The sequence below is a fragment of the Otolemur garnettii genome, unplaced genomic scaffold (assembly GCF_000181295.1).
Source record: "Otolemur garnettii isolate 467f Iridium unplaced genomic scaffold, OtoGar3 scaffold00006, whole genome shotgun sequence".
Lineage (NCBI taxonomy): Eukaryota > Metazoa > Chordata > Mammalia > Primates > Galagidae > Otolemur > Otolemur garnettii.
This window is the reverse complement of record NW_003852401.1, coordinates 30,344,336-30,416,424: the sequence shown is the minus strand read 5'-3', so window position 1 is coordinate 30,416,424 and position 72,089 is coordinate 30,344,336. Positions and strand designations below refer to the sequence as shown.

Sequence of the window (72,089 nt, the reverse complement as noted above, 5' to 3'; positions counted from 1 at the left end):
CCTGCCACTCTCAGTATTTGGTACTGGTGCCCTCCCTACTGAGCCACAGGTAATGCCTCATATTATCTTTAAAAGTTACTTTCTGAAAGAGTTAAAACATTAAACTCTTCCTTTCCTTTATGGTCATTCTACCCCATCCAGATTCTGTATTGGAGAAAGTGGCGTCCTCAGAAGACTGTAGAGCTGACCCACTCACCTAGTTCAGACACTTCTTCCTGGTTCCTGAGAAATGGTGACAGAAGTGATAAAGCAAAGAATTAACCTCCTATATCCTATTTCCCAAAATTAATCTCTCTACTCCCTCAAATTATTGCTTTTCTTTTTTCTTTTTTCTGGTATTCGTTTGTTTCTTATTGTTTGCTTAGGAAACCCTATCTTTACGAGAAACTTGTGTAGAAGCCTGCTATATAAAACTGCTAACAGCAGAGTTGTTATAGTTGAAGGAGAGGAGAAAAAGAGGTAAAAGGGAAAGGAAGACCCAATCATTGACCTTCACCCATGTCATAAGCCATTTTTTGGACACAGAATAAAACTATTGACCTTGAAGTTTTCTGAGAGCACTTTGAATTTGATTCATGATCTTCATTATTTAGGAACATAAATATACTGAGTTAGATCCACCTTCTGTAAAATAGTACAGCAGTCTACTTGGACATTTCATTCACTCATTCTTTAAACAATTATTCATGGAATATCTATGATGTGCCAGGCGCTGTTCTAATCACCAGGGATATAACAACAAATGAAAGAGCCAAATTTTCTACTTTCATGAAATTTACATGATAATAGGCAAAGACACCAAATAAATTATATATGTGTCTGTGTATGTATACACAGATGTGATTTTTTTAATGAGTATTAAAAAAGTGAAATAACATAAGAGACTAGTGAAAGGGCCTATGTCTGTGAGTGTGCATGTGTGCAAGGTCTCCCTGGTGAGGGTGATCTTTAAACAGGGAATAAATTAAGATACCTGGAACAATAGCTATGCTGATGGGAGAAACAGCAAATGCAAAAGTACAAAAGCAAGAAAGTGTACGGTATATTTGAGAAGTACAAATACGACCAAGTGGCAGGAACAAAGTAAGCCAGGGTAAGAGCAGTAACACATGGGGCTTTGCTGTGGCTCAAGGAGTAGGGCGCTGGCCCCATATACCAGAGGTAGTAGGTTCAAACCTGGCCTTGGCCAAAAAAAAAAAAGAAAAAAAAGAATAGTAAGAGATGAACTCAGAAAGACAAAAGCCCTTTTAGGGAAGAGGCCAGATCATCTTTTACATCACTCCCCAGGGGGCCACCAGTGAGTCACATAGCAGATGTTCAATAAATATATGTCCAGAAATCCATTGTTTTGGCAAACAGAAGGCATCAAAGGGTATATCTAATTCCTTAATTCTTCCATCAAAAAGTCTGAGGTAGCCGATTTTGAAATTTATTTGTGTGATGACAGTTCAGAATATCCCCATCTCTTAAGGAGAATGCTGTGTCATTCTCCAGTGACTCCTGCCTTGGGGACAATGAGTTTCCTGTGTTTTCAGGGCCACATCTCCCACCACTTTCCCAGAGTTAGTTTCTGATGTTCTTACTGCTCAGATTACATAGTATGGCATGTTCCAAGGAAAATGATGACTTGTAAAGGATGAAAGTCATAATAGATAAGACACCCTGGTACATAAAAAAAAATCACTTTTTGTTTTAAATCAGAAAAGAAACAAATTGTTACAAAATCAATGGCCTTGCACTGTGGCTCTGACCTTGGGAGGACTTCTGTTCATGTAGTTTGGTCAACAACTCTGCACTTAGTGCTACATTAAGCTCAATTTCAGAGCTAAACTGTTACCACAAGGTGAGAATTAATTCCTTCTTCTGTTTCTATTTCTGGGAGCAGGCCATTTTTAACATCATTTCTTAGTTGGAGTAATTTTCAAATGAGATTGTTTTTATGGCAGGCTTTATGAAATCTTTTTTTTTTCTTTGAGACAGAGTCTCACTATGTCACCCTCACTAGAGTGCTTTGGCATCACAGATCACAGCAACTTTAAACTGTTGGGCTTAAGTGATTCTCTTGCCTCAGCCTCCCAAAAAGCTGAGACTACAGGCGACCACCACAACACCCAGCTAGTTTGTTGCTGTTGCAGTTGTCATTGTTGTTTCCCTGGCCCAGGCCAGGGTTGAACCCACCAGGCTTAGTGTATGTGGATGATGCCGTAAACCACTGTACTACAGGTATCAAGCCAGGCTTTATGAAATCTTACCAAATAGACCTATGTCTTGTGTTTCTTTTTTTTTTTTTTTTGAAACAGAGTCTCAAGCTGTCACCCTGGGTAAAGTGCTGTGGCATCACAGCTCACAGCAACCTCTAACTCCTGGGCTCCAGCAATTCTTCTGCCTCCCAAGTAGCTGGGACTACAGGCGTCTGCCACAAACACTGGCTATTTTTTGGTTGCAGCTGTCATTGTTGTTTGGTAGGCCGGGCTGGATTTAAACCCTCCAGAGCTCAGGTGTATGTGGCTGGCTGGTGCCTTAGCTGCTTGAGCCACAGGCGCTGAGCATTGTGTTTCTTTTTCTAAAGACAGCCATGAATCCATCGTTCCCTCTCTGGGCACCCACCATCTGCTAAGAAACATGACTGATTCCTGGTTTTCTGATCCCTTTACAATTTGTAACTGAGTTAAAAAAAAAAAAAAAAGGTTCTATTTGCAACTCTAAATATGTCAAGATTGATCAGACTGTTCAAGAAAAAAATGCAATCTATGCTTTTTTAAACTTTACCTTAAAGGGACATTGCACCTTTGGTGAACTGAGGTTGGTTTCAGATCACCCACACACACAAACCCACATGATACACACACAACCTTAAACCTGAGCAACACTGATCATGCAGTAGCATGGACAAAGAAAACAAGGATATTTTGGTAGATCTATCATGGATAGACATGGGTCGTTACACTGAAAACCAAAAAGGATAGGAACTTTTGCCATCAGAAAATCTGTGTGATTAGGTAACTCTTCAGCTACTTTAGTCCCCTAATACATTAGAACGCAACCTGTGTGTAGGCCTCTTTCCTTTTAATCTTTTCCTGTCCCATAGCATAAAACTAATGACCCCAGGAGATAAGAAGTCAGCAGCCTTGACCTTACTATTTATATGGCTGGAGTTACAAAGGTATTCACTTTAGAAGTTCAGAATAAAGGTCCTACCAACACTCTTTGATGATCTTGAGATAAGGGTACCACCCATCTGCTTCAGATACATTTCCACTCTTAAACATACACTATTTGGACCAAGGTGACCAACCACCGAGATTTGCCCAGGACTGGGACGCAGAACTTTCAGTGCTAAAACAGAGAAAGTCCCAAGAAAAACAGGACCCCTATAAGGAATGAAGCTGTCGCCACTGGGCCTTGATGTTGCTACTTTGCCACACAAGATAAGCGACTCACCTAAGCCCAGGAGTTCGAGGTTCCTTTGAGCTATGGCATCACAGTACTCTACTGAGGGCGATAAAGTAAGACTTTGTCTCTTAAAAAAAAATTATAGTCAGTTAAGCAGAGAAGATTTACTTTCTTTCCTAAAAATTTATTCTACCCACAAGGACATGGACAAAGCACACATAAAAAATGTGTTTATTTATTTATTTAGAAACAGGATCTTTGTTGCCCAAGCTGGAGTGCAGTAGCATCATCATAGCTCACTGTAACCTTGAACTCCTGGGCTCAGGAGATCTTCCTATCTCAGTTTCCTGAGAGATAGGACTACAGGCACAGGGCACCAAACCCTAACTACTTTGTATTTTTTTTAGAGACAGAGTAGGGGGGGTCTCTCTAAGTTGTCCAGGCTGGTTGTTAACTCGTGGCTGTTATGAGAACTCCTTATCTTCCGTCTTGGCCTCCCAGAGAGCTAGGATTATAGGCTGGAGAAACAGTCCTCCGCCTTGAAAGATATTTTTTTGACACAGAGTCTCACTTTGTTGCCTTAGTAGAGTGCTGTTGAGTCATAGCTCACAGCAACCTCAAACTTCTGGCTCATTTTTATTACAAAGCAGGAGGTGGACAGGGGCTCATTTTCACTCAGGCTGGTCTAAAACTCCTGAGCTCAAGCAATTTACCAGCCTAGGCCTCCCAGAGTGCTAGGATTATAGGCGTGAGCCACCAGCCCAGACGATGTCTTTAACATGCAAATAAATAACATGAATACACTCTGCATTTTCAGGGTAACTGTTCCCATCACCATTGTTTAGAATAACTAAAAATGTAAACAACCTAAATATCCATCAGTTAAGGCAATGATTACAATAATAACAACCCGACTCTGCAATTTGTTAAAATGAACAAGGTAGATTTATATGCTGACAATGAAAGAGCCCCAAGGCATACTGTGTCAGAATAATACATAAATCAAAATCCCATGTATATAAATCACAAAGCTGTCTCTGTAAACAAACAAGCCCAAGGTTTGAGAAGATAAGCACGGCTTGTGCCTGTGGCTCAAGTGGCTAAGGTGCCAGCCACATACACCTAAGGTGGCAGGTTCAAATCCAGCCAAGGCCCACCAAAACAACAATGACAGCTGCAAGCAAAAAATAGCCAGGTGTTGTGGTGGTCCCCCCGCTACTTGGGAGGTGGAGGCAGTAGACTCACTTGAGCCCAGGAGTTGGAGGTTGCTGTGATCTATGATGTCACAGCACTCTACCCAGGAGGGATAGCTTGAGGCTCTGTCTCAACAAAAAGAAAAAAAGAGAAGATAGGCACATAAGTACTTAAGGATTACTTATGAGGAGAGGAGAATGGATTGTGTATGCTTTAAAGCAGGCATCCTCAAACTATGGCCCACGGGCCACATGCAGCCTGCCTAGGACATTTATCTGGCCTGCTGGGTGTTTTTGCCACTGCTGCCTGTCCTGCTTAGCAGGTGACTTGTCCCAGGGCTGCAGTCTGGCCCTCCAACGGTCTGAGGGACAGTGAACTGACCCCCTGTTTAAAAAGTTTGAGGACCCCTGCAAAGGCAACTACTTTGATGTCAAAATTATTTGTTACTTGAAATTTTTACAAAGAGAGTGTACTTATGTACTATTAATACTTTGTCATTTTAAGAAAGTAACAGTAGGCTTGGCGCCTGTGGCTCAAGCAGCTAAGGCACCAGCCACATACACCTGGGTGCCTGTAGTCCCAGCTACTTGGGAGGCGGAGGCAGAAGACTCACTTGAGCCCAGGAGTTGGAGGTTGCTGTGAGCTGTGATGCCATGGCACTCTACCCAAGGAGACAACTTGAGGCTCTGTCTCAAAAGAAAAAATGAAGTCCATCTCATTTGGTAAAAAAAAAAAAAAAAAGAAAAAGAAAGTAACAGTAAAGTAACTAGATGAAATAATTTCACCTCAGAATTCTGTTCTTCTCTCTTCCTTCTCCTTCTCTTCCAACATCCCTCCAATAAAGAAAGGAAAACAAATGTGCCATTAAGCGCCAAAGAATCCAGATTGCTGTACTGGAGGTATACAGCATATACCTCACTAACTCATGATAATGAGAGCTAATCATGCCAAAGTGCCCACCAAATTACACCAAAGCACAAACTGAAAGAAACAACTGCACTGTTGAGCATAATTAATTAGTAAGTTTTTAAAAAAATAAAATGTGGGTCAGGCACAGTGACTCAGACCAGTAATTCTAGCACTTTGGAAAGCTGAGTTGGGTGGATTGCTTGAGCCCAGGAATTTGAGACCTTCCTGAGCAAGAGTGAGACCCTTCTCTACTAAAAATAGAAAAACTAGGTGGGCATTGTGGCAGGTGTCTGTAACCCCAGCTACTTGGGAGGCTGAGGCAAGAGAATCCCTTAAGCCCAAGAATCTGAGATTGATGTGAACTATGATGCCACAGTACTAACCTGGGGCAACAGAGTGAGACCGTCTCAATACAAAACAAATTAATGAAATAATTTTAAAAAGGTTCGGCACCTTGTAGTTCAGCGGCTCAATCAGTGGCTATAATCCTAGCACTCTGGGAGGCCCAGGGCAGTGGATAGCTTGAGCTCACAAATTTGAGACCAGCCTGAGCAAAAAGTGAGAACCCCATCTCTACTTAAAATAGAAAAACTGGGTCGTCGCCTGTGGCTCAGTGAGTAGGGTGCTGGCCCCATTTCCCAAGGGTGGTGAGTTCAAACCCGGCCCCAGCCAAACTGCAACAAAAAAAATAACCTGGCATTGTGGCAGGCGCCAGTAGTCTCAGCTACTCAGGAGGCTGAAGCAAGAGAATCGCCTAAGCCCAAGAGCTGGAGGTTGCTGTGAGCTGTGACACCACAGCACTCTACTGAGGGTGACAAAATGAGACTCTATCTCTTAAAAAAAAAAAAAGTAAAACAAAATAAAATTAAAAAATTCTAACAAGACATATAGGAATTATCAGTCAAGCACTGTGGACAAAAATCAATATATGTACACATGTATAGAAGTTGGACAATTAAGTTCATAAACTCATCCTAGAAAAAGTGCTACACACCTCATTGCTGAAAATCATTTTACTCACCTTCCAAGTACTCCCCTTGAGAAGCTATGCACTGACACCTTTAAAGCAACTTTGGAACTCTTTTTCTGGTGTGGCCATCAGAACTGCTGTCATAGGAGGAGTGACAATTAAATTCATGAACTCTTCCTAGAAAAAGTATTTTGAAGGGTGTACTAGGTGCCGGCGCCTGTGCATTAGCTTCCCAAGAGGATTACTTTGAAAATGGCCTTAGAGTACCCAGCAATGAGATATGCAGCACTTTTCCTAGAATGAGTTCATGAACTTAATGACCCTACCTCAAATATCATAACAACAGGGGAGTGTTCTGGACTTTCACCATTCTCATAGGTATACAATGCATCTCATTGTTGGGTTAATTTGCATTTCCCTGGTTACTTAAGATCTGGAGTATCTTTTCATATGTTTATTTGCCACCTGTGTACCTTCTTTTCTGAAGTTAATATTTTTATTTCTTTGTTCTGTTTCAGTTCTATCATTTTTAATTCTGCAGTAAAAGGTAAGATTTTTTTTACATTTATGTTTCACATTAAGAACTGGTCATGATGTTGTAAATTTTAGCATAAACAGAATTTAAATCAGATACAATATCTGAGGCACTGATTTGGAATTCCAAGGTTCTAACTTCATGCTGGCCACTTTGGAGTCATTGACCCACAAGAAATAAATATAAACTCATCTCTATTTCTAGGTCCTCCCACATAATCACTATTCAACACTAGCAGCGGTAAGCTAGGAATTTCTCTTCCTCTGAAACAGTGTATCCCCAGTTTGCAAAAAAAAGAAAAAGGAAAGATTTCTGGGCTAAATTGGAAAATGATTACAAGTTAAATTTTAAGATTTAAACACTTATATTCTTTGTAAGTGAAAATTTATAAGTCAATGGGCGGCACCTGTGCTCAGGGTAGGGCGCCAGCCCCATATACCAAGGGTGGAGCGTTCAAACCTGGCCCCTCAGTATATGGGGTCAGCGCCCTACCCACCAAACTGCAACAAAAAAATAGCCCAACATTGTGGCAGGCGCCTGTAGTCCCAGCTACTCTGGAGGCTGAAGCAAGCGAATTGCCTAAGCCCAGGAGTAGGAGGTTGCTGTGAGTTGTGTGACGCCACGGCAGGCACTCTACCAAGGGCGATAAAGTGAGACCCTGTCTCAAAAAAAAAAAAAGAAAAGAAAAGAAAAAGAAAATTTATAAGTCAAGTATCTGTAAACCAAGGAATAAATGCAGATAGCACTTAAATCTACATAAGTGGGAAAATTGCTCTGAAAGAGTATGTGTAATCATCAAAGAGAGCCTAAGACCTAGACCTAATGCCAACACTGGAGCCAGAAAACTAGACAGGAGTTACCTGTTAGCTTCTATTAACAGTTAAGTTACAGGCTCGGCGCCTGTAGCACAGTGGTTATAGAGCCAGCCATATACATCAAGGCTGGTGGGTTTGAACCTGACCACAGCCAGCTAACCAACAATGACAACTGCAATTTAAAAAAAAAAATAGCCGTGGATGGCGCCTGTGGCTCAGTGGGTAGTGTGCAGGTCCCATATACTGAGGGTAGCTGGTTCAAACCCAGCTCCAGTCGAACTGCTACAAAAAAAAAAAATAGCCGGGGATTGTGGTGGGCACCTGTAGTCCCAGCTACTCGGGAGGCTGAGGCAAGAGAATCGCCTAAGCCCAGAAGTTGGAGGTTGCTGTGAGCTATGACGCCACAGATTTCTACCGCTGTGAACTATGACGCCATAGTATTCTATCAAGGGCAACATAGTGAGATTCTGTCTCAAAAAAAAAAAAAAAAAAGACAAGCCATTAAAAACAAACAGGCTCGTGCCTGTGGCTCAAGTGGCTAAGGCGCCAGCCACATACACCTCAGCTGGCGGGTTCGAATCCAGCCCAGGCCCACCAAACAACAATGACGGCTGCAACCAAAAAATAGCAGGGCATTGTGGCGGGTACCTGTGGTTCCAGCTACTTGGGAGGTGGAGGCAGGAGACTCACTTGAGCCCAGGAGTTGGAGGTTGCTGTGAGCTGTAATGCCATGGCACTCTACCCAGGGGGTATAGCTTGAGGCTCTGTTTCAAAAAAAAAAACAACAACAACAACAAACAAAGAAACAAAAAAACGAGTAAGTTACAATAATAGGTGAAAAGAATGATATATAAGAATGCCTACCATCATAATGGGAAATATAATTATGAAACAAATTACAAGGGGAAACGCTCCTGGAAACGCAGCAGAACACTGAACCAAGAATAGAAGGCTGTACTCTTACTAGATATATGACAATGAACAGGACATATAACTTTGCCTTGAGCCTCAGTCAACTCTTCCACAAAAGAAGTCATAATACTTATCTCAGTGGGCTATAATACATTGGCATATCCATTGTAAGTGGAAAAATATTACACAAACTTACACCACTTGCCTTGGCACTCTGCCTAGAACTTGCATTCTCCCAAGGCAGAGGACCACTCTTCCCACTTCTTTCACACCAATCTTCTGCCTGAATCCTAACCTCCCTTGAAGTATCTGCCCACTTTCTGCAATCTTTTTCTGTTGCCTGATAGCCAAAGCTAAGGCCCCACTGCCGAAACTTTATACCATACCAACTGTTAGGCTCTAATCAAGGGTCCTCAAATTTTTTAAACAGGAGGCCACTTCACCGTCCCTCAGACCATAGGAGGGCCAGACCGTGGGCCCTAGGACGAGTCGGCTGCTAAGCAGGACAGGCAGTGGCAGCAAAAACACCTGGCGGGCCGGATAAACGTCTTTGGTGGGCCATAGTTTGAGGACGCCTGCGTGAGTCTAGCTAAATCACCCAGTATCACTCCTGACTTATCTTCCTGGCCCATTCTCCACCCAAAAACCTAGGTTAGGATACACTCAGAGGTATTGTTACCAAGACAATCCCAGAGCTAACCACTAAGATTCAGAATATCTCACATCTAATTTGTTTCTAATTTCTTAGAGTTGAGACCAAAGTACCTTCTTCTTTTTTTTTTTTCTGTGACAGTCTCAAGCTACCACCCTGGATAGAGTGCCTTGGTGTCACAGCTCACAGCAACCTCAAACTCTTGGCCTTAAGCAATTCTCTTACCTCAGCCTCCCAAGTAGCTAGGACTATAGGTGCCTGCCACAATGCCCAGCTACTTCTTACTTTTTTTTTTTTTTTTTGCAGTTTTTGGCTGGGGCTGGGTTTGAACCCACCACCTCCGGCATATAGGGACAGAGTCCTACTCTATGGAGCCACAGGCGCCACCCTATCCAGGTATTTGTGTGTGTGTGTGTGTTGCAATTGTCATTTAGCTGGCCAGGCCAGTTTCAAACCCTCCAGCCTTGGTGTATGTGGCCAGTGCCCTACCCACTGAGCTGTGAGCATATGAGCACTGTCCAAAGTACCTTATTTCTTTTTTTTCTTCTTTTCCTTTCTTTTTTTTTTTTAGAGACAGAGTTTCACTTTATTGCCCTGGGTAGAGTGCTGTGACATCACAGTTACAGCAACCTCCAACTCCTGGGTTTAGGCAATTCTCTTGCCTCAGCCTCCCCAGTAGCTGGGACTGCAGGCACCCACCACAACACCCAGCTATTTTTTTGTTGCAGTTTGGCCGGGCCTAGGTTTGAACCCCCAACCCTAGGTATATGGGGCTGCTGCTCTACTCACTGAGTCACAGGCACCGCCTGGTACCTTATCTCTTAAAAGGTAACATGCACAGCAAAATATACATACTTTTGTTTTTTGTGACAGAGCCTCACTTTGTAGCCCTAGGTAGAGTGTCATCGCATCATAGCTCACAGCAACCTCAAATTCCTAGGCTTAAGTAATTCTCTTGCCTGAGCCTCCCCAGTAGCTGGGACTACAGGTGCCCACCACCATGCCCACTCTTGCTCTGGCTTAGGTTGGTCTGGAACTCCTGAGCTCAAGTAATACACCCTGCCTCAGCTTCCCAGAGTGCTGGGATTATAGGCATGAGCCACTGTGCCCAGCCTATATACCTAAAATCATTGATTTCCTTCTACTTAAGTTCTTGATTTACATAAATAATAAAGCTTTTGTTCTCTTTAAGAGTCTCAAAAACTATTTAGGGCTCTGCTGACAATATCTGGATTGTGTTAGAAACTCTCCTATAATGTGACAAGCTATGCATGCCATTCATTTGTTGTATCTTTGAGCAAGTTGTTTTCAGTGAAAATAAATATGGCTTTTAAATTACCAAAAGGGCTATATAATAATTAAATTGCTATTTGTTTTTGTTTCTTTCTTTTTGAGACAGCGTCTATGTCACCCTCCATAGAGTGTTGTGTAGTCACAGCTCACAGCAACATTAAACTCTTTTGCTTCAGTGATTCTCTTGCCTCAGCCTCCCAAGTAGCTGGGACTACAGCGCCCATCATAACACCTGGCTATTTTTTGATTGTAGTGTCATTGTTGTTTGGCAGGCCTGAACTGGATTTGAACCCACCAGCTCCAGAGTATGTGCCTGGAGCCCTAGCCGCTAAGCTACAGGCACCAAGCCTTAAATTGCTATTTGCTTTATCAATTTCTTAAAAAAAAAAATGCAGCCAACTACTTGTTGAACTGGGTTCAAAAACAATCCATTATTGGATTCACTGCAACTTTAACTATTACCATATTTCCTCAAAAATAAGACACTGTCTTATATTTATTTTTTCTCAAGAAGACACACTAGAGCTTATTTTCAGGGGATGTCTTATTTTTATTAAGTATAATACAATAATCTACATTTATTCAAATATAGTTATCTTCTTCTGGAACCTGACAGGGAGAGCCGACCCTGTTGGTGAGGCTGGCGCTAGTGATACGTGAACTCCTTTCCCCAGCTGTTCGCACTTGTGCAATAGGATGCCTGCGACCACAGTTACCGCATGCGCACCTACCCAAGTGCGAGCAGCAGATAAAAGGTATCCCAGTCATCCTTACCACTCTGTGCTGAAATGCATGGCGAGGCATAGCCAAGACCATCACTAGGTCTTATTATTGGGGTAGGGCTTCTATTTAACAATTGCATAGAAATCCTGCTAGGGCTTATTTTTTTGGGTAGGTCTTATTTTCGGGAAACACAGTATTTAATTATTGAAGAGGAAAACATTTTAATTATTTTTTTTTTTTTTATAGAGACAGAGTCTCACTTTATTGCCCTCGGTAAAGTGCTATAGTGTCACAGCTCACAGCAACCTCCAACTCCTCTGCTTAGGCGATTCTCTTGCCTCAGCCTTCCAAGTAGCTGGGACACCAGGTTCACGCCACAACACCCAGCTATTTTTTTTTTTTTTTGAGACAAGAGCCTCAAGCTATCCCCCTGGGAGAAGTGCTATGACATCACAGCTCACAGCAACCTCCAACTCCTGGGCTAAAACGAGTCTCTAGCCTCCACCTCCCAAGTAGCTGGAACAACAGGCACCCGCCACAATGCCCAGCTATTTTTTGGTTGAAGCCATCATTGTTGTTTGGTGGGCCAGGCTGGATTCGAACCCGCAGGCTGAGGTGTATGTGGCTGGCGCCTTAGCCACTTGAGCCACAAGCGCGGAGCCTTTTTTTTTTTTTTGTACAGACAGAGTCTCACTCTGTGGCCCTCAGTAGAGTGCTGCCGTGGCATCACTCAGCTCATATCAGCTCACAGCAACCTGGAAATCCTGGGTTTAGGTGATTCTCTTGCCTCAGCCTCTTGAGTAGCTGGGACAACAGGTGCCCATCATAACGCCCAGCTATTTTTTTTGTTGTTGTTGTTGCAGTTCATCTGGGGCTGGGTTTGAACGCGCCACCCTCGGTATATGGGGCCGGCACACTATCCACTGAGCCACAGGCGCTACCCAGCCTTGCTATTTTTTGTTGCAGTTTAGCTGGGGCCAGGTTCGAACCTGCCACCCTTGGTATATAGGGCTGGCACCCTATCCACTGAGCCACAGGCGCCACCCGGCCTTGCTATTTTTTGTTGCAGTTTAGCTGGGGCCAGGTTCCGGGCTGGCGCCCTACCCATTGAGCCACTGGCACCGCAGAACATTTTAATTAAATAACTATATGTGATACTTTTAAATTTTTAATTAGTCAATTTGCTCTAAATACAATACTATAATCCTTTCAGCTGATCTTTTTGGGTTTTTTTGAGACAGAGTCTCACTTTGTGGTCCTCAGCAGAGTACTGTGGCATCACAGCTCACAGCAACCTCCAATTCTTAAATTGTTCTCTTGCCTCAGCCTTCCAAGCAGCTGGAACTACAGGTGCCCACCACAACGCCGGCTATTTTTTGTTGCAGTTTTCACTGTTGTTAGCTGGCCCTGGCCAGTTTGAACCCGCTACCTTAGGTGTATGTGGCTGGGACCATAACCACTGTGCTATGGGCGCCGAGCTGAGCTGTTCATTTTGAAAATAATAAAGAAATCGAGTCTCTTTACCTTGACTTGAAATTTGGGAGGGGGCTACACAAGGAAAGAGATGAAGTACACTATGTGAACATCAAATGACGCCCAAAACCTCAGCAAAGACTTCATTTCAAAAATAAGTAAATAAATAAATCCCTTCTTCGCATGATGTAAGTAATCTGAAAGCAGCCATTTAAAGGCATGGAAGGAGTAAGTCAATAACTTTCAAATCTGAGTATACAACAGAATGACCTGGTGGACTTGTTAAAGCACAGATGGCTAAAACCCTTCATAGGTTTAGCGTGGGAGCCTGAGAAATTGCTTTTTTTCCTTTTCTTTTTCTTTTTTCTTAAGAGATGAGATTTCATGATCATAGCTCACTGAGGCCTGGAACTTTTGTATTTTTTTGTTTTGTTTTTTTGAGACAGAGTCTCATTATATGGCCCTCGGTAGAGTGCCATAGCATCAAAGCTCACAGCAACCTTAACTCTTGGCTCAAGCAATTCTCTTGCCTCAGCCTCCCAAGTAGCTGGGAATACAGACATCCACCACAATGCCAGGCTATTTTTGTTGTTGTTATTGTTGCTGTTTAGCAGGCCCAGGCTGGGTTTGAACTCAACCAGCCCTACTACATGTGGCCTGAGCCCTAACACCTGAGCTATGGGTGCTGAGCCAGCTGGGAACTTTTGGGTTTAAGTGATCCTCCCACTACAGCCTCCCAAGTAGTGGAATTACAGGTGTGTACTACTACACCCAACTAATTTCTTTTTTAATTTTTTGTAGACATAGGAGAGGGGGGGTCTCAAGTCTCCCTGTGTTGCCAAACTAGTCTATAACTCCTGGCCTCCAGCAATCCTCCTGCCTTGGCCTTCCAAAGTACTGAGATTAAAGCATGAGCCACAATGCCTGGCACAGTTTACATTTTTAACAAGTTTCCAGGTGATGCTGATGCTGTCAGTCTGAGGCCCACACTTTGAAACCCACTAGAAAAGAGTTGCTAAAAGGGAATTTTGCTTTGTGTAGGTTTAGTAACTGCAACATTCTTGGTTGAAAGGGTTTCACAGAGAAAATAATAAATTATTAGCAGAGAAGAATTATTAGAAAGTGATATGCATTATGGAAGACAGTATTAAGTAACCAGCTTGCCTTATTATCCTCAGGTATTATTTTCAATTCACCTTCTTCAGACATTATGCTGTTTCACTTGTTATAACTGAAAATCTGGAAGAAAAAACAAAACTCCTATTTTTTGTCCTCAATAATAATCACCGCCACTGACTCCTTGCCCTTCAGTACTCCAGGCAAGCCCACTGAATTACTTATTCCTCTATCTGTAGAAAGGGACACAATAATATTATCATATATTCCCTCTCAGTGACTTATTGTGGGGATTAAATGAAACCCTATGTGGAAAATACCGGGTACTGAGAATGGCCTATAAATGGTAACTGCTATGTTTTTGCTAATTTATCTAGTAATTTAAGGAAACACATTCCAATGCTTTTGGGATCAGTGATCCAAACTACTTAACTCTCTAATACATTAATTGATCATTGATCATAGAAATAACCCTGAACTGTCACACACAAAAAAAAAAAAGAAAGAAAGAAAAGTTGTTATGCACCAGGTACCTTGCCTCTAGTGGTAGAGAGCTGTTTGATTTCACGAAGTTGGCACAAAGCACCAGGGCAGCATTCCCCCAAATATACTAGACAATAAGTAGGAATCACCTGAAGCACAGCTTTCACAGCTCCTGAGCTCCACCCTAAACCAACCAAAACAGTGGCCTGGGAAGAAGCCTAGGCATCTTTAAATAATTGCCCCAGGTCATTTTTTCTGATCAATAACTTTGGATAGGGGCGGCTCCATAGCTCAGTGGGTAGGGCACCAGCCACATACACACCACAGATGACAGGTTCCAACCCAGCCCAGGCCAGCTAAAACAACAATGACAACTGCAACAAAAAGATAGCCAGGTGTAGTGGCGGGCGCCTGTAGTCCCAGCTACTTTGGAGACTGAGGCAAGAGAATTGCTTAAGCCCAAGAGTTTGAGGTTGCTGTGAGCTGTGACACCACGGGCACTCTACCAAGGATGACAAAAGTGAGACTGTCTTAAAAAAAAAAAAACAAAAAAAAACTTTGGGCAGGTCAGGCCTAAGCAATCCTAGCACTCAGGGAGGCAAAGCTGGTGGATTCCACGAGCTCAGGAGTTCCAGACCAGCCTGAGACGGAGTGAGACCTCCTCTCTAAAAATAGGCAGGCGTGTGGCAGGGGCCTGTAGTCCCAACCTACTGCGGAGACTGAGGCAAGAGAATAACTTGTGCCCAAGAGTTTGAGGTTGCTGTGAGCTAGGACACTACGGCACTCTACCAAAGAGCCACAAAGTGAGACTGTCTAAAACAAAAACAAACAAAAAACTTTAGGCAACACTAAAAGAGACTTCTCACTCCATTCTAATTATGGCATTTTTAAAAATAGGCCCTATCATTTCTACGTATTCGTTAATCATTGTTTACTAGAAAATTTGTTTTTGTTTTTTTGTCTGTTTGTTTTGTAGAGACAGTCTCACTTTATGGCCCTCGGTAGAGTGCTGTAGCATCGCAGCTCACAGCATCCTCCAACTCCTGGGCTTAGGCGATTCTCTTGCCTCAGCCTCCCGAGTAGCGGGGACTACAGGCACATGCCACAACACTCGGCTATTTTTTCTTGCAGTTTGGCCGGGGCCGGGTTGAACCCACCACCCTCGGTATATGGGGCCGGTGCCCTACCCACTGAGCCACAGGCGCCGCCCTACTAGAAAATTTCGTAAGTTTTTTGACTTAATAATGTTGTTATTTTGAATTGAACTGAAAGTCACGTGGAAACGTCAGTTGAAAATAGGGTTGTCTGTGCTTTGTTGAGTTCTCAGTGTTTGGAGGTAACTGTCCCTTTCCCACTAGCTTAGCCTGGGCCTCCTTTCAGAATTGCCTAATACCTCCCTTCCTTGAACTTCCTTCGCGTGTCTCCTCTTCTGCTTCATCTCCTTTCTGATCTCGGCCTCAGGTCTAGCTTGTTTGTCTCTTCACCGCACTTCTCGGGTAGAACATTTGGTGCTTTCCCAGTTCACGACGCTTTGCTGGAATAGTCAATTTCCAGGGATTTTACAGGCTGGCCAAAACAGTTTGTACAGAACAGTGACGCCAGGCCGAGGACTGGCAGCCGGTCCACCTAAGGTTTCCTGAGTCTGCACAACCACCCGTGACCTTGGGCTAGCGAGCGCCGCCAGCCCCGCTCCTTCCCTTCCCCGCGTCGTCCGGGCAATGCCCGGGCTGGACTGTGGAAGTGAAAAGGGGAGGGTGGAGACTGAAGAGGTTGCACAAAACAGAAAGAAGACCCAGAAACCATTAACCTTTCTGGAGGCGAATCCTTTAAAAAAAACAAAAATTTATTTGGGGAATGGGGAGGGTAATGTCTGCCCACGGCTGGAGACAAAAGCGTGAGAACTCAGACAGCAAAAAACGGGCTAGAGTGAGAAAATCTGAAGTAGGGAGGCTGAGGGCGAACAATTGGGTTAAAAATAGAAACATATCCTCCTCAGGACTCGCTCTTTCCAGCTCCACCCAGGGGCATGCCGCCCGGCCAGTGACTCGGCTCCGCTCCACTGCAACGCGGCCAGGCTCGGCCCCGCCTCCCGAGCCCAGTGACTGGGCGCCGGGGCGGAGCCTCGGGCTGCTACGTCACTGCGCTCCCCGCCGCCGCCGTCGGGGTTTTCGCTGACGCACAGGCCCCACCCCCTCCCCCTTTTCTCTCACCGCCTGAGCGCCGGGCGGAGCGCGTCAGTCGGCCGGGTCGCAGAGCTGTCTGCATCTCGGGTACCGGCTCGTCCGCTCCCGGGAGCCACTCACCTTCCCTGGCAGTGGTAGAAGCGACGGACGGCGCCATCAGTGGGCCTTCACGGCGCTGAGGCCTAGCTGCGCGCCCTCTCAGTCCCCTAGTCGGCCCTTCCTGCCGCCTCTGAAGGCGTGAGGCGACGGCGGGCGACTGCTTCGAGCAGCGTTAGCCGCCGCGGCCTGCGGTCCTCCCTCCGCCTCCTCCTGCCCCCCCCCGCCTCCCTCCTCCCACTTCCCGAGCTCCGGCGTGTCCCGGCTGCGCTCGGCGCTGCTTCAGGAACAAAGGAAGACCCCGCGGCGGCGTCGCCTTCTCCACTTGCGACTTCGACTCGCTCCCGGCCCGCGGCGGCTCCAGGGCGTCCGGTTCGCCCTTCCCCTGGGCCCGGCCCCACCGCGCCGACGTCGCGTGCGAGCCCGGCTCCTGCATTTGGGTCCCCGCAGGGTGAGTGGTGCGGGGCCGGGGGCGGGTTCCCTGCTTCTCGTGCCGGGCCGGGGGCGGGGGGAAAAGGGACCAGGACGCCGCGGGCGGCCGGTGAAGCCAGAGCAGGCCGCAGATGGCGGCGTCCGGGGGAGGGGAGCACGCCCGGCGGCTTAGGAAGCACAAAGACGGAGGCGTCATCCTGTCGTGGTGGCCCGGGACCGGCTCCCTGCGCCGCAGCCTCTCTCGCACCGGGGTCAGGGAACAATGCCGGGCGTGCAGCCTCCGCGGTGCCGGCTTCCAGGCCTCGCGTTCGTGCCGGCCGTCCTCGGCGCCACCGCGGACAGCCTGACCCGGAGAAACAAAGAGGCCGAGAGGGCGACCGCGCCCCCTGCCCACTACACCCTCTTCCTCTGTCCCTTCTCAGGAGAGCCATTCGGGGTCCGGAGCCGGCGGGTGTGGGGCCGGCCAGGCCTGCGGAGCTCTGTTCTGCATGACTCAGTGGTTTTGGGAAGAGGCCCTGTTGGGCTCTCCTGAATGAGGCCTTTGCACAGAGTGGGGTGGGGGGGACCAGGAGGACTCGAACTTGTTCCCAAATCCGCTGGAACTTGGAGCTGAGAGTTCTCCGTCTTTGTGTTTTTAGTTTTCTTCACATCGCTGCGTTTGTCCCCCAAGATCCCTTTCATGGAGGAAATGGAGCACCTTCCTCTTTGTTTCGTGCATTTAGGCTGGTGAACGTGAAATTTTTTGCTTGCTTCCACGCACTTTGTGGAGCTGTTTTGGGGAAAGGGTCGAGTTATCCTTATTGATTGGATGTTCCCTAAAAATACCTAAGAAAATAAAGTAGTATATAGGTCACAGAGCCCCTTTCTTAAGGCTGGGATTCAGGTAATTTGCAAATTTGTAAAATGTAAAGGAATTTTATTTTGCTCCTTATTTTTAAGGTAGTTTTTAAAAAGTAGGATTTTCAGGACTCTGTATATGAAAATAGTGCAATTTATCGTTCTAGTATTTTTTCTTAAAATAATCGCCCCCAAATTTAAAGAATTTGTGGCTTATTCTTCACTGCATTCTATCTCCGACCCCATATTAACCCTGAAAAGGAGCCTTTAGAAATCAATCTACTCCATTTGGCAAAGTACTGAGATCTGGAGAGTAAGGAGTTGCCCAAGGTCACTGATTATTGGCAGATTAGAGACTAGAACTCAGATCTCAATTCCCAGGTGAGTAGGCGTTCCTGCCTTCTTAAAACACCCTGCCCACCTGGAAGAATATTCCATAGGTGAAAAGCCCTTTATTCATATTTGGGGGTTGGATAATTAGTTAGACACCAAGTTTTTCTTTTATCTTGGAGTTAGAGGAAGCCATAAACAAAAAAAATATGCATACCAGCTATTCCTTCATAGTGCTAACATAAATGTGTTAAGTTTCTAACTACTTAGAAGGTACTAAATAGAAAAGGAGAACTCTGTTTTTCTAAAATACAGACAAGGGGGAGGAAAAGGCAGTACCCAGTGGTGACCACAGACACTCTACCCCCATCACTTCTCAGATAATTGCCACCTGATTTAAGATGTAAGGATTATTTGTTCAGTATTTACGAACAACCCTGACCATTTTAGCTTCATGAGTGATTAATGATGCTTGCATCTTATAGATGGAATTTGAAATTGTTCTCTAGTCCTCCCTACATTAGAAAAAGAAAAACTAACAGCCGTTTTTGTTTTCTGTTATGTTAGATATATGAACGCTTCATCCTTAATTCTTGGTTGTGTAGGAGTTGGCAGGCTCTGAGATAAAAATAGAAGCTGATTTCAGAGGCCCCTGTTGACTAGGCTTTATGTGAGAGCCTCCATCCAGCTCAGCCTGTCACATTGCAGCCTTGTGACAGGCTGAAGCGCCCTCCCATGTGATCTAAGCTTCTGAGAAATATTAAAGCAAGCTGTGCACATGTGATGGCATTTAAACGCTGGCTTTCTAGTGGGGAAAAAAATCTAAAGATGGGAATCCATGCAGGAGACTCGAATGTGCTGATGTTTCTGTGTATATGAGTCGAAGGTTATTTATAATAAAATGGAGGTAGACATGTTTTTTCTGAACAAGGTAACATGGACTGCTTTGTATGTCAAAGTGGGTGAAATCCTTAAGAGTCTCTACCATTTTATTTATCTAAAACAGATTTTACGGATGAGATTAAAATTAATGTGGATTGATGATCCTAAACAAAGACCAGTTTGCTTTTAAAGACAATGAGGGTTAGTATAGAAAGCGTGAATTAGCATAATTCTTCAACTGGCTTTAAGGAAGGGCCCAACTTTTTTGCATAGGGCAGAGTCACATAAGTTGTGCATGTTAGGCACACAGATAAATAATTTATAATTTGAATCATATTTTGCTCATACACAACATATAAAAATCTAGCTGAGTTTATTGATAAACTAAATAAGTTATGTTGAAATGTTTATAATACCCTTCTCCAAAATGAGTCAGCTAAATTCCACTTAGTATTTAAAGAGACAGTGTCAGCCAAATTAATACTATTGTTTGAAATAAGTTGTAGATTTTGGTCACTCTTTATACAAGCTTGATTGACTTGAAATATTTAGTGGACTTTTGCTAAAAAGGAAAAGTTATTGTTTGGGGGAATAATTACCAACATCAGGCTAGGTAAAATTGGTTGACCCCTTTCTCTCTTTTGGTAGCATTAATTTAGTATTTGTTAAAATACTGTTTTTAATAACTCAAAGACTATTCTAGTATGCAGTAGTTGGAAAATTGACAGTATAAAGCACACAGTTTCCCTTTAATCTAGTACTCAAATGTCCTATTTATAAGATGATGTGAAAACTCTCCACAATTATCGTTTAAAAATTTTTCTGAAATATGTATTTTCTGTTACCTAGAAGAAAGGGTATTAAATTTAGCTCAGTATAACTATATTTTGCTAATTTTAACAAGCCTACTGGAAAAGCAATGGTATGTTTACTGTGTAAAGTTTACTCTGCTAATCTCGCATTAAATATTAACCACTACTAAAAGTTATGTATTGTCTCATTTTACTGTATTTGAACTTGGGAAGTTTCATTTTCTGGTTTGAGGAAGGCAAGCACTTGTTAAATTAAGAGCCTTTGGCTGACAAATCTGTGGTTCATAATTTATGATTTCAGGTTTCTAGGCACTGACTATAAAGTACTCTGAAATAAATTTTCACACCTCAAATGCAGAACATAAAAAGGAGTTTCGGAAGCAGCTGACCCCTAAATTCATAAAGAATTTCACTTGGTGCTAGGATAGCAGAAAAAGCTACAAGCTCTCTTTTCAGTCTTTTGTAAAGATATTTCAGCATTGAAAAAGTATAGATGCCATGCCTCACAGCAGAATTCTCAAATAACTGATGGGGTTCGAGTATGTTTAAGGTATTTTAAGAAAGCTGTAGTTAGATCCAGTATTCAGCCAGTTTGAAGAACTGCTCGTATTTATCAAGAGTCAGTGAACGTGGGCTTTTTTTCCCATTTGCCAGTTTCATTTAATGTTTTTAGCCAGCTAATTAAAAACACCAGTTAGAGGATCTATATTGCAGGAAAGCAGAAAATAAAGACACTAGTTTTCCAAATTAATTAAAACATAACCCTGATATCTAACAGGCCTTAGGGATTGAAAATAATAAATTTTAATATTTAGTTATGGAGTTTAGTCCTAAAATCATTTAGAAAGGTAACAAAATAGTTTTTTTTCCTTTTCTTTTTTTTTTTTTTTTTTTTTTGAGACAGAATCTCAAGGTGTTACCCTCAGTAGAGTGCTTTTGCATCATAGCTCATGGCCACCTCAAACTCTTGGGCTTACATGATTTTCTTGCCTCAGCTTCCCAAGTAGGCGGAACTATAGGCGCCTACCACAATGCCAGCTATTTTTTGGTTGTAGTTGTCATTGTTTGGCAGGCCCCAGGCTGGATTCGAACCTGCCTGTTCTGGCTCGTGCCCTAGTGCCTTCGACCCAGTCTTTATTCTTTTTAATGGTTAACAGAATTGTGGCCTTTCTTAGAAATAGGCTTGTTTAAAAATAACAAAGGTACATTGGTGATTGTTTGATATGGATTTTATTTTGATGACATGCTAATTTCTAAAGTTTTGTTTTGTTTTGCTTATAGCAGAAAAATGGCTCAGGAGACTAACCAGACCCCAGGGCCCATGCTGTGTAGTACAGGATGTGGCTTTTATGGGAATCCTAGAACAAATGGAATGTGTTCTGTTTGCTACAAAGAACATCTTCAGAGGCAGCAGAATAGTGGCAGAATGAGCCCAATGGGTAAGTTGTTTAGGAGGAAAAACACATTTGAAGAACTGGTGGACAGAAAACATAAAACCAAGAAGTAGGGTCCGAGACTGAGAATGCTGAAATCCCAAAGAGAAGACTTGACAAGAACCCAAGTCTTTGACATGACTGCATCAGAAATGACTATATGCAAGCATTTTCAGTTTTTCATTTTGAGGATTTTGTTTTATACTTATGTTTACTGGATATGACTTTAATTTTTTTTTGGATACTCATTTAGGTATAGAATTACAGCACAGTGAAAGTGCTTAAATCACTAACCTAATTAAAAGCAAGTATTTGTTACTTATTAAGTCTTGATACTAAGTGAATTTTTGTTGTATTGATTAGTTCCTTACAAACTTTTTTTTTTTTTAAATAGGGACAGCTAGTGGTTCCAACAGTCCTACCTCAGATTCTGCATCTGTACAGAGAGCAGACACTAGCTTAAACAACTGTGAAGGTGCTGCTGGCAACACATCTGAAAAATCAAGGTAAGACTGAATATTTCAGAATTTTTATGATACAAAGGAAATTGTCTGTACAAAACAATACAATAATAAAGATGGTTAAAGGCCCTTAGCTTTGCATGCATTACACAATTAGGAATTCCTGTGTCCTTTAATATGTGACTCCTAGGTCATTGAGTAAATATGTATGTTTTATTGTTTTCCCTGACTCCCTCAAGGATATTGGTTTGGAAATGCTGTGCTATTTTCTTATTTGTAATTGAGGTTTAGGGATTATGGAGAGACTGCAGACTGTATTACAGTGCCACGCAGGTGTTTTGGCAAAGCTACTTCTTTTGCCCTTAACCAAGTTACAGGCACAGCTAAAAAGCCCTACTTGGTTATAATAGAAGATGGTAACCTATATAAATAATGCAGCCTTGAGTCAGTTTATCAAATTGCTTTCTTCTCAATCACTCTGGACATCCAATAATATCCTTTTTAAAATTTTAACGTTATTTAGCTCCATTTGACCGTGTTGAAAATAATACATAATTTACAGCTGAATTGAAAACGTACTCATCTCAAAAAGTACCCTTAACATCTTTAAAAATAACTGTTTGCTTGAACTCAAATAGAAATGTGCCTGTGGCTGCCTTGCCTGTAACTCAGCAAATGACAGAAATGAGCATTTCAAGAGAGGACAAAATAACTACCCCGAAAACAGAGGTGTCAGAGCCAGGTATGCTTTTTGTTTAATACTAGTTCAGTTCTGAATTTGGTAGCACGAGAAAGCGTTTGTGGGGAGAATTCTTTCCTTCTTATCGAAGGACCAAAGAGGAGGAAAAGCTATAAAGTACCAGGCCAAACAAAGAACTATCTATCTTTAAAGTATCTTGAAAGGTGAAATAGCCATATTTTTTACTCCCTCCTTCTGCCTACCCCACCTGCCTCCATTACCCTTCAGTCAGCAAACTGTGTAGAGACTTAATGTGTTACAAACTTAAATTTCAAGGCCATAAAGAAATACTACATAATCAAAAGCAGTAACTATTGAGTTTTAATGTCATCAATGTTATACACAACTTTTCAAGTAACATAACATAGAACGCTTAAAAGTTAAACTTAAAGTACAAGATCCCTACCATTTTGTGGGAATTTAAAATTCAAATGATGGTGACTTTGAGATTGTTGCTTATATAATACAGCACACTAGAAGTGCCATTATGTTGCCAGAAGACTCACTTGTTTGAATTGCCTGTACTGTGCCCTAGAATAAGGTCTATGCATTTTATATAATGTACAGTTTATTCTACCAATTTTTTTTAATAATACAGTGTATATCTTCTGAAAAAAATATCAGTGGTTGTACAAACTGGTTTGGAGGGTTGCTTATGGATAATCCCATACCCAAGTTTATGTGTATATTGTATCGATCTTACAAAGTTAAGGTCAGATTCTTAAGTTTAGCAGGTGAATTTATTTATATTTTGGTATTTTGAAATGTTTCATTCTGCTGGGGAAAAAAAAACTTGACCAAATCAGTATGCTTGTGATGCCTTTTATGTATGTGTTTTTTGCAGTTTTTCGCCAGGGCCAGGTTTGAACCTGCTACCTCGGGTATATGGGGCCAGCGCCCTTCTCCTTTGAGCCACAGGCACCGACCCCTGTGTGGTTTTTTTTTTTTTTTTCCATACTAAATTACTGACCTTGGGGGGAAAAAGTCTTGTCTAATGTTAGAGGTGTAGTTTGCATTTGTTATTAATAGGCATTCTGTGGTTCGTTGCTGTTTGCCTTTTCTATGTCATTTTTCTTTTATTCCCCTTCATTGTGTCTTAGCAATGGCTATTCATTTTTTTAGGTATGGCCAGTGAAATGGTTGATTCACTTCATCCCCCAACTATTGCCATAGATTATTCTTTACTCTTGTACCATCAAGAAAAATTAGGGTCGTAATAACTTATTAGGAATAAGTAGAAGGTGGAATCTTGTTCTGTTTGTCTAATATAAGACAATTTCCAGTTGATAAGCTAATGCAGATGAATTATAAATTTGGGCAGAGTGCTAGAATAAGTTATCATTAAATCAGTCAGCTTACTCCAGGAGGTTGGATATATTGTAATGGTATAGGTGCTGACATTTAGGCAATAATTTCAGCATTGCATGCATAAATTTGCTATTCTTAGGGTTTGGATTAATATTAAAAATCTTAAGAGTTAAATGTTTCAGGTGTTGCATTTTATATGTATATCTAAAAGTAAATTTTGGTGTTTTGTTTTAATGCACTTGTAATGTCAGCTTTAATACAGTAATCTGATATTTTTTGTTCATTGTGACATTCTGTTGCTGTCATACAAACTAAAACTGAAAGCTCTTTTTAGGTAGAAGGTGGGAGTTTTTTAGATTTTATCTTTGGGTTTTTTTGTTTGTTTGTTTGTTTGTTTTAGTTTTTGGCTGGGGCCAGGTTTGAACCTGCCACCTTTGGTATATGGGGCCAGTGCCCTACTTCTTTGAGCCACAGGCACTGCCCCATTGGTTCCCATTTTAGATAAATGTCACAAAGTAAAAAGTACTTTCAAGAATTTATCCTGCTTTGTGGACATAAATAAAACCGAGCTACCCTACAAAAATTAATTTACTCTGTTGATAGAATCCTTAACAGTCTAAAGTCAAAACCCCAGAAATACTTCCTACAGACTATTTGTTAATCTTTAAAAAGAAAGTTAAAAAAAAAATCTTTCTACCTATGAGAATGTATACATAATACACTTAATGAAAGTGCCGCAATAATTATTTTGGATTTTATTTGTTTGTTTTTTGAGATAGTCTTATACTTTATCACCCTTGGTAGAGTGCCCTGGTATCAGTAGCTCACAGCATCCTCAGATTCGCAGACTCAAGCAGTTCTTTTGCCTTAGCCTCCCAAGTAGCTGAGACGATAGGCTCCCGCCACAATATCCAGTTTTGGGTTTTTTCGTTTTGTTTTTTATTTTTTCTTATTTGTTTGTTTGTTTTTTAGAGACTGGAGTCTTACTTTGTCGCCCTCGGTAGAGTGCTGTGGTATCACAGCTCACAGCAACCTCAAACTCCTGGGCTTAGGCAATTCTCCTGCATCAGCCTCCCAAGTAGGTGGGACTGCAGGCTCTTGCCACAACACCAGGCTGTATTTTGTTGCAGTTTGACCGGGGCGGATCACCCTCACTGAACCCCACCCATGCCCAGCTGTTTTTAGAGACAAGGTCTCCTCTGGGTAAGCCTGTCTGAAATGCAAGAGCTCAGGTCATCCAGCTACCTCAGCCTCCCAGAGTGCTAGGATTAGAGGCGTGAGCCACCACACCCAGGCTTATTTTGGAATTTTTTAATCTGAAGTTGATTTAGGGATTGATGGCTTTGGTTTTATTTGTCAGTAATATCTTTAGGATCTCTTTTTTCTATTAAGTACAAAAGCAAAATGACTTCTGTAGCCAAGTGCCTTGGAAATGTCCACTTTATTAACTGAGAAGTAGAATTTGAACTGCCCTAATTGAGTTAGCATGTAGAAAATGGCAATACAGAAAATGGAACATATGATCAATATCTCCCAACTGTTTGAAACATAGTATCAGGATTTTGTTCTTCAGTAATTCATCTTAAGTGTGAGTTTAAAGGAATTTCTTTAGTGAATTGATCATTGCATAAAATTTAGAGGACCAAATAGTAATATCGTAATTGGCAGAAAAATTCTCAGGTTTGAAGAAGTTCAGAACTAAAAAGGGAAAACTCTATTATATAATAATTTATATTTATTATTATGAAAGGCTTCTTGAACATTCTCACTAAGAATCATCTTTTGACTTTAGATAACTTAGCCAGTGAACTCTTGATTAATCTCATTTTTATCCTTATTTTTTAGTTGTCACTCAACCCAGTCCATCAGTTTCTCAGCCAAGTACTTCTCAGAATGAAGAAAAAGCTCCTGAATTGCCCAAACCAAAGAAGAACAGATGCTTCATGTGTAGAAAGAAAGTTGGTCTTACAGGTATGACAGAATACGTAAAACAATGCATATTTTACTGGCCACAGTTAAAAGGAATGAAAACCCCTTTATTAAGGGCCTCTGAATTTTTTGTTTGTTCTTTTGTTTTGTTTTTGAGACAGTCTCACTATGCCACCCTGGGTAGAGTGCTGTGGCATCACACCTCACAGCAACCTCAAACTCTTGGGATCGGGCCATTCTTTTGTCTCAGCCTCCCAAGTAGCTGAGACTACAGGCATCCACCACAACGCCAGCTATTTTTTGTTGGAGCTCATCGTTGATTAGCTGGCCTGGGCCGGTTCCAACCCGTCAACTTCCATGAATGTGGCTAGCACTGTAACCACTGTGCTACAGGTGCCGAGCCTCTAAATTAATTTTTTTGTTAGATTAAAAATTCATCTTTTTTTGGCTCAGTGCCTGTAGCACAGTGATTACAGCACCAGCCATACGCACTGAGGCCGGTAGGTTTGAACTTGGCCCATGCCAACTCAATGACAATTGCAACAGAAAAACAGCTGGGCATTGTGGTAGGCGCCTGTAGTCCCAGCTACTTGGGAAGCTGAGGCAAGGGAATTGCTTAAGCCCAAGAGTTTGAGGTTGCTGTGACCTGTGACACCATAGCACTCACTGAGGGCAATAAAGTGAGACTTTATCTCAAAAAAAAAAAAAAAACATCCTTTCTTTTTGATTTTCTTTGTATACCTAGGGGAAATATAGCTGAATTAATAATAGTAAGCCCTTGGCTCAGGGCCCATTGCTCAGTAGTGCCACAAACACTGGGGCTGGTGGGTTTTAACCCGGCCAGACCAGCTAAATAACTGACAACTACAAAAAAAAAAATAGCTGGGCATTGTGCCAGGCACCTGTAGTCCCAGCTACTTGAAAGGCTGAGGCAAGAGAATGAGAATTGCTTAAGCCCAAGAGTTTGAGGTTGCTGTGAGCTGTGTCATCACAGCACTCTACTGAGGGTGACATAGTGAGAGACTCTGTCTCAAAAGAAAAAAAAATACTAAGCACCTACTTTGAACTAAACATAAAATGTTCTAGGTGCTTTTCACTTTGTTCCTTGAAATCTCAGAAATTAATGGTTCCTTCCCTAGTTTTCACTTGAAGAAACATCCAGTAACAAATGACAAGTCTGCATTTTGCATTTAGCTCAGCCTGACTTAAGTCTGCAAATTCTAGCTTATCTAATGCACATCTCTACTAGAATTGCTGAAAGAAGAGCACCTGAAAGAATTAGCTGGAAGATAGCTCATTTTCTGCAATGTGGTTTTGCTTGCCAAGCACTTTTCCCTCCCCGCAGTTCTGTTGCCCTTGGAAGGAGCAACTAAGCATAGTTATTTGAATTTCTCACCGTGTCAAAGGAGGAGGTCAAAAGCTTTTTCATTTAAAGTGATACTCTTATTAAGAGTTGACTATCTATTGTGTTACAAAACAATCTGACTCCTTTCTATATTGATGAAGACTTTTATTTGCCTCACCTTCCAAAGTAACTTCTTCCTCTTACTTACACAGGGTTTGACTGCCGGTGTGGAAATTTGTTTTGTGGACTTCATCGTTACTCTGACAAGCACAACTGTCCATATGATTACAAAGCAGAAGCTGCAGCAAAAATCAGAAAAGAAAATCCAGTTGTTGTGGCTGAAAAAATTCAGAGAATATAAATAACTACTTGTGAAGAGACTGAAACTTTGTTTTTATTTTAATATATCGTAGGAAAACATTAAAGAGCAGATGCATGGCCATTTTCCTTTGATGTTCTCCAGAGTTTTACTTTACACTTGTCTGTCTTATAATTGATATTTTAGGGTGTTTGGGTGTTTGTTACAGGCAGAATTGGATAGATACAGCCCTACAAAATGTATATGCCCTCCCCTGAATAAAATTGGATGAAAATCTACACAGCAAAGTAAAACACACTGATAATAGGGACAAAATTTAGTTTCCATGTGCCAAACAGGATAAACGAAATCTCTGCATGTTTGCAGCATATCTGCCTTTTGGGAATGTAATTGAGGTATAATCTTTGGCTAGTGTTATGTGCCTGTACTTTTTTTAAAAAATGGTACACCAGAAAAGGACTGGCAGTCTACTTCTACCATATGTAGTTAAACTTCACCATATTAATTTCCACATGTTCTTTGGAAGCAGGAAGAAAGCTATAAAGATGATCAGACCTACGTACCTTTCAGCGAAACCATTGTTTGGTGCCATATCAGCCTGGTTAATTTGGTCTTCTAAATACTGTCAATTAAGACATTCAGTGAAAGGTAAACATTGCAACTGGTTATAAGTAAAACCATCAAGCAACAGCAGGGTTTTGAGATAATCTTTGAAGCTTACTGTGCTGACCTGCACCAGAAGATACCTGCATTACTCATTGCTAAAAACGTGTAGCACAGAACTGCACTAGAATTTGTTTACAAGAAGAAATTCATACTACGTTTGGTTTTCACATACAGCAGCTCTATTGAATAACATGCATCTGAATTTTAAGTTGCAAAGGTATCTGAACAGTTAATTTTTCATGTGCATCTTTTGTTGAATGTTTTGGTTCAAGAAAGAATGTTTAAAGCTTTTTAAAGACTTCAGTTCTTAATGTAACTGTACCCTTCTGCATGGAAAATCATAACCAACATGGCTGCAGTAGACTTCTTAGTGGTTTCCAACACCACTCGCAGAGGGCTGCTTTATCATATTAATTGTACTTGGGTGTAGGACTCTAGTGTTCTTGGGTGTATTGCATGGGCTGCATTATCTACAGCATTGTACAATAACAACTAGAAAAGGCAGTATACTTCACTGATGCTTGTCTGGTAATATCACTTCTGTGTTATAATGGAAGGTTTTTTTGTGATGTATGAAACTTGTGTTTTTTATATATAAATGAGTATAGTTAGATTAGTGTTGTGGTAATGCCTGTTTTCATCTGTAAATAGTTAAGTATGTACACAAGGCACTACTGATTTATTGCAGTGTTTAGTCCTAGTTTTTACTTTTCTTAAAGCATTCAATTTTGCTTTCAATTTTATGTACTTTAGTTCTGAGTTAGATCTGCAGATGTGTACAGATAGTTCATATTTATGTATTGCACATAATCATGCTCTTCAGCATTGACGCTATATTGTATTATGTAAATAATAAAAGCCATGTACAGAGGGAAACTTCCACTTCTTCATTGGGTTTTTAAGCCATAGTTAGAATACTAAAAAGGGAAAATTAGAAAATGTTAGACTTTGCATGGCTACATTGTAGTTTTGTTTTCCTTTGCTATCCCTGAACTTGATCAAGTGAGAACTGAGTCATTTGAAACATTTTCAAGTGTGGTACATGAGAGGCAGTTTATTTTTGAAGAATAGGCACCTTAAGGATCAAAACAATCTTAATACTCAGCAGAAAGGTCATAATTAAGTTTCCTTCTCCTTTTTGCATGTTTTGCTTTAAAAATGACATTTTATGATAAATTCTGAAGATGAATGGAGACAAGATCTATTATACAAAAACAGTCATGTTTGATTTCTGTTTTGCATTTGATCCTAAGGTAGAGATGGACCCATGGATTTCATCTTTCTATGTGTCATGCCAGACAGAGCAAGAGGAATAAACAGTTACAGGCATACTTTGCCTACTTGGTAACTGAAGCCAAGAGTTGAACCATTGCTTCTCAGGAATGGAGTTTGGGACAGAAATACTTTAATTTACATTTATGCTACAGATTGCATGCTGCTACTTTTGTGTCAAAGTCCCTATGCTGAGATAAGAGTACGATTTCCCTAAGTATGAAGGTTTTTTGAGGTTTCACAATTGACTTGAAAATTAGAGTATTTAGAAGGAAACAGTTTTTCAAGTTTAAAGTGAAGTCAGTGGTATGTGGGAAAATAAGACGTAGATGGAAATACAATGAGCCCTAAGGCTCCATGAGTCTGTGAAGGTCTTTGAAAAGTAGCAAAAAAAGGTAGTAAATGTTCCCATAGTCACTTTGTATGAGAAACATTTAGAACAGAATTTGGACATAACTTGTCAAGAATGTCCATTGACTGGGGAAAAGGGAAAATGTAAGGCACATAGGAAGATTTCAGTTCTACCCATTCGTACTCAAACCTGAATTTCTAGACTACAAGTAGGCTTTAACTTTGGAGTTTGGAGCACTTGAGTTTACTGTGTTTCTCTTAAGCAGACTTGACTCTATACTTGTACAACTTCCCCCAAATTTTAGTAGGACAGGCCATGATGACAAATTGACTGACTTGTCTGCCCCTTTTTTCTTTAATTTCAGATTAATACGATGGTACAAACCAGGTTATCTAATTTATACATGAAAAAGTCACAATTGGGCTACTCCTTTTTTTCAATTTAATGGACCAAGTCTGGTAAAACTAAAGTTTATGAGATAAGGTTTCCACACTGTGGATTACTTTACAAAGGAAAGCATCATTTTGAGTCATAGGGTGTAGTGGTTAAGATTGTTGACCCTGGACCCAGTCAATCATTTTGGGCAGTTTAGGCCCACATTAGAATGCTTCATGTGTTAAGGAGGATGGTAACTACTTCAGGAGTGTGAAGATAGTTGAACAGCACTTAGAATAGTGCATGGAACATAGTAGTTGCTATTAATTTTAGTGTCCTATAGTCATGATTTCTAGAACTTGGGGGGAAAAATTGAACTAGCAAGATTAGTTGCACATTACATTGTGTAGTGAAGATAAAGATTTGTAACTTTTAAACAGTTTTAAGTGATGAGAATCTTTTTCAGTAAGGCTTTCTTTGCAGATGTCTGCATTAAATGATCCTAGCAACTAAAAAGGGGCAGTTACGAAGTAATAATAGTAAGATGTTACATAGTTCAAAAATGTATTAATACATTGAAAAGCAAAGCCTCTTATGTCCATTTATTGTCCATTTCAAAGACTCATATTTCACAGGTAACTGTCATAACTAAGAAAGGTTATTTGATCTTTTCTACATAATGTAAACATTTGAATATGTACAAAGGCTTAATTTGACTCATCTGATTGTTTAAATGCAAGGTTCTTAGAGTGGTTTCTATCCGTAAGTATTAGCTTATAATTTTGCAGAGTGATGGATATGGTTGTTAGCTGATTAGCAATAAGATTATATAGCCTTAAACTACCTAGTAGAGTTTCTGTGGGTGAGGCAGCAGGCTATTAATGAAACTTGAATTTCACAAAGCAGTTTCTTGTGTTTGTAAAATTTGCTTTAAAAACAAGTATACAAGTGCAACAGTGCCATTTAATAGTTGCAGCTATTTCTATGCACAAATACTGGGTTTTAATTTACATAAAAGCAAAGAGCACTGTTTTTGTATTTTTTCCCAGAGTGCCTTTCTGTTAAAGTCCTAAAAGTAAAAGTTAACATTTTGCAGCATAAATGTAAGACTCTTATTTTTTCTGTGAATACTAAATGCTACTTTCCTTTTAGTATGGGTACTGCTGTTAAAATCACACTTCATATATGATACTTAGTCAATAACAGCAAGATGAAAGAAGGGTTATTTTCTAGTTGGTTAATCTTTTAAGTATGTTTTTCTGATTATTTTTATTGACAATATAGAACCTCAGATTGTATATATCAAATGACTGGTAATGTAAGCAAGCCTGTTCAGGAATTGGGGCTATCAGTTGCCTTAGAAGTTAAGAGATCTAACACATTCTTTTTGTTTTTGTTTTGTTTTGTTTTTTGAGTTAGGGTATCACTTTGTTGCCCTCAGTAGAGTATAGAGGCATCATCGCTCACAGCAACCTCAAACTCCTGGGCTCAAGTGATTGTCTTGCCTCAGCCTCCCAAAAGTTACTGGACTACAGGTGCCCCCCCGCAAGGCCTGTCTAGTTTTTGTTTTTTTTGTTTTTGTTTTTTTTTTGAGACAGTCTTAAGCTGTTGCCCTGGGTAGAGTGCCGTGGCATAGCTCTCAGCAACCTCCAACTCTCAGGCTCAAGCCATCTTCTTGCCTCAGTTTTTCTATTTTTAATACATAGATTCTCACTTCTTGCTCAGGTTGGTCTCGATCTCAAGAGCTCAAGCAATGCACCCTTAAAGCATGGCCCTTTAGCATTCAAGTGACAGGCATGTTTATTTGGGGTTTTTTTTCTTTTTCTTTTTTTTTTTTTTTTTTTTTTTTGAGACAGTCTCAAGCTGTCACCCTGGGTAGTTGCCATGGCGTCACAGCTCACAGCAACCTGAAACTCTTGGGTTAAGCTATTCTCTTGCCTCAGCCTTCCAAGTAGCTGGGACTACAGGCACCTGCCACAACACCCACCTATTTTTCTGTTGTGTGGTCATTGTTGTTTAGCTGACCCAGGCCAGGTATGAACATGCTAGCTCCAGTGTATGTGGCCAGTGCCCTATCTACTGAGCTTTGGGCACCGCCTTATTTGGGTCTTTTATTGAAAGATAGGCTCTTGGCTCGGCGCCTGTGGCTCAAGCGGCTAAGGCGCCAGCCACATACACCTAAGGTGGCGGGTTCGAATCCCCAGCCTGGGCCCGCCAAAACAACAATGATGGCTGCAACCAAAAAATGGCCAGGCGTTGTGGCGGGCGCCTGTAGTCCCAGCTACTTGGGAGGCAGAGGCAGGAGACTTGCTTGAGCCCAGGAGTTGGAGGTTGCTGTGAGCGTGATGCCATGGCACTCTACCCAGGGGGACAGCTTGAGGGTCTCTCTCAAAAAAAAAAAAAAGAAAGATAGGCTCTTAAAGTGGATTAAGGGTGCCAATGGTAACATATCAAGCATCTTAACTTATCACAGAACTGTGGTATCCATTCAGTATAAAACAGATGTAACCACTTTGTAGCTCAATAATACTAAGAAGAGGATTACACTAGTAAAAAAAAAAAAAAAAAGGATTATACTAGTGAAGATTCGGGGTGTGAAAAGGAGAGGAAAGTAACATACTACGTTTATCTTTATTTGATCCTTTTACAAGGATCTATCTGCCATAATGAATAAACTCATACTCTAGTATGAGTTTCAGTCAGGTGAAAGGTCCCCCCACCCTTAATTCTTTTTGTCTCACTGTGTTTGCCAGGCTGGTCTTGAACTCCTGGACTTCAGAAATTCTTCTACCTCAGCCCCTCAAAGTGCAGGAGTGAGCTGCCATGGCTGACCTATTTTGGTGACAGTTCTCCTCAAACAGGCTTTTGATGGCTTTAACAAGAATAGTGTCCAGGATTTTCTATCTTAAGGTCATGATATTTTGGGTTTTTTTTTTTTATTCTATGGTTCGTAAACACAGTTACTTGATTTTATATAACATCTGTCAAGAACAACAACCTAATAAAATCAAACGAGGTCTAGTTTAGGTTTCACAAAATTAAAATGTGTTTAAACAAACACATTTTAGAGCCAGACACAGTGGCTCACTCCTATAATCCTAGCACTCTGGGAGGTCCAGGTGGGCCTCCAGGTGGGATTGCCCTGAGCTCACAGGTTCCAGACCAGCTTGAGCCACAGTATGACCTCATCTCTAAAAATACCTGGGCGTTGTGGTGGGCACCTGTAGTCCCAGCTACTTGGGAGGCTGAGGCAAGAGAATCACTTGAGCCCAAGAGTTTGAGGTTGCTGTGAGCTGTGATGCCACGGCACTCTGCCAAAGGCAACAAAGTGAGACTCTGTTCTCTTCCCCCCAAAAAAGAAAACTAAAAACATCAAAACCTAGAACTGGTGCGAATTTGCTCATAGGAAGAAACATTGAAAGCATGTGGAAGGTATAGTACTTTATTTCATTTATATTTCTTAATAATTGTTGTTATTAAATTATCTGAGTAATTAGTAATATATGATCATTTCTATTTGGCTTTGAGGTGATACAAATACATGTGTGTACATACATAACTACATATGCATATATATGTATGTACACATATGTGCCAGTATGTTGTTTTACAAAACAACCATGAATACAGCCTCTTACAGGGTAAGAAGCAGAGTAATTGGAAAATATTTCTGCTCTCTCCAGGCAGTAAACACTATGAATGCTCTAATATGTAGGTTTTGAGACAGACTATGTTATGGTCCATTATTTCACAATAGCATTCCTTCTGATTCACCCGTGCAAGTTTCAACATGCTCGGCTTGTCAGTGTTGCTGGAAGGCCTTCATTTGATTCTATCCACGTGAATTTTATGTTTCTTGATTTTTGTGTATCTCAAAACTTTTGTAATGACACATACCAGACTAACTGCTGACTGGGACATCTCAAACTTTACTTTTTGTCCAAGCTAGAGTTTTCCTGACAATTTTCCTAAACAGGGGAGTGTATTTAATTCCTCTTAAACTCTGGGAATCAGAAGAGAACCTTCTGGGCTCGGTGCCCATAGTACAGTGGTTAAGGTGCCAGCTGCATGCACAGAGGCTGGCGGGTTTGAACCCAGCCTGGGCCAGCTAAACAATAATGACAGCTGCAACAACAAAAAAATAGCCTGGTGTTGTGGCGGGCTCTGGTAGTCCCAGCTACTTGGGAGGGTGAAGCAAGAGAATCACTTAAGCCCAAGAGTTTGAGGTTGCTGTGAGCTGTGAAGCCACTGCCCTCTCTACCCAGGGTGACATAGTGAGACTCTGTCTCAAAAAAAAAAAAAAAGAAGAGAACCTTCTAAAAATTGTTCATTTAATCCTCATACTGATAAACTAAGAATCTATAAGCTATGAAAATAATTACCTTGTATAAAATTGATGATTTATTTATTTATTTTTAGAGATACTCTCACTTTATCACCCTCAGTAGAGGGCTGTGGCATCACAGCTCACAGCAACCTCCAGTTCTTGGGCTCAGGCCATTCTCTTGCATCAGCCTCCTGAGTAGGTGGGACTACAGGCTCCTGCCACAATGCCTGACTATTTTTTGTTGTTGCAGTTTGGCTGGGGCTGGTTTCGAACTCTCCATCCTTGGTAAATGTGGCAGTTGCCCTACTCACTCAGCCACAAGCATTGTAGCCAACACACTTTTTTTTTTTTTGGCAGTTTTTGGCTGGGGCTGAGTTTGCACCTGCCACCTCTAGCATATGGGGCCCGCGCCCTATTCCTTTGAGCCACAGGTGCCGCCCAACACATATTATTATTAAGTGATCTCTTTTCTGCTGTATACTTTCTTCCTGAACATGTATTGTAGTCTGCTATCACTGGATAGGTATTTTAGAATCAATCTTTGAAACACTTCTATTGAGATTTGCCTGTATCACACCTAAGAATGGAAAGGTAGCCTAGGTCTTTTAGCAAGGTCATTCACAAACTGATGGATAACCAAAACCAACTTAGCAGTTAAAAACATGCACTTTGGTCTCAATTCATTCCCACTGAATCAGAACATATGGGAAAAATTTGTATTTTTGACCATCTTCTCCTAAGTGATTCTGTCAATTAGCCATATTTGTGAAACACTGATTTAGAAAACACTTCTTTCCCACAAATAGCCCACACATAAGAAGAGAGGTCAACTTGGACACTCTAGTGGCTCACTTAGGTGAACTGTAATAAATACAGTTTCAATATCCGTGTATTTAGCACCATTTCAAAGTGCAGGTATGCCTGGTCTCATTAGAAGTCTTGTGTTTAGGGCAGTGCCTGTGGGTCAGTGGGTAGGGCACCAGCCCCATATATCAAGGGTGGCAGGTTCAAACCCAACTCCAGCCAAACTGCAACAAAAAATTAGCCCGGCGTTGTGCCGGGCGCCTGTAGTCCCAGCTGATTGGAAGGCCAAGGCAAGAGAATCGCCTACCAGGGGTCCTCAAACTTTTTAGACAGGGCCAGTTCACTGTCCCTTAGACCTTTGGAGGGCCAGACTGTGCGCCCCGGGATGAGTCAGCTGCTAAGCAGGACATGCAGTGGCGGCCAAAACACCTAGTGGGCTAGATAAATGTCCTAGGTGGGCCACATGTGGTCCACAGGCCATAGTTTGAGGATGCCTGGTAAGCCCATGAGTTGGAAGTTGCTGTAAGCTGTGTGACGCCATGGCATTCTATGAAGAGAGATAAAGTGACTCTGTCTCTACCAAAAAAAAAAAAAAAAAAAAGTCTTGTGTTTATTGTTTTCTATACATGAGACCACATTAGAATATTTTGTAAAAATGCTAATGCAGCAGGGCGGCACCTGTGGCTCAAAGGAGTGGGGCACCAGCCCCATATACCAGAGGTGGCAGGTTCAAACCCAGACCCGGCCAAAAACTGCCAAAAAAAAAAAAAAATGCTAACACAGGAACCCATTTCAATTTTAATCTTATGGTCCCTCAAAATATAGCTCAGACATTTCCCCAGGAAAATCCTTCTGATAAGTAACCACTTAATCATGTTGCTCTTTGGAATTTGATGAAACTCAATGATAAAACTCCAACTCAAATGGGTACTTCCCTCATTTTACCTCCTTGTTCATTGACAAACCTTTTATATACCATGCTTGAAGGAAGGAAGAATCACATTTTCTACTGCTTTATGTGACATGTCTAGAAAAGTTCCTTAAGAATCTGAGACACATAAATCAGATATTTCCCAGGATATCCATTGTCAGGGTTCCCTGGCACACCTTCAATTTCTTGTTCAAAAACATTTTTAGAATGGTAGGTGATCACTTAGTTAAATGGAAGTACAGAGTCAAAAGATAGGTATAAATATTTAGTTATCACTAGGTCTTGGCTTCATTTCTCTAAACGCAGCCCAGGACCACCTGAGCATATGCTGAGAAATACAGAAGAATTATTGGAATAGATTTTTTGCCCCCAAGATATGGGACAGAGATGTGTAAAGAAGTGTCCCTCATAGTCTTCCCAGAAACATGGAAAGGGCACTAAGACTAGAGAGAGGCAGAGTTGACCTTAGCTAAGGAGGCTGGGCATCACTGAGTAAGTCTCAAAGAGAAACGTAGGAGAAAACAAATTAGGGACCTTGAAGTTAGATAGACCTGGGCTCAAGCCTTTGCTTCAGTTCTAATAGTTATATAGTTTATGGCAAATTATTTAATGCTTTTTCTTCCTCAGTAGGAAAGTGAGCCTAACAAGACAACTTTACAGGTTTTTTTTTGGTTTGTTTGTTTGTTTTTGTCCCACATAGGTGAAATAATATCTGAAGAGTACAGTATTTAGCACTCAGTAGATGTTGATGCTCAAAACTGTTTGCATTCTTTCTTGGCCATCTCAACGTCACTCTGCCCTCCTTGACATAAGCAATCTCAGTCAAGTTAAGAAAGATCTGAGCTTGGCTCAGCGCCTGTGGCTCAAGCAGCTAAGGTGCCAGCCACATACACCTAAGGTGGCAGGTTCGTATCTAGCCTGGGCCTGCCAAAACAACAATGATGGCTGCAACCAAAAAACAGCCAGGCGTTGTGGCGGGTGCCTGTGGTCCCAGCTACTTGGGAGGCAGAGGCAGGAGACTCGCTTGAGCCCAGGAGTTGGAGGTTGCTGTGAGCTGTGATGCCATCGCACTCTACCCAGGGGGACAGCTTGAGGCTCTGTCTCAAAGAAAAAAAAGAAAGATCTGAGTTTCAAAGGAGTGGAACAGACATCAAAGCCAAGCTCTCATTGATTCTTGAGTAAACAAGATGGTGAGCCACATTATTGAGATAAACTCTGGAAAGGAAGCTCCTTTAATTCTTATCTAATGAGATCACCTGTGTTATAAGAACAAGTCATTAATTGCAGCCCAATTGGGTAGAGTTGAAGGGCTCTAGGGGAGATGCAGACCTCTGCAAAGTATCTGGAAGAATTCGATGAGGTCTTTGCTGCAGAGAGCAGCAGACACCAGGAAGTGGTTCACCTGGTGGACTTCTCCTTGAGATGAGACATATAATGACATCGGGGACCTGCTGAGGGGAGGTAGGGATGAGCTAGTGCACAGCTGACATGGCTACCTGCAGATAGTAGCTTATTGGCTTAATTACAGGTTTCTCTTCTTGGTGCTTTTTGACCTGAGTATTTCCTAGTTGCTGGACCATCTTATATTGATAATTTGGGTTTGTAGCACCACCACAGTGTGTTACATGGGGTGCAATGAACTTCAGCGTAAGCTGTTGCTGTCAATGATCTATAGCAGACTCCTCCCACATCCCTGAAGGGTGTTAAACTAGATTTGACTATATGTGCCAAACCAAGGCCAACTTGTTCAAAATTCCTCTTTATCTTTTCTCTCTTAGGTAAATGAATCACAGCATATAAATATTTGAAGAAGATAAATTTAATGTGGCTTTTTCTACCTGTACTACCCAAATTGAGCCAATGAGATTTATTGAGTTCAATTTATTTAGTTCATTAAGAGACTCCTAGGAATTGAAACTAACAGTTAATCATCTCTTTAGCAAAGTTAGATCAATAATAAATCTCTAAAAAGCCATGAATTACATAATCATGGAGTCAGGACATCACTATAATATCATAGCAGTTTTCTAAAGTGACAATGATCTGGTATCACATTTGCTCATTTATTTATGGTCTCATTTTGGTGATTTATTAACATTATGGTCTCATTTATTTGTTCATTTATTTATGGTCTCATTTGGTTGCTGAGACAGTAGATGTTGTAGTGGCCTCATCGTAGCTCACAGCAGCCTCAAACTTCTGGGCTCAAACTCCTGCCTCAGCCTCCCGAGTAGCCAAGATAACAGGTACACATGACCACTCCTGGCTAATTGTTCTATTTTTGTTAAGACTGGTTCTCATTATTCCTCAGGCTTCTTGAACTTTTGGCTTAAAGTGATCCCCCAGCCTTGGCTTCCCCAAATGCCAGTATTATAGGTGTGAGCCATTGTGCCTAGCCTCACATTTAAGAGATGTAACAAAAAAGGACAATTTCAAAAACAGTCACAATTATCAGCATTATTGTTGTTATTATGGTTTTTGTTATTTATTTGACTTTATTTCTCAGCAGATTCACAGGAGATGGCTGACAGTTATAATTCCTCATGAATGATTTCTCATTGGTGATTCCTATGTTTTGAATGTTGGTGTCCCCCCAAATTCATATGCTGAAAGCTAATTGTCAGTGTGATGGTATTGGAAGGTGGGATCTTTAGGGGGTGGCTAGGTCATGAGGTTTAGAGTCCTCCTAAATGGGATTAGCTGCCTTATAAAAAGGATTCCAGAGAGCTGCCTTGCCATGCCACATGTAATTTTACAGCAAGGAGATGTAAACAGTTAATCACCTCCTTAGCAAAGCTGCTTTCACCAGATCGGGAATCTGCTGGGGCCTAGATCCTGGACTTGTCAGCTCCAGAACTTTGAGAAATAAATTTCTGTTGTTAATAACCTACCCAGTAGGCTGGGTGGTTCACACTTGTAATCCCAGCACTCTGGGAGGCCGAGGCACGTGGATTGCCTGAGCTCCCAGGTTCGAAACTACATTGAGCCAGAGTGAGACCTTGTCTCTCAAAATAGCCAGGCGTTGTGGCCTGTACCTGTAGTCCCACCGACTCAGGAGGCTAAGACAAGACAATCTCTTGAGCCCAAGAGTTTTGAGGTTGCTGTGAGCTGTGATCCCAGATCATTCTACTGAGGGTAACAAGTAAGACTCTGTCTCAAAAAAACAAACAAAAAACCCCACAACCTACCCAGTTTACGGTCTTTTGTTATCATAGCACAAACAGAATAAGATGGTAGTATTCCAAGTTGCATATTCCCAGCTCAAACACAAAACAATAGTTTTGCTTGGTATCAAACATTATCCTGTATCATGAAGAACTATTTTTTATTTACCCTTGTTTTCTTTTTCTTTTCTTTCTCTTTTTTCTTTTTTTTTTGAGACAGAGCCTCAAGCTGTTACCCTGGGTAGAATACTGTGGCATCACAGCTCACAGCAACCTCCTGCTTGGCTATTTCTTGGTTGCAGCCATCACTGCTGTTTGGCGGGCCCAGGCTGGATTCAAACCTGCCAGCTCAGGTGTATGTGGCTGGCGCCTTAGCCGCTTGAGCCACAGACGCTGAGCCTGCCCTTGTTTCTTAATACGAAATGATTTCCAAGAATTATTGACTGTTATATGCTTTTTAGCTTGTAGCAACATTCTAAGACATAAATGTCTTAACAAACACTAAAACATCAATGATCTTTCTCTTAAGTCTTCAGGATAAACAATGAAATATTTCTCATACCATAGTTTAGATAATATCAGTAACCTACATAATGTCTCAAAAGATTACACTTGAGCAATACCAGATTGAATAATTAAGTTCCCAAACTCATCCTAGAAAAAGTGCTTTGAAGGATGGACTAGGTGCTGGCATCAGTGCATCCCTTCCCAAGGGGAGTACTTTGAAGGTGACCCTAGTGATATTCAGCAATGAGGTATGTAGCACTTTTTCTAAGAGGAGTTTGCGAACTCAATTGTCAGACCTAGTAATGGATATAACAAAGCCAAGAAAATGTGACCAAAGAGTCTTGCATTAACTATTAAAATATGATATAGAAAGACTAATTATGTTGACTATAATTCAAACATATCTGACATGAATATTAGTGAGGAAGAATTCAGCCACAGACAACAACTATATTAATATGTACTATATCTCTCATATAAAGATTCAGTAAAGAAACAAATAACTGTCTTTGAGAAGTACCATAATAAAAAACATTCAGTATTTTATGATTGTGGGGAATACTGGTCTTTGTTTCAATGTTGATATGTACTTTGAAACATTCAGAGAAAATGATCTTTAGCTATAGCAGAAACAATGCTAAATGCTCACTTCTGACAAAGATTCTCTCCTTGACCAAAGCATAATCAGCCCCCATCTGGCTTCTTTTTCAACAAAGCCCATCCTTGGGCCTATCCTCAAAGCCAAATTTTTAGCAAGAATCTTACTAAGGGCTCAGCACCTGTGGCTCAAGCAGGTAAGGCGCCAGCCACATACACCTGAGTTGATGGGTTCGAATCCAGCCTGGGCCCACCAAACAACAATGATGGCTGCAACAAAAAAATAGCCAGGCATTGTGGTGGGCGCCTGTAGTCCCAGCTACTTGGGAAGCAAAGGCAGGAGAACTGCTTGAGCCCAGGAGTTGGAGGTTGCTGTGAGCTATGATGCCACAGCACACTACCCAGGGCGACAGCTTGAGGTTCTGTCTAAAAAAAAAAAAGAATCTTACTAAGATAGGTTAACCGTAATCCCTCATCCCAGATATCTGATCACCCTCAATTTCTAACCAAATTCTTTATCACTTGCCTTCCCCCAGGTGGTATCTGATCACCAGAGCCTGCCTTTAGCAAGAATCCCATTAAGTGTGTTAGCAAGAATCCCTCCAACCTCTGATGTTTCCTCTTAGTAACATTTTTCCAGATTTCCTTGTAATTAGTTGTGTCAGAGTCTGACCAACAAACTGCAGGTAGAAGGAATCTAAGCCAGAGGTTGGCTCCTCACAACATGCTGCTTGGGCCCCTTCTCTCATTTCCCTACCAAGGTGACTTTGGCACCACATTTTCCAGTGGCATAGTGACCTGATAGAGGACAGCTACCTGACCATACCACAGTGAGTAATGGATGAGGTTTTGCTGTGTTACTGCTTTGGGACACAGCGCACTAATGTAGGCTGTGGATCATGCCAGCTTATAAAATCATCTACCTGTAAGAAAACAATTACATGTGTGTAAAGCTCCTGGAATCAAAGACTGATAGCAATATATTCACCTTTGTATTCCTCAGCACATTTCAATGTCTGACTTTTTTTTGAGACAGAGTCTCACTATGTTGCCCTGGGTGGAGTGCTATGGCATCACAGCTCACAGCAACCTCTAACTCTTGGGCTTAAGCGATTCTCTTGCCTCAGCTTCTCAAGTGGCTGGGACTACAGGCGCCTGCCACAATGCCTGGCTATTTTTTGTTGTCGTTGTTGCAGTTGTCATTGTTGTTTTGGCTGGCCCAGGCTGGATTTAAACCCACCAGCTCTGGTATATGAAGCTGGCACCCTAGCCACTGAGCTACAGGCGCAGAGTCCCAGTGCCTGGTTTATTGCAATGCTTATTTTTCTTTTCTTTTTTTTTTTTTCATTCTTTTTCTATTTCAGATAAATATGAGGGTACAAACTATTAGGTTATATAATTTACACATGATAGGTAAACATCAGAGTTTACTTGTGTCCTACACCCAAGGAAGGTACCATATATCCATGCATTGTACCCATTGGGTGGGAAACTATTGGACCCCCTCCCTTCCTCCCTGTTCTTGAGTTTAATTAAGATTTTTCTCTTGTGTGAGTCTGTAATTGTTAATTTCCTAGTTTCAAATTAGCATTGAGTACATGTGATGCTTGTTTTTCCAATCTTAGAAGATTTTACTTAAGAGAATTTTCTCCAAATCCATCCAGGTTGTTAAGAAGGACACAAAATTTCCATCTGTTTTTTAGGAATGAATAGTATTCAATGGTACACATATACCACAGTTTATTAATCCGTTCATGTGTTGATGGGCACTTGGGTTGTTTCCACATTTTCATGATTATGAACTGAGCAACTAAATATTCTGTTTACTTTTCTTTACATCAGAAATTGATCTCCTTCCACTCCTTTCCAACCTTGGCCTGGCAGAATGGCTCCTGCAAAGAAGGGGGATGTGAAGAAGGGCTGTTTTGCCACCAACAGGTGGTGACTTGAGAATGTATCAGCATTCACAAGGGCATCCATGAAGTGGGCTTCAAGAAATGTGCCCCTCAGGCACTCAAAGAAATCTGGAAATTTGCCATGAAGGAGATGGGGACTCCAAATGTGTGCATTAAAACCAGGCTCAACAAAGCTATCTGGGCCAAAGGAATAAGGAATGTGCCATACTATATCCCTGTATGGTTGTCCAGAAAAACATAATGAGGATAAAAATTCACCAAAGAAGTGCTATACTTTAGTTACTTACCTATTTGTTAACACTTTCAAACATCTATAGTCAACATGGATGAGAACTACTGATTGCCAGATATGTTAAATAAAGTTATAAAGCCAAACACACATAAAAGAAATCGATCTTCTTCGAACACCAGGATTTTTTTAGCCTGTAATGCTACTTATGATGAAAATTCATTATTTGACATTTTATTTTATTTATTTATTTATTTTTGAGACAGAGTCTCACTTTGTCACCCTGGGTAGAGTGCCAGGAAGTCATAGCTCACAGCAACCTCAAGTTCCTGGGTTCAAGAGATCCTCTTACTTAGCCTCCCGAGTAGCTGGGACCACAGGTGCCGGCCACAATGCCTTGCTATTTTTTTAGACACAGGGTCTCTCTCTTGCTTAGGCTGGTCTCAAGTCTGTGAGCTCAAGCAGTCCACCAGCCTCAGCCTCCCAGAGTGCTAGGATTACATGATGAGCTACCTCACCCAGCCTTATTATTTTTTTATATTGGCTTATTCCTTCTGATGACATCTTACTTTTTTAAAAAATCAGCAACTACAAAAACAAAACACAGCAAGTTCTTCCCACGTGTCCAGCTCTCTGAAGTTAACAAGCAGAACTTATTTACTGTAAAGGAAAAGATAGTGACTATGCACTCCAATTGGGGAAACTAGCTCATAACATTAGCAAAATATCCTGCATTGTCCACCAGTGAAAATTGGTTATTTTTTTTATCATAAAAAGGTTATCAATATATGGAAAAATAATCTAGAAGAGACCTTATCAGTTTGTTCAGTATTCTTTTTTTTTGAGACAGAGTCTCCCTGTGTCACCCTGGGTAGAGTGCAGTGCTGTCACAGCTCACAGCAATCTCAAATTCTTGGGTTTAAATGATTCTCTTGCCTCAGCCTCCCAAGTAGCTGGGACTACAGGTGCCTGCCACAGTGCCCAGCTATTTTTTGGTTGCAGTTGTCATTGCTGTGTAGCAGGCCTGGGCCCGGCTTGAAACTGCCAGCTTTGGTGTATATGGCCAGTGCCCTACTCACTGAGCTATGGGCACTAAGCCATAATTTTAACATTTATTGAATCATCTTCTTTTTTTTTCTAAGACAGAGTCTTACTATGTCACTCTTGGTAGAGTGCTGTGGCCTCACAGCTCACAGCAACCTCAAACTCTTGGGCTCAAGTGATTCTCTTGACTCAGCCTCCGAAGTAATTGGAACTACAGGTGCCTTTCACAACACCCGGCTGTTTTTTTGTTGCAGTTGTCATTGTTGTTTAGCAGGCCCAGGCTGGGTTTGAACCCACCAGCCTCTGTTTATTTTTATTTATTTATTTTTTTTTTTTTTAGAGACAGAGTCTATATCGCACTTGGTTGAGAGCTGTGGCAACATAGCTCACAGAAACCTCTAAATCCTGGGCTTAAGCGATTCTCTTGCCTCAGCCTCCCAAGTAGCTGGGCCCACAGGTGCCCACCACAATGCCTTGCCATTTTCCATTGCAGCTGTCTTTGTTGTTTAACTGGCCAGGGCTGGGTTCCAACCCAGCCTCTGTTTATGTGGCTGGCGCCATAACTGTACAGTATTCTTAATAGAGGAAAAAGGTTTCCATGGGACCAGTCTGGTCTGGTACAGAGCAGCGGCCATTTGATGATACCTATACCCAGAGTAAAGTGGGACGTCTTAACAATACACTAAATCCAGTTGTGTCAGTTGGGATAAGTCAGGGGAGGAGGTTTGGTGGGCTGTGCAGTAGAGGGAACCTTTACAGAAATGACTAGAGAAATGACAAGAACAATTATAACTGACAGATCAGAACAGCCTGCTCAGATAAGCTAAAAATGAGTCAGGCCTGCAGGATGATGACAACTTTGACAAGAAGTTTGGAAGTGACAACAAATGGAAAGCTTCATGCATCCAGATCCCCACAACTGTTCATTAGAGTTCCCAAGGGCTTGCTGCATTTAACAAATGATTGTTTTATATGCCTTTTAATCTTCAAGTGCTTTAATAAATTCATATTTTTGAAATGAAGACATTTCTTTAGAGCTCGGTAATTCTTCCAAAGTCTAAGTCTGGAGTTGGTGGAGTTAGGACTAGTTTGTGCTTGCTAGGCATGACAATAGCACGGCAAAGACTTCAGACTGTTCTCCTGGTGCCAACAGACTTTACCAGTTCCTCTGGAAAAATTAAAATAATTCCTATGCTGATTACAGCTCATTATTATCCATCTCCCTCACCCCCGACATCTTTTTTTTTTTTTAAGTGATTCTTGTTCTGTTGTCTGGCTTGAGTGCAGTGGTGTTATCATAGCTCACTGCAACCTCAAACTTCTGGGCTCAAGCAATCCTCCTATCTCAGCCTGTCAAGTAGCTGAGACTACAGGAACATGCCACCAGCTCCAGCTAATTTTTTTTTTTTTTTTTTTTTGTAGAGACAGAGTCTCACTTTATCAACCTTGGTAGAGTGCCGTGGCATCACACAGCTCACAGCAACCTCCAACTCCAGGGCCTAGGTGATTCTCTTGCCTCAGCCTCCCAAGTAGCTGGCCCCAGCTAATTTTTAAAATATTTTTGGTAGAGTCAGGGTCTTACTATGTTGTGCAGGCTCTTCTCAAACTTATGGCCTTGAGTGATCCTCTCATCTTGGCCTCCCAAAGTGCTAGGATTAAAAGCATGAGCCACTATGCCTGGCTTCTTTTTTTTTTTTTTTTTTGGAGATAGAATCTCATTCTGTCACCCTGGGTAGAGTGCATGGTGTCATTATAGCTTACAGCAACCTCAAACTCTTGGACTCAAGAGAACCTCTTGTCTCAGCCGCTAAATAGCTGGAATTATAGGAACCTGCCAACTCCTAGCTGGTTTTTCTATTTTTAGTAGATATAGGGTCTCATTCTTGCTCAGGAGGTCTTGAACTCCTGAGCTCAAGCAATCCGCCCACCTCAGCTTCAACAAAATGTTGGGATTACAGGCATGAGCCACCATGCCCAGCTGTGTGCCTGGAATTTTTAATCTAGTAAACCATTCATTGCTATTAAGTCAACTTAATTTCCTTCAAAACACTCTGTAATTCAAGACAAGCCCTTTTTCTATATAGAAATGAGGTTGATGAGGTATCTAAATTTTAGTTTTAATAATGGTTTTACTAAGTGAGTACAGGAATTTCAACAAGGAATTTGCATGACCCTAGGATTCAAAGGTAATATTAGAACTATGGGAATAAGGATGAGAATAATGTGATTCATTAGGTGAGAAGGAAAGGCTAAGACCTTTCTGAAGACCTTTATGTACCATGTCTGACCACCCTTTAGAAATAATAGAGGATTTTATTTAAAAAGAAAAAGTATTTACCAATAACCAAGATATATTTGTCATTAATCTAAAAAAATTTTTTTTCTTGAGACAGTGTCTATGTGGCCCTCGGTAGAGTGCTGCGACATCACAGCTCACAGCAACTTCAAAATCTTAGGCTTAAGCAATTCTCTTGCCTCAGCCTCCAAAGTAGGTGGAAATATAGGCACCCATTATAACATCTGGCTATTTCTGGGTTGCAGTTGTTTAGCTGGCCTGGGAGGGTTTGAACCTGCCACCCTCAGTGTATGTGGCTGGTGCTGTAACCACTGTGCTACGGGTGCTGAGCCTAATCTAAAATTTTTACTTTATTTTTAGTTAAGGATTTTAGTCCTCTTTCCTTCTTATAAATCATTTCAACATAGTTATATGAGCAAACAGTGGAGAATCCTTACTTTTCCTCTCTTTATTATGACTAGAAAATAAATAGCTCTTGTTAATAAGCTTGATTTAATCATTCCATACTGTATACATATATCAAACATCACATAGTACCTCATAAATATATATAATTATTTGTCTGGTTGGACACAGTGGCTCACGCCTGTAATCTCAGCACTTGGGAGCCGAAGTAGATGGATTGCTTGAGCTCAGGAGTTCCAAACCAGCCTGAGAAAGAGTGAGACCCTGTCTCTAAAAATAGCCAGGCACTGTGATGGGCACCTGTAGTCCCAGCTACTTGGGTGGCTGAGGCAAGAGAATTGCTTAAGCCCAAGAGTTTGAGGTTGCTGTGAGCTATGATGCCACAGTACTCTGCTGAGGACCACAAAGTGAGACTCTGTCTCAAAAAAAAAAAATTTGTCAATGAAAAACAAAATAAGATTTTATTTATTTATTTATTTACTTATTGAGACAGAGTTTTACTATGTCACCCTCCATAGAGTGCTGGGGTGTCACAGCTCACAGCCACCTCAAACTCTTGGGCCTAAGTGATTCTCTTGCCTCAGCCTCCCAAATAGCTGAGCCTATAGGCGCCTGCTACAATGCCCAGCCAACTTTGTTGTTGTTGTTGTTGTTTGGCAGGCCCCAGCTGGGTTCGAACCCACCAACCCTGGTGTATGTAGCTGGCACCCTAGCTGTTGAACTACAGGCGCCCAGCCACAAAATAAGATTTTTTAAAAATTAATTAAAAACAAAAGCCATGGTTCCTCAAATCAGACCGAAGGGAACCTGGCCTCAGGAAAACTGCAGGCTACATCTGAGTCTGTCATGAAGTGGCTCTGTGACTACAGACAGGGGGCTTTGCCTGTGGGATCTTCAGTTCTCCTGGCTTATAAAATGAAGGTTCTGCTTTACACAGCATTCAGGCTCTTTCCATCTTTAACACTTCGGGATTCAAGAAGAGGAGAAGGGCTCTTAGTCAATAGAGCTGCTTCAGAGCTCAGCGCGGCCAGTCCAGTAAACTTGCTCTGTGACGTTCTCCTCAGCATTGGCCGGTCTCCCGATGTGTCACCACAGGCTTTCTTTCTGGCCACTGATAACTCTGTTTAACTGTTCCCACAATATCTACCAGCAAGAGTCTTTCATTTAGCTTCAAGCTTAACTATGGGTCAGTTGTGAGTTAAGATTCAAGCGTACAATCTGATGATGTCTAGGCCTTTGTGGAATGGATAGGTGAGCTCCGAGACAGAGGGTAAGAGAGGGAGGGAGCGGCTACCTGCACAAGAGCGGGATCAATAGCTTCATCTACCTCGTCAGTCCTCCGTGAACCGAAAACAGCAAAAATCTCTGGAGCCCTCACTTCTCAACTGAAATTCTTTGGTAGGAGTGGTCATTGAAGTTATTTGAAGCTAGAAAAACACACCCATCAAGTGAACCTCTGGTAACTGGTGATAACAGGGCCCTAAGAAGTGTATTTTGAAAACCCCATTTCTTCATAAAGTCTGCGCCTTCTTTTTTTTCACTGACAACTGTTGTTTCTCCTTAGACAGAGCTGAGCCCCTAAAATGCAAGAAGATGCTCATCCTTGGCTTTCTCAAGAATTCTACCTTGGTTATTGCACTTTTCTCTGAAGAGGGCCACTTGCTTTTCCCTGGATGGAGGCAGGATGCTGCCTCCAAATGGCCACAGAATCCACTGTCACCCCCACCCTGCCAACCCCCACTCCAGAAGCAAAGGCTTCTTGGTCTTTTAGCTTAGTCAGTTTCCGTTTTAGGACCTGGAGTTCTCTCCTCCTCATTTTCCATCAATCCCCGCAGTAGAACACGTTCCTTTTCCAGATGTCTCCAACACTTGGCCACTAATCTCCCCATCGGCTGTCAGTAAGAAGTCTGTTAAATGGCCCAATCTTGAAATCCTTCTGATGAAGACAAATGAGAAGCCAAGTTGTTGTGAGACAGCTCCTGGCGTACATTTATCCCTCAATTTCCTTTACTTTCTCTCTGCTCCAAGGCTTGAAAATGCAGAATGGAGACTGGGTTTCAGTGACAGATGGCAAAGGATTATCTTTCATTTTGTCATCAAGTCAGCCCTCAGTGGAGCCTGAAAAAGACCTTTCTCTTGGAAAAATCAGTGGCTTCACATTTCCTCGCTTTTAACCAGGTGGAAAAAGCACTTTTCTGATTTTTGAGATAGAGAACATGCCCTTCCTTGGGGCTGGCCCAGTCACAAGACAGGCAGATGAGGCTGGCCTCTCCCTTCTGATTTACTTATGCTGCTGAGGGTGCCTCGTGCTTTTTAATTAATGACAATTTGACTGTGCTTCAGCCCTAGCAATAAATACAAAAATGAAGCTATTACAGATAATCCAATAAACAAACCCAAGGAAAGCTGTCTGCCACTGTTAGTTGCTACTATTTTTAAAGGGGACAGAAGACTAAATAAAATACAATACTGAAGTTAATTTTTAAGGTTGGACTATAAACAAGGACTATAAACATGAATTTAAAATGCCCTTTATGAAAAAATTTTTAATGCCCTTTATATCTTATACTGGCTAAGAAGCCACAGATTTATATCCAGATGAAGCGTTTGTTTTATTTTTTGAACAAGTTCAGCCAAAGGAGGTTATGATTTAATGAGTGGAGAATTCTTGTACAAGGTGTTGAAACAAAGCAAAGAGACTATCACTGAGATCAAATAGCTTCCAGCCTTAATCAGCAGATGACAAAGAGGTCAAAAGATAAATTATCAACAGGGAAAAACTGGGGGTGTTTTGTGATCATTTAAGAGAAAGGAAAATTGAGAAGGTTCCGTATGAAAGGAGACAGAATGTTAGCTCAGTGTGAAGGGGAGGTTAAGGGGAGAAAAAACGGGGGTCTGATGTCTGTGCTATGTCACCACATGGAGGCAAAGCCATGACATTTGAGTTTGGGGAGCATTTGCAAAAGGGTACAGGACATCAAGTGGGCTCAGCCTTCATGTGGCTTTGAGTACCAGTGATGCCCATTCTCCTTTATGTGGCTTTGAGTACCAGTGATGCCCATTCTCCTTTATGTGGCTTTGAGTACCAGTGATGCCCATTCTCCTTTATGTGGCTTTGTGTACTGGTACCAGTGAAAGAAGCATCCAGCAGAGCGATGCAGGCAGACCTGGACTCCATTAGTATCCTGAACAGAAGCAAGCCATTTCTGCTCACGTTAGCAATCTCTCTCGAGCTGCTCTCCTACACTGAATGTCTGATTCCAGAGACATCAAGGAGCAAGAATAATCCCTTTGTAAGGAATGAGGGGGAGGAGAAGCTGAAAGGAGAGGAGAAGACTGATGTGGAAACCTGGTGTTCTCATATCACACACTATTTCTATGACAAAGCAATTTCTTCTTCTTTTCCAAAGGAACAAACACTTATCTCTGGTCTGGGGAATATTAGAATCATTGTCACAGAGGACAGGCCACTGAGGTAGCAAAGGATAATAAGGGGAAAAATAAAGGGTCTCTAAAACCTAAACATGGGATTTTTTCCAGCAGACTGAAAGTCAGATCTTTCATGTCTTTCCAGTACATTCTCTTTTTTCAGGTATTAACCCAAGACTGGAGATACTCAGGCCTCTCATGCAGTTTTCATTACATGGCTCCCCGTTAAAGAAAGGACCTTACCCTTGGAACGTGAGATTCCTTTTTCTTTGTCTTATGAAAACGCAGTGAAGAGACAGACAAAATGAAGAACGATGTCTTAACAGGTAAAAACTCCACATATTCATCCACAGAAACTGCTCGGGATCTATAATATCATGAATCATTCTCGTTAGGGGTAAAATTATCTTTTGTGTGCTATTTTAAAGACCTGGCCTACCATTTCCCACATTTTCCTTCCCAAAGCCAAAAATTCCCCACCTGACTAGTTTATGAATTTTGAAACTCACCAAAGTGGGAAATACCTATACTTTGACTTAACAAACTTTAGATGCCGATGACAGAGGTGAAGCAGGCCCCAGTGCGTCCTAACTCGGCAGCAGAACATGACAGTGTACACACTCGTCTCCCCGAAATTAAAGATGACTCTCAGAAGATAGAAAGGCTAACCTTAAGTTACTCATGTAAAGTATTTAACATGATGTCCGTCCCCATAGTAAGTGCTCAATTAATCTCTACTAACAAAAAGCAGTCCTAGAAAACCAGTCACAAGGCAAAGATCAGACTAATTAAGCAAGGCCGAATATAGGGAGAAAACAAATTTAGCGAGGGGGCCATGCTCTGTCATCTCAGATGATACAAAATCAGTTGAGGTAAGGACTGAAAAAGGGCCTGGTCAAGACCTGGCAAAAAGTTCATCAGTGACCTTGAAGATGACAATAGTTAGCAGAGTGGTTGGAGATGGAACATATTCCAAAGTGGTAAGAAGGGAAAGATTGAAGGCAGGAAGGGAAACTTGGCAGGAAGGGAAAAGTGCCACAACAGACTAAGATGAAATTATTTAAGATGGAGTTGAATTAAGCAGACTAAGCAAACAAAAATGCAATAATACCTAAGTCAAGAACCTGTGGTATTAAAGGTTGGTTGAAAGGCCAAGGCATATTGTTCTACCATAAGCTCAAGAATGCATGAACTTGGAAGTTCTAAAGAGTCAAAGTATAAATTCTGGGTTCAGGATTCCACAATGAATTCACTGTACCAGCCTTGGCAATTAATTAACATTCCCCGGGTCTCAAGCTATCAACAAATAATACCAGTGTATATAGCTGGGTGCCTATAGTCCCAGCTGCTTAGGAGGCTGAGGCAGGAGGATTGCTTGAGCAGTTTGAGGCCAGCCTGGAGGGCAACACAGTAAGACTCCTTCTATAAAAAGAGAAAAAGTGTTTCATACCATATTCCATAACCATTACTATAAGAAAAAAATTCATACATATGTAATCTATATCAAGTAGATTGATAGAAAATAGTGAAAAAATCTGGAAGGCTGAGGCAGGAGGATTGGTTGAACCCAGAAGTTTGAGGTTGATGTAAGCTAGGCTGAGGCCATGGCCTTCTATCCCAGGTGACTGAGCAAGACTCTGTCTCCAAAAAAAAAAAAAAAGTGAAAAGAAAGTGTTAAGTGTTATCAGCAAAATAAGTGTTGCAATAACTGCTACTAAATGTTACTTTCTGCTAATAATATTATACATGCTGATTTTTAAAATTTCAGTTGCTGGGGCTGTAGGACCTGGTTAATACAAGACTAGGGGAAAATTAGTATTCCTACCAGTGTGTCATCTTTGAAGCAAAGGAGTGATTTCAGAAATGAAAGGTCACAGTAGAAGCAGCAGAATAATAATGTCTCAATAATCAGTGAAATTATCTTTGAGATAATGAATGCTTCTAGGAGGCAGCAGGGGTGGGGGATGAGTGGAATTAAGTGATGAAAATGGCCCTGACTAGATTTTCTTGGAAAAGGGTTATGAAATAACCTGGATCGGTTGGCTTAGAATACAGACTAAAAGATTTTAATTTGGGTAATAGGAAATTCTCTTCCCGGAGAGCATCTTTTATTTGGTAATGATTTTTAAAGGAGAGTTTGTGTGAGCTTTGAACATTCTTCTTTTTATTCTTCACAACTTCCTTTTGGTGTCCCCGTGACCAGTCAAGGTCACAAAGTTATCCTCAGTAAAAGAGAAATGGTCAAGAGGGAAGGGGTGGGGGGTGGTGAGCGGCTTTCTTTCCAGGCTATCATGTGCCACTCACTAGCTCACATTTTCATAACACCGAGTGTTTGCACGGGCCAGCGTACCCCATGACTACTACCTATGAAGTAGATGCTGATAAATCCCCCCATGCAGGTGAGAACACGGAGAAGCGAGGAGGTAATTTGCCCACGTCACAGCCCTCATAAGCGCCAATGCCAGAGTATTCAAACCTACACCCAAATGCACTCAGGCCACAGAAGATATTTCCATTGCCGGCATTGTCCCAGCACTGCCTGGAGTTGTGTTCCCTCTTACTTGTTTTCCTCATTGGAAATGATGCATATGGTTGTTAAATGCATTCAAATAGAGAGGCTGCAGGAAAGGACTTTTAGGAGGACCCTATCCCTTATTAAAGGCTAAGAGAAAGCTTTCCTCCCGGTTAGACATCAGAGAATGATAAAGGGTAGGAAAGCCAGAAAGAGAGCAGGAGAGAAATTCTTTGTCCTGAACCAAGCAGTAGCCTACTCTATCCTGTTCACCAAGAACGGGCTGCTGAGGTGTAAGAAATCCAGTTTGGAGAATCTCACCCCCCAGAATGAAGTCATTAGCCAACATGTCTTCCTCTCTTTTAAGGAATATGAAATATAAGGAGAATAACTGAGAACCTAATAAGTAACACAGTGACGAAGAGGGGAGGATTTGAGTCAGGTTGCTCGGGCTCATTATCTGGTTTCATTACTTATTAGTCAAGTACATCTTCATGCAAATTACTCAGCTTCTCTGGACATTAGTTTCTTATCTGTATAAGGAATAGTGCCTATAACACTGCTGTCAGAGTTTAATATAATAACCTATGTAAAGCTGCACATAATAAAAGTTAAATAAATATTAGGTATTACTATATTAATGCAGCTTGAGGAATAGGGGTGGGTGAGAGTTGGATTAGCTTTCTAAGGGGATGCTATAACAAATTACCTACAAACTTAAAACAAGAGAAATTTAGCCTCTCACAGTTCTAGAGCCCAGATGTCTGAAACCAATGTGTTGGCAGAGCTATCACTCTCCTGGAAGCTTTAAGGAAAAGTTCTTCCTTATTGCTACTCCTAGCTTCTGGTGGCTATCAGTATCCCCTGTAGCTATGCCCTTCAATCTCTGCCTTCATTTTTTTTTGAGACAGAGTCTCACTTTGTTGCCCTCAGTAGAGTGCTATGGCATTATAGCTCACAGCAAGCTCAAACTCTTGGGCTTAAGCAATTCTCTCACCTCAGCCTCCCAAGTAGCTGGGACTACAGGCACCCACCACAATGCCTGGCTATTTTCTTTTTAGAGATAGGGTCTCGCTCTTGCTCAGGGTGGTCTCGAGCTCCTTAGCTCAGGCAATCCACCTGCCTCAAACTCCAAAGTGCTGGGATTATAGGCATGAGCCACCACGTCCAGCTGTCTGCCCCATTTTCACGTGACCTTCTCCGTGTGTCTTCTCTCTGTCTCTTATAAGGACGCTTATCATTGATTTTAGGGAATAAATCTTGGTATCCAGCATGATCTCATGTCAAAATCCTTAACTGACTTACATCTGCTAAGACCCTTTCTCCAAATAAGGTATCTAGGTATTAGACCATGGACCTGTCTTTTTGGAAGCTACCATTTATTCCACTACTGATGGTAAGCATATTTTTCACTTTTCTTTCAACTATTTTAATTCAAAGCTTGGCCGGGTATCCAATATCCTTATGCTGTTTCCTAAAGGCTGATGGTCTTTCTTTGGCTCAGGAAACATTTATGAGCACTATCTCTGTTAAGCTCAGTGCTGTGGGGGAGATAAAAATAAAATATTTTGAGACATAAGGAAGGGAAATCTGACATGATCAAGGCCGTCCAAGAAGTACAGGTGAAGGCTCTTAGGGTATGAGAAGTTACTTTAAAGATGGGTAGTAACTGAACAGCTGAGGGGTGCATATGAACATGGAGGGATGGGAAAGTAACAATGAAGCAGAAGGGGTAGCAGAAACAAAAGGAGGGAAGTGGGATAACATGGAGGTCTGGATTTAAAATAGCTAACTGAGGGCCAGGCGCAGGGGCTCACGTCTATAATCCTAGCACTCTGGAGGCTGAGGTTGGTGAGTTGCCTGAGCTCACAGGTTCGAGACCAACCTGAGCAAGAGTGAGACCCCCGTCTCTAAAAATAGCTGGGCAGGCATAGCACCCATAGCTCAGTAAGTAGGGCACCAGCCACATACACTGAGGACAGAGGGTTCAAGGCCAGCCCAGGCCTGCAAAAAAACAATGACAACTGCACCCCCAAAATAGCTGGTGTTGTGGTGAGTACCCGTAGTCTCAGCTACTTGGGAGGCTGAGGCAAAAGAATTGCTTAAACCCAAGTTTGAGTTTGAGGTTGCTGTGAGCTGTGACACCATAGCACTCTACTGAGGGCAACATAGTGAGACTCTGTCTCAAAATAAATAAATATATATATGTATGTGTGTGTGTATATATATTTATGTATATATAGCTGGGCATTGAGGCAGGCACCTGTAGTCCCAGCTACTCGGAGGCTGAGGCAAGAGAATTGCTTGAACCCAAGAGTTTGCAGTTGCTGTGAGCTATGACACCATGGAACTCTACTGAAGGTGACAAAGTGAGTCTCTGTCTCAAAAAAATAAATAAGTAAAATAAAATAAAATAAAATAGCAAATGGAGGCTGGGCACGGTGGCTCACACTTGTAATCCTAGCAGTCAAGGGGGCCAATGTGGGTAGATTGTTTGAATTTAAGAGTTCAGAAACCAGCCTGACCAAGAGTAAGATCCTATCTCTACTAAAAATAAAAATAAAAATAAATAGCTGGGTGTCAAGTGGCAGGTGGAGTTTGAGGTTGCTGTGAGCTATGATGATGCCATGGCACTCTAGCGCAAGACTCCGTTTTAAAAATAAACAAAATAACATAGCAAATTATTTTTGCTTTAGAACAGGGAGTTAACAAACCATGACCAGTCCAGCCTATAATCTTTCTGTAGCATGGTTTTTATATTTTTAAATGGTTGAGAAAAAAGAAAAGAACTTTCTTTTATAGTTTTCCAAGTTATATGGAAAATAACTTGTGACATGTGAAAATTATGTAAAATTCAAGGTTTATACCTCAACACAGCCAAGCTCCTTTGTTTACATATCAAGTTTGGCTACTTTCATACAACAATGGCAACCGTGAGGGGTTTTTTTGTTTGTTTGTTCTTTGAGACAGAGTTTTACTCTGTCACCCTCAGTAGAGTGCTGTGGTGTCACAACCCCCAGCAACCTCTAGCTCTTGGGCTTAGGTGATTCTCTTGCCTCAACCTCCCAAGTAGGTAGGACTACAGGCTCCTGCCACAAAGCCCAGCTATTATTTGTTGCAGTTGGGCCAGGGCCGGCTTTGAACCTGCCACCCTCAGTTTAGGGGGCCAGCGCCCTACTCACCGAGCCATAGGCACTGCTAGCAATGAGTGTTTTCAACAGAGACCATTAAGGCTAAAAAGCCTAAAATATTTACTCTCTCTGGGCAGCACCTGTGGCTCAAAGGAGTAGGGTGCTGGCCCCATATGCCAGAGGTGGTGGGTTCAGCCCCGGCCGAAAACTGCAAAAAAAAAAAAAAAATTTACTCTCTGGCCCTTTTCAGATAAAGTTTGCCAACTCCTACTTTAAAAGAAACCTAGGCGCATTAAAAAAAAAAAATGATGGAAGATGTTCTGTTCCAGGGTGACCATGTAGCCCTTGATAACACCCCACACTCTTGACTTTGCCTAGCCTATTTCTACCTATCTAAATTTACTCCTTTAAATCTCATTCTCTCGAGACCTTGTTTGTTTATTTGCTAAGTTACCTGATCGCTAATTTTGCAATCTTCTTTAAGCAATCAATGAATCCCAACAGCTTTACGTATAGCTAATTATGCCTCCTAAGTAACATATTTGGAATTTAGGAGAACCCAAACCAATGAACTGCACCCCTCTAACCCCCACCTGACGGGATGGTGAGGAAGATTTTGCAAAGGTGAGCCTTCTTCAACTTCCATGTCACAGCATGTAGGCACTGAATTCTTCTACTACCAAAAGCAAATATAATTGGTTGTTAGTTTCATTATTACCCTTTCAATTGATTAAGTCCTAGTGAGCCATTTGCTGCAGAATTACACCTTTGGGGAGGGGGAAATGGCAGGAATTATCTTGCAATTACTGCCAATCTCTGAAAGTTGAGTCTCTACGCCCCCTTTAGCTAATAAGGCAGCCCTAGGTAGCTATCATTAAGATAGAGGTTTTTCCATGAAGGAGAAAACTGCTCCCTGATGAAGTGGAGCTGAGAAGAAAACTGCTGGAAGCTGTGTTCTCAAACTTCAGCATAGAGATGAATTGCCAGCAACTTCTGTTAAAATATCGAGCTCTAATCTTACCCCCCAGGGAATCTGTGGGTCTTCAGGGGAATGCAGAAGTTAGGAGGGAAAAGATGAAAGGTCCCAACTATATCCCACAGAGCTGTCCTTGTATTTTGATTCTCTGTTTACACCAAGAATCTCTTAAGTGGTTAAAGTAACAGACAATATAAATAGAGGCACTATTTTGAAAATTTTTTCTGTTCTCTCATTCTGCTTAATTAACTTTATTTCAAGTAAGTAAATATGCATTGAACCCTAGTCTAAGTAAGAAATTATTTAATTTGAGAGGAGGGCTGGGTCTTTGAAGTTAGGAAGTGAACTCTGGACAGAGGGTGCCTGATTCAAATCTCACCTCTATCACTATTGCTGTGTAAGCTTGGGTGAGATTTTGAACCTCTCTGCACCCTAGTTTCTTCATCTGTAAAATGGGAATAATAATATTATCAATGTCTTCGAGTATTTGTAAGCAGTAAATGAGCTGCTACACGTAAAGAGTACAGACTAGAGGTTGGCCTATAGTACATTTCAATAAACGTACTTATTGGAGGAATTCTTGATTGATTTCACATACCTCATAAGAATGGCATGATAACTAGAGCATGTTTGTATTTCAGTAAGTTGTGATTATACAATCAACTCCAAGTTAGCCAATTCCTTAGAGACCACTCTCCTTGTTTACATTTGTCCACGAAACTGACCCCATATTTACAAATCTCAGGTTTAACCTTATGTTAAAGATACATAAGGTTACATATTAACCTTATGTTAATAATTAATATGTTTTGAGTACTATAGGATAAGAACTTTGAATAACAGCTTAGCTTTATCTCATTTACTTCTCTAACAGTCCCATGAGGTAAGTGCTACTAGTAGCTCCCTGTTATGGATGAGGAAACTGACATCAAACAGCTGGTAGGTAAGTGGAGCTTGGACTCACATCCAGGTCATCTGACCCCATGCTTTTAGAATAGCAGTTACCAACCTGGAACAATTTTGTCCTGGCTATGGGCTGAATAAAGGACCCTCAAAGATGTCTATATCCTAAGTGTCAAAACTCATGAACATTAATTACCCCATATGGCAAAAGACACTTTGCAGATGTGATTAAGTTAATGATCTTGAGATGGGGGTGGGGACTATGATCCTGGACTAGCCAAGTGCATCCAGTGCAACCACAATAGTCCTTATAAGAGAAAGGCAGAAGTCAGAAGGGCAGACAGGGCAATATGATAACAGAAGTAGAATTTGGAGGGACACACTTTGAAGACAGAGAAAGAGGCCACAAGCCAAGGTATGTCAGCGGCAACTGCTAGAAGCTTTAAAAAGACAGTGAAACAGATTCCCCCCTCAGAGGCTCCAGAAAATATCAGCCTTGCCAATACCATGAGTTTGTGCCCCAAAGACTCATTTAAAACCTCTTACCTCCACAACTTTGAGAGAATAAATCTGTGTTGTTTAAGCCACTAACTTTGTCATCATTTGTTACAGTAGCAGTAGACAACTCATACAGCTCTGGCAGGGACATGTGCCAGTCTGGAGACATTTTTGTCTGTTGTAGCTTGAGAGGTAATAGCACTGGATGGTAGATACAGGCCAAGGATGCTGCTAAACCTCCTACAAGGGACAGGATGGCCTCTCTGTCCCTTATTTTGTAATATTTTGTAATTATAGCATGTGATGTCATTTCTATGGCAGATTTAGCCTAAGTGTGGCAAAAAAAAAACCCAAACCTTTCATTTCCTTTTTCATAGTTTTTGCTCATGCTTTATTCAGCATCAAAAGCAAAAAACTATTTTTTTTCTTTTGAGACAGAGTCTCATTATGTTGCCCTCAGCAGAGTACCGTACAATTGCAGCTCACAGCAACCTCAAACTCTTGGACTTTAGCAATTCTCTTACCTCAGCCTCCCAAATAGCTGGAACTACAGGCACCTGCCACAATGTCTGGCTATTTGTTGTTGTTGCAGTTGTCATTGTTGTTTAGCAGGCCCAGGCCAGGTTCAAACCCACCAGCCCCAGTGTACATGGCCGGCACAGTACCCACTGAGCTACGGGCATGGCCACAAAAAACTTTTTTTAAAACCTAAAGTTTGCTAGTATTCAACTAATTTGTAGAGTTTTCCTGTTTATAATAAAAATGGATAGAAAGTATTGGGAAGAAACCAGACTATGATCTACACTCAGGAATACATAATTTAGTCTGGGCATGGTGGCTCATACTTGTAATCCAAGCACTCCAGGAGGCCAGGGTGGGAGAATTGCTTAAGCTTAGGAGTTTGAGACCAGCCTGGAGCAAGAATGAGACCTCCATTTCTATTAAAAACAGAAAAATTAGCTGGGTGTCAGGGTGGGCACCTATAGTCCCTGCTACTCAGGAAGCTGAGACAGGAGGATCACTTGAACCCAGGGATTTGAGTTTGCTGTGTGCTAGGCTGAGGCTATGACACTCTAGCCGAGGCAACAGAGAATTTGTTTCAAAAACAAAAAACAACGTACTTTATCAAATAAACCAACAAATAAATTAGTATAACTCATAGTTCATCAGTCTGGGCTCATTGCATACTCATGTTCAACTTAGTAAATGTTTCTGATTTTCTTGGATTATAGCGTTAGATCAGGGGTTCATAAATTATAGTCACGTATCCCTTAATTTGGAGGATATATTTTGAGAAATGCATCAGTGAATGAACATCACAGAGTGCACTTCCACAAACCTAAATGGCATAGCCTGCTGCACACCTACCTATATGACACAGCCTAGTGCTTCTACACCACACACCTGCAAAGCATGTTACCGTACTGAATACTACAGGCAATTATAACATAAAAGTAAGGATTGTGGTATCTAAATATCTCTAAACAGAAAAGGTAGAGTAAAAATACAATATAAAAAGATAAAAGGCACAGCTATATAGACATTTACCAAGCATGGAACTTGTAGAACAGGAAGTTGCTCTGGGCAAGTCAGTGAGTGGTAAGTGGATGTGAAGGCCCAGGACTCTATTATGCCCAACTGTGGACTTTATGAACATACTTGGGCTACCATAAACTTGTAAAACAGTACTTTTTCTTCAAAAATAAATTAACTTTAGGCAGCGCCCGTAGCTCAGTAGGTAGGGCACTGGCCACATACACCAAGGCTGGTGGGTTCTAACCCAGCCCAGGCCAGCTAAAACAATGACAACTGCAACAACAACAACAAAATAGCCAGGTGTTATGGCGGGCACCTGTGTCCTAGCTACTTGGGAGGTTGAGGCAAGAGAAGCACTTAAGCCCAAGAGCTGCAGGTTGCTGTGAGCTGTGAGGCCACAGCTCTACATAGGGCATAGTGAGACTCTGTCTCAAAAATCAAAATAAATAAGTAAACTTTAGCTTACTGTGATATTTTTACTTTATAAACATTTTAATTTTTTAACTTTTTTTTTTTTTTATTGAATGGTAACTGTGTACATTGATGCACTTTGGGGGTACAGTGTATTTTTTTAACTTTTTGACTCTTTTTTTTGAGACAGAGCCTTAAGCTGTTGCCCTGGGTAGAGTACCGTGGCATCACAGCTCACAGCAACCTCCAACTCCTGGGCTTAAGTGATTCTCTTGCCTCAGCCTCCCAAGTAACTGGGCCTACCGGCACCTGCCACAATGCCCAGCTATTTTTTGGTTGTAGTTGTCATCGTTGTTTGGCAGGTGTGGGCTGGATTTGAACCCTCCAGCTCCGGTGCATGTGGCAGGTGCCTTAGCCACTTGAGCTACAGGTGCCCAGTCACACTTTTTGACTCTTGTAATAACACTCAGCTTAAAACACAAACATATTGTATATTGTACAACTGTACAAAAATATTTTCATGTCCTCATTTTATAAGCTTTTTAAAATTTTTTTGTTATCTATGTTTTTATTGAAAACTAAGATACAAACACAAACATTAGCCCAGGCCTACACAGGGTCAGAATCATCAATATCACCGTCTTTCACCTCCACTCTTGTCCCTCTGGAATGCCTGCAGGGACACTAACATGCCTGGAGCTGTCATGGCCTATGGTAACAGTGCCTTCTTCTGGAATACCTCCTGAAGGACTGGCCTGGAAACAGCTGTTTTACAGTTACCTTTTTAAATTAATACTCTAAAGAAGTTATACTCTCAAATAACAATAGAAGTATAGTACACTAAATGCGTAAACTAGTAACATGGTTGTTTACTATCATTATCGAGTATGATGGACTGAACATAATTGCAGGTGCCAGACTTTTATACGACTGGCAGCTCAGTAGGTTTGTTTACGGCAGCATCACTACAAACACGCCAGTAAGGACTTGTGCTATGATGTCACAAAGGCTGTAACACTAGGTGGTAGGAATTGTTCAGCTCCATTATAAATGTATAGGCCTACTATTGGTTTTGGGGGGGTTTTTTTGTTTATTTTGCAGTTTGGGGCCAGGGCTAAGTTTGTACCCGACACCTCTGGCATATGGGGCTGGCCCCCTACTCCTTTGAGCCACCTGCGCCGCCCAAGGCCTACTATTGTTGACCAAAATGTCCTTATGTGTCATATGACAGAATGGCCCATAGACTAAAACTGGCCCACTGCTTATTTTCGTAAATTAAGTTTTATTGGAATACATGATTTTAATTTTTTATATTTTATCTATGGCTACTCTGTGGTTAAATAGTCACAGCAGAGAGCCCATGGTTCACAATGCCTAAAACATTTACTATCAAGCTTTTTATAGAAATAGTTTACAAAATCCTGATTTAAGCTATACAAACCTTTTTTTTTTTAATCTTTTGGGACAGAATGCATACAGTGCTGTGGCTTTATAGCTCACAACCTCAAACTCTTGAACTTGAGCAATCCTCTTGCTTTAGCCTCTTGAGTAGCTGGGACTATAGAAGCCCACCATGAAGCCTGGCTAGTTTTTCTGAGTTTGTTTGTTTGTTTGTTTTTGCTTTTTTTTTTTTTTAGGATAGATGAGGTTTCATTCTTGCTCAGGCTGGTCTCAAACTCCTGAGCTTCAGGAATCCACCTGCCTAAGCCTCCCTAAATGCTAGGACTTCAGGCGAGAGGAAACCTTTTTATAAACACTGTACTCTAATCTTAAGTAAAATCTCATGATCTCACCCCACCACCTTTTCCCACTCCCAAAGGGGAGGACTGTGGTACTGTGATATGAATTAATGACAAGGAAGGGCACACAGAGGTTACAATGGAGTTTTTGTTGGGAAAGGCGAGGAAGCCAAACTCTTTTCCTATTCATGATTTATATTCTTCCCTCTCATGACGTCTGAAGATTATTGCAGAAATGAAATGGGAGCAGAATGGGATCTGGGAAAAAGTGACACAGTCATTTATTTTTATTTATTTATTTATTTATTTATTTGTAGTTTTTAGCCGGGACTGGGTTTGAACACACCGCCTCCGGCATATGGGGTTGGTGCCCTACTCCTTTGAGCCACAGGTGCCACCCTATTTTTTATTTTTATATATATATTTTTAGAGACAGAGTCTCACTTTGTCACCCTCAGTAGAGTGCTGTAATGTCACAGCTCACAGCAACCTCCAGCTCTTGGGCTCAGCTGATTCTCTTGCTTCAGCCTCCCAAGTAGCTGGGACTACAGGTGCCTGCCACAATGCCCAGCTATTTTTTGTTGCTGTTTGGCCAGGGCCAGGTTCAAACCCACCACCCTTGGCATGTGGGGCCGGCGCCCTACTCCCTGAGCCATAGGTGCCGCCTGACACAGTTGTTTAGTGCAGATGTAGGTTTAAGTCCCCAAACAGAAAGGTCAGAGGGGTCTATGCAGCCCAGCTGAGTGGGACAGGCACTGGGGTAGGGCTGGGAATAAGGAGTGAGACTCTAACCCAGCAGTTCTCAACCTGTGGGTCATGACCCCTTTGGGGGTTGAATGACCCTTTCACAGGGGTCACCCAAGACCATCCTGCATATCAGATATTTACATTATGATTCATAATAGTAGCAAAATTACAGTTATGAAGTAGCAATAAAAATAATTTTATGGTTGGGGGCTCACCACAACATGAGGAACTGTATTAAAAGGGTCGGGCATTAGGAAGGTTGAGAACCACTGCTCTAACCAGTATAATCATAGTGTTTATTCTCTAGCTCTGTGGCATTATGGGAAGTATTAAACTATTGCAAGGTTTCCCTCTCATAATGAAGAGTAATTATCTTCATTAGTATTGATTCATTCTTCTGGAGCTTTCTTTTCCATGTGTTATAGGCTGAATTGTGTCCCTATATAATTCATAGCTTAAAGTCCTAATCTCCAGAGCTTCAGAATTTTACTATATTTGGAGACAGAATCTTTAATGAGGTAATTACATTCCAATGAGATCCTTAGGGTGGACCCTAATCCGATATGATTGGTATCTTATTTATTTATTATTATTTTTTTTGAGCCAGAGTCTCACTTTATCACCCTCGGTAGAGTGCTGTGGCATCACAGCTCACAGCAACCTCCAGCTCCTGGGCTTACACAATTCTCCTGCCTCAGCCTCCTCAGTAGCTGGGACTATAGCACCCACCACAGAGCACAGCTATTTTTTGTTGCAGTTTGGCCAGGGCTGGGTTTGAACCTACCACCCTTAGTATATGGGGCCAGTGCCCTACTCACTGAGCCACAGGCACTGCCCATGACTGGTATCTTTTTAAGAAGAGGATATTAGGCCAGGCTCGGTGGCTCACGCCTATAATCCTAGCACTCTGGGAGGCTGAGGTGGGTGGATGGCTTGAGCTCAGGAGTTTGAGACCAGCCTGAGCAAGAGTGAGACCTGATCTTACTAAAAATAGAAAAACTAGTTGTGCATGGTGGCCCACATGTGTAATCCTAGGTACTTGGCAGTTTGAGGCAAGAAGGATCACTTAGGCCAAGGAGTTTGAGGCTGCTGTGAGCTATGATGCTACAGCACTCTACCCAGGCTGACAGAGACATCTTGTCTCAAAAAAATAAAAGAGGGTACCAGGACACAGACACATAGAGAGGACACATGAAGACCCGGGAGAAGGAGGCCGTTTATAAGCCAAAGAGAGAGGCCTCCAGAAAAAACATCTCTGACAACACCTTGATCCTGGACTTCTAGCCTCTAGACTTGTCAGAAAATAGATTTCTGTTGCTTAAGACAGCAGCTCACAGTACTTTCTTATGGCCATTCCAGCAAACTAAGATGCCATGGTTCAGCCTTTTCATACGCGTATCAATTATCATGTCTTCTCACCAGGTTAAATATCCTCCCTTCCTCCTCATACGTTTCATTTTGGCTTGCCAACCACTTGGCTACCATTTCCTTTTTTCTTTCTTTCTTTCTTTTTTTTTTTTTTGTTGAGACAGAGTCTCATTCTGTCACCTGGGCTAGAGTGCAGTGGCACAGTCTAGCTCATTGTAACCTCTAACTCCTAGGATCCTCTTGTCTCAGCCTCCCAAGTAGCTGGGACTATTGTTGTGTGTCACCAAACCTCAGGTAATTCTTTCTTTTTTAATTAGAGACCGGGTCTTGTTCTTGCTCAGGCTGGTCTGAGTGATTCTCCTGCCTTGGCTTTCCAGAGAGCTGGGATTACAGGCATGAGTCACCATACACTATTTTTTTTTTAATGTATATTGTCCAAATGTTTCTATGCATTTGTTCAGCAATTCTACCTCTAGGAATTTTCCTTCTATTAAAAAAATCATCCTATGGGAGCACATTGCTTCATGCACAAAAATATGCATTCCAGTGATGTATATTATTTTCTCCAGTGAAAAAAAGATACATTATGTATACTTTATTTTATAAATATATAAACCAAAAATAATACATGTCTGATGAAATTTTCAAATAATATAAAAATGTATAAATAAAAAGTAAAACTTCATCTTATATTGACCCAGAAGTCCACTCCTGAGAGATAAGGATAGGAGAGGTTTATCCACACATATGGCTATAAATATAAATACACTCATGTATTTCCTTCCTTCCTTCCTTCCTTTTTACAGAGTCTGACTCTATTGCCCCATCCTAGAGTACTGTGGCATTATAGCTCACAGCAACCTCAAACTCGGGCTCAAGAGATCCTCCTGCCTCAGCCTCCTGAGTAGATGGGACTATAGGTGCCCACCACTATGCCCAGCTACTTTTTCTATTTTTATTTTTTTATTTTCTTTGAGACAGAGTCTCAAGCTGTCGCCCTGGGTAGAGTGCCATGGTGTCATAACTCATAGCAACCTCCAACTTGGGCTCAAGAGATCCACTTGCCTCAGTTTTTCTAATTTTAGTAGAGATATGGTCTCAATTTTGCTTAGGCTCATGAGCTCAAGCAATCTACCGCCTTGGCCTCCCAGAGTGCTAGGATTGTAGGCGTGAGTCACCGAGCCTGGCCTAATTTTTCTGTTTTTATTAGTGACTGGGTCTTGCTCTTGCTCAGCCTGGTCTCAATCTCCTGAGCTCAAGCAATCCATCCACCTTGGCCTCCCAGAGTGCTAGGGTTACTAGAGTAAGCCACCATACTTGGATAGCCTCATGTATATATTTCTAAAAGCAAAAATGGGAAAACAATTATACATAATATTAGAATTTCTTTTCATTTTTGATATCTTGTATCTCTTCTTACATTGATTCAATTCCTGGTCCGTCCTTCCTTCACTGCCTTTGTAACTCCAGTCCAGCTGAAAAGAGCCAGATTATCATCTTCCTGCCCTCACGCTCTGCTGCGTGTCCTTTCTCTAGGTTCACAAAGCACCGTGTATGTAGTTAATATCCTCATATATGACCACAGTTAGGAATGGTGGCACTAGCATCAAACTGTTCCTGTTGCTATTGTAACAAATTAACACAAATTTAGTAGCTTAAAACAACTCAAATCTATTGTTACACAAGTCTAAAGGCCAAAAGTCCTAAAATTAAAGTGTCAGCAGGGCTGTGTTCCTTCCAGAAGCTCCAGAGAAGAATTTATTTCCTTTCCTTTTCCAGCTTTTAGATCAGTGGTTCTCAACCTTCCTAATGCTGCAATGTATTTTCACTGTTACAAAGGGGCCATGACCCACAGGTTGAGAATTGCTGTTCTAGAGCAGGCATCCTCAAACTATGGCCTGTGGGCCACAAATGTCCTGCTTAGGACATTTATCCAGCCTGCCAGGTGTTTTTGCCGCCACTGCCTGAACTGCTTAGCAGCCGACTTGTCCCGGGTCCCGCAGTCTGGCCCTCCAACAGTCTGAGGGACAGTAAACTGGCCCCTGTTTAAAAAGTTTGAGGACCCCTGTTAGAGGCTGCCTGCATTCCTTGGTTCATGGCCTCTTCATCCCTCTCTTTTTCTTTCTCTGATTTTATCACCACATCTGACTCTGACATTTCTGTCTCCCTTTTATAAGGCCCTTTGACATTGGGCCACCTAGATCATCCAAGATAATCGTCCCATCTCAAAATCCTTAACTTAATCACACCTGCAGTTCCTCTTCCTACATAAAATTCTGTTCCATTTTACCATTTTACTTTACAGGTAATTTCCATTAAGGTAACTTTTTGCAGGTTCTAGAAATTGGGAGGGAGATATCTCTGGGAAGCCATTATTTTACCTACCACACCTGGCAATGCCATGTTGTTAGGAAGATGAGCCTCAGTCTCCACATCTATTTTAGAAAGCTGATAATGTTGGTATAAGGTTTCAGTGAGTCCATACACGTTAATGGTGCCTGGAACATAGTTCAGCAGTAGTAGTTATCATTATAACTACATAGTTATCTAGTTACCCTTTATGCCCTAGGCTAGACTACTAGTTACTTGTGTTCCTAGGGTCTAGCAGGAGGTCTGGGAGTATTAAGTAATAAATGTTTGTCAAACTGAATTGCTCTGTTTGAGAAACTCTTAATTAGCCAGTAAAAAGTAAAGAGAATTTGACATTTGAAATGACAAAACCAAACCAAAATTACATAATCACTGCTGTTTGAGATGAGCAGAACTAAAAGTTATACATAAAAATAGGCTGGGAAGAAATATGCCCAAAGATTAACACCACCCAAGAACAGTGGTGGTCTTGGGACATGGGGGAATGATGGGTGATTTTTTTCTTCCTGTTTCTCCCTTTCATATTTTCTCTATTGAACATAATCATTTTTAGAATATAAAAATAATTTACATCATACACATACACTCGTGCCCCTCTTGTTCGCTAAACATTAGAGGTGACATGATACATTGAATCTTCCCAAGCTCTGAATTACTATGGTCTGGGTGGCTGTTCTCAGTTCAGCATTTACAAGCTGGGTAAACTGAGGCAAGCAGTTGTGTGGATGTTATAGAGCTGAGGAGACGCGTCATCCACTCACAGGGCCACAGTGGGCTCCCGGAGGGAAATATACATAAAGTGCCCAGCACGTCATGTAGCACACAATAGGCATGAAATAAACGTAAGCTATTCGTCTCACGGTCATTACTACCCAGAGAACAATGCTGTCACACACATACACACACACACACACACACACACACACACACACAGAGTTATAAGGAGGCATTTGTTCAGTAAAGGGAAGCAGAGAAACTGGAAATAAAACCAGCTCACTGCCTCTCATCATAGCTCCTTTCAGGTAGAGATGTACCAAATCTGATAATACAAGGGTGTTTTTTAAACATTCTGTTTTTAGCAATGGAACTGTTTCCCCCCCACCCTACCCCCCCGAATCTCATGCAGATCCTCCAGATATAAAACAGATCAAAACAACTGCTCTGGTAAAAATAGGGGTCAGGCCATGTGTTCTGAGCCCCGCGTCACTCTCATGGGTCTGAATCTTCTCCGAGAGTAATGTGGCAAACACTGTTCCAACATAAACCTAACTGGCTCACGAGTTGTAACTTTCCCAACTCCTGGGAGCAGCGGGGTGGTGTCACTGGCAGCCTATTGTGGTTTGAGGGGGCAACAGAGGGCACAGGGTGCTTTAAGAACAGCTGTCCCCAGACTCCTGAACTAGTTGGCACAGGCCTCCTGCCTCTCTCAGGCCTGTTCTTTAGGAGCTGTGTCCTTATTCGAGCTGGAACTACACAAAGGGATTGTCTTCAAGCACTGGAACGCCTCAGTCTTGACTAAGCCCTTGTTTGGCCGTTCCTCAGCAGGTGGTGGCTGGATGTTCCCCTTCGATTTCTGTGCTCAGGACAGCAGGCTAAGACCTGAGCTGAATAAACACCATATCATTTGGCACTGGCAGGTTTCCTGGTAGCCCGGGGTCAGGCAAGGTTTAAGGAGGATTAGATTTAGATTGGATTAGAAAAGGGGCTGAGTTGGGTTTTCTGTCCCCCTCCTGTGGTCTGTTAAGTGCCTCGGGGGTTTGTAAGAGGAGAGTGGGTTGACAGCCTTGGCTCAGTGGCTCTAGAAATAAAAGTGGAGACCTTGGTGTTCTTTTCTAGAAGATCTGAATTTGCGCTGATCCCAAGGGTGGGTTCTGCTGTGAGGGTCAAAGACTATGGGGAATTGGCTGAGAGCGCTAGATCTTTTCTCTAGGGAGCTGTGTGTACCCACGTGGCACACACACACTTTTTCTGGGGAGTCCCAAAACCCTCAGGGTAGAGGAATTTTAAGGGCCGACACAACTCACTAATGGGAGGCTGCACTCTTCCCCTACTGAGCTTGGGGGTGCCTCACCCCATGTCCTCCCCAGTGTCCCTCCTCAGTGACCACCAGCTGCGCTGAATGGCCCTCGCTGTCTCGCTGCCAGGTGTCCTTGGCAGTCTGGCCTTGGAGAGGCTCACTGGGGGCTCTGGCAGTTGCTCCTGTTTATCACACAAAGTCTTGCTCCACTCCCTGGCGACAGCTTGCAAACCAAAACTATTTCATTTCCCAGTGACAAAAAGGTTGGAAGAAAGAGGGGAAAACAAAACAAAACAAAACAAAACAAAGCAGACACCTTTTTGAAGGCACAAGGGTCTCCTTGGCTTCCCTAGAATTTGGTCTTTTCACCTCAGTGTCCTGTGGCTATGGTGTTGCTTCTGGGGAAATTGGGGCTATGTCTAAACCTCAGGTGAAAGAAATTGCCGGTTGAAATTCTTCTCTCTCAAGGAGACTTCTGTCCAACCCCCTCCCATTTAAAAAAAAAAAAAAAGGCTAATGCCTCCCCACCCCCCAATTCAATGGATGTTCCCATCTTGACTGACTAACTTGGCAAAAATTACAATGTGTTTAGACAGGGAAACAGGTACACAGGTATCCAGGAAGGTACAAGTATTTTCCACTTTTATGAATAGCTGTCTGCCTCTCATTTTTACCACCCCAAAATCATGGCTCAGAACCTTGCAATGGAGGGCCCTTGAGTGCCCAGTCCCCATGGACTCACTGTATGACAATGAGCAAGTCCCTTAACCTCTCTGAGCCTCCATTTTCTCCCAGGATTGAAACAGCACCTGCTGCATAGGTGGTAGGGAGAATCCAGTGAGAGGGTGGCTCAAGGTGTTAGCAGCTCTTTGATTCCAAGAGAACATTCTGTAATGATTTATCATTATTATAAATAATTTTTTATGCCCCAGTGGAACACGGTTTTCTAGAAACTCCACCTAGCACTGCTATGGTCTAAATGTTTGTGCCCTCCCTGCAGAATTCGTATGTTGAAACCTACTCACCCATGTGATGGTAATAGGAGGTGAAGCCTTTGGGAGGTAACTAGGCCATGAGGGGGAGCCCTTGTGGGGGGATTAGTGTCCTTATAAAAGAGGGCCCAGGGAATTGCCTTGACCCTTCCACCACGTGAGGACTCAGTAAGAAGGCATCATCTATGAATCAGGTGGGCCCTCACCAGACAACGAATTTGCCAATGCCTGGATCTTGGACTTCCAGGATCCAAAACTGTAAGAAATAAATTTCTGTTGCTTATAAGCTACCCCGTCTACGATATTTTGTTATAGCAGCCAGAAAAGACTAAGACAAATGCCTTAAACACAAGCATAAGCTTTGTCCAATTTGTACAAGATATTCCAGTTGCTGCACCCAGTATGAGCAACACTAGGCAGCATTATTTGAGGGCCTGGTTGAAGGTTCTAATCCTAAATAATAATCTCAGCACAAAGGTAAGGAAGATTAGTGTGTCCCTCCTAGCCTCCTAAGTAGTAAATATATTGAAAAACACTCAGACTCTGCTCTTCATTTAACATCATTTCAGCAGAGAAGACAGTGCAGCTTTCTGTAAGAGTTAACATTTACTGTGCTGGCGTGGGTGTGGAGAGAAGGGAACATGTTTATACTGCTGGTGGGACTGCAAACTAATACAACCTTTTTGGAAGAAAGCATGGAGAATCCTCAATTAACTCAAACTAGACCTCCCATTTGATCCTGAAATCTCATTACTGGGCATCTACCCAGAATAAAAAAAAAATCATTTTATCATAAGAACATTTGCATTAGACTGTTTATTGCAGCTGAACTTACAACTTCCACCAAATGTGGAAACAACCTAAATGCTCACACATGCAGGAATGGATTAACAAGCTGTGTTATATGTATACCATGGAATACTATGCCGCCATTAAAAAGATGGAGACTTTACGTTTTTTGTATTAAGCCAAATTGAGTCAGAACACATTCTTCTTAGTAAAGCATCAGAAGAATGGAGAAACAAGAATCCAATGTACTCAATTCTAATATGAAGGTAGTAGATGAGCTAATACATGGTGGGGGGTAAGGGAATGAGGGAGTGGGGAGAGAGGAGGAGGGAGGGGTGTCATGAGGGATGGGGAGTCACAGTTTATGTCACACCTCTTGGGGTTGGGACACAATTATAAGAGGGACTTTACCTAACAAATGCAATCATTATAACCTAATTCTTTGTATCCTCAATGAATCCCAAACAATAAAAAAAAAAAAAGTTTACTGAAATACTTTCCATGTGCTGAGCGATCTACCTAATTTAATCCTTTCAATAACCTTTTGAGTAGGTAACATTATTGTCATCACCATTTTATAAATTGAAATAATCTCAGGCAAATTAAGTAAATGGCTCAAGGTCACAGAGCTTGTAAATAGGCAAGAGCCCTACTAAATCCAGACTTTCCTGCACTATACTGTTTTGGTATCTCCAAATTTTTATAATACTGTGTTGCTTATTTTTACACAACCTAAAATAATAATTTTTACTTGATGAATTCATCCTTGCTCACTTTGGTAGGACTGACACTCTCTCCCTAGCAAAAATCTCAGATGACTAACGCTGTCCAGAACAAACCCAGCTTCAAATTTATTTAAAGCAGCTTTCACATTGTTTGTAAAACTGCTGGATGATTTATTTTCTAACCTCCCGCAGAAGAAAACTGTGTCAGTGCACACATCCTTCAGTGCTCATCAATCAAAGGGGAAAAGGTAATAGCGTTCACTTACGTCATCCACAACGTTTGCTATAAAACATAAGAAGCCGTTTTTGAAGCCATATACAGACTCCCATGATAATGCTTTTATGAAAACATTCAGGAGTGTCCAACCTGCAGCCTGTGGTCACATGCAGATTATGCGAGGATTGTTTTGCTTATCTGTAGTCTTGAATATTGTAAAAATTATGCACGAACCCTTTTTTTTTTTTTTTTTTTTTGCTCATCAGCTTTTTTTAGCATTTGTGTATTTAATATGTGGCCCAAGACAACTCTTTTTGCAATACTGGGGGGCAGAGAAGAAAAAAGGTTGGACACCTCTACTGGGATCCTCTCATTTCTAATGGCCCTCCGCAAGTTTTGGATCTGATCTAAATCTCTTCATGTAATGTTTGTTTGGGTTTGTTTTTCTTGATTATAAAGAGTTATGTGTCCATTGTAGGAAATTCAGAAAATGCAGATGAGTATAAAAAAGCCAATATAACAGGGCCAAATTTCTTAGTGTTTGATCTGGGCTCAGATTCAAAGCTCATTTGTATCTGAATAATACCTGTGCAGTTATTTTTGGGAAGAACTACCAAAAAAAACTTTTTGATTCTAGGCAATTTAAGATATTTTACCATAAGTCATTTTAAAGGAGTCAGGTTAGAAAAAAAGAAAATTTTCTCTGCTCCTAATTGTTAAGGGTGATCTTTAGAGAATTCAATGAGGGGAAAGGTGCACTTATGACATTCCTAAATGCTTTGTATTGTGTAAAACTGGATTTCTACCTTCTTTAAACTTTCAGAATGATCTGGAATTGTGAACTTTCAAAGCTGTGGCTTAAAAAGACAACTAGAATTATGATTTCCCAGTCTTCATATTTCCTCATCTTCCTTTCTATTTATAAAACATTAACATTTTATACCCCAAAAAAGAAAATTATAAAAATCAAGTTACATGTATATCACTTTTAGATATGTGCAGTATTTAATATTTGCATTGTATTTGAATATGACTCAAAGAACAAGTTACCCCCACAAATATTTTTTCCTTTCTTTAATGACCACCAGAGGCTTTAAATCCTTTTAAAAGTCATTTCCATGTAGGAACGTGTAATAGAACATGTAATAGAAAAAGAATATTGGGTGGCGCCTATGGCTCAGTGGGTAGGGTGCTGGTCCCATATACTGAGGGTGGCGGATTCAAACCCAGTCCTGGCCAAACTGTAACAAAAAAATAGCCAGGTGTTATG

The 72,089-nt window shown here is 41.6% G+C and overlaps 1 protein-coding gene across 1 annotated transcript; it reads left to right on the top strand.

The window, feature by feature from the left end:
• The first annotated feature begins 16,723 nt into the window (after positions 1 to 16,723).
• Positions 16,724 to 29,116, top strand: ZFAND5 (zinc finger AN1-type containing 5). The gene is made up of 6 exons (XM_012813716.2): positions 16,724 to 17,198; positions 21,322 to 21,479; positions 21,868 to 21,979; positions 22,573 to 22,676; positions 25,827 to 25,952; positions 27,468 to 29,116. The coding sequence occupies exons 2-6, from the start codon at positions 21,329 to 21,331 to the stop codon at positions 27,614 to 27,616; spliced, it is 642 nt and encodes a 213-aa protein (XP_012669170.1). The 5' UTR covers positions 16,724 to 17,198; positions 21,322 to 21,328; the 3' UTR covers positions 27,617 to 29,116.
• The last annotated feature ends 42,973 nt before the right edge of the window (positions 29,117 to 72,089 follow it).

Excerpts from the sequence above, each read along its gene's own strand:
- ZFAND5 (XM_012813716.2), top strand. The coding sequence starts at position 21,329 with ATGGCTCAGGAGACTAACCAGACCCCAGGGCCCATGCTGTGTAGTACA. Across the intron at positions 21,480-21,867 it reads TGGCAGAATGAGCCCAATGG|GGACAGCTAGTGGTTCCAAC; the intron begins GTAAGTTGTTTA and ends TTTTTTAAATAG. Across the intron at positions 22,677-25,826 it reads AACAGAGGTGTCAGAGCCAG|TTGTCACTCAACCCAGTCCA; the intron begins GTATGCTTTTTG and ends CTTATTTTTTAG.